Raw genomic sequence first — 71622 nt, forward strand, 5'->3', positions numbered from 1 at the left:
ACCTCGAAATCGAATGGAATGTATCTAAAATGGGATATCCCGAAAATCGGAAGTGATCAAGGACTAAATCTAATTCAAGAAATCAAGTTCAGAGTGAGCAAGTACCCTGGCTATCACACCAAGTATGGTTTTGGAGGCGATAAGGACTTTGATTGTAATCCCAGCAAAACCTACAAGTTTGCTCTGTCTTCTAAATGAATCCTAATTTAGCTAGAAGTAGTATGCTTTCTATTTTGCACGCCTAAGCTAACGTATGTGTCGCAAGAATAACATTGGTGTAATCAATCAACTGAATGAACTAGCTAGTAGCTAGATTGGTAATGGTATCACTTAGCTTGATTTCATATCTTATTACATAATGATATTATGGGGTGTTTGGTGGGAATAAATTTGGTACAACTTTGATATGCTTATAATAGGCATAATTTTTTTTTTTTTCATAATCAGGGTTATTTCATGATTTGCATTCCAAAATTGCGACATGCCATTGGAGTTGAGCTCGAGTTAGTGAATCTTAGAGCGCCTCTCTTGGGTTTAGTTGTGGAAATAGTGATTCCGATTAATTCCTCTAATAACCGCAGACCCAAGTACCTTAGGGAGGTACCTAATATTATTGAGAGTCTTACCAATGAGGTAAGTTGTAAAATATTATGTGCAACTTTTGAATTTTTAATATCTCATAAATTATGCCCAAATGGTTGCAATTATATTCACAAAATATTTTTGGTCCTAACAACATTTTAAGCCTCATTTTGATCCTAAAATTCCTGCAAATTAAATTCCATGATTCTATTATCATTTCCTCCAGGCCTACATCATTCTTCATCAGGTTAAGCCATCTCAGTCAGGACCACTAATGTAAAACAAAAATATTGAATTTTGGACCACTATTCTATTTTTAAAATTCCATTCTTCATCAGGTAAAGTCATCTCACTCTGTGGCATTTCCACAATGACATTGATGTAAAACAGAAATATTGGAAGTTATAAAAAAAATAAAAAAAAAAACAGAAAAAGTATGAATTTAAGGTAGAAGGAAAAAAAGGCGTAATTAATGAGAGAATATGTATGGAATGATATCATTCTAAAAAATATTTAAATTTGTGTGTCAAAAAAAAATATATTTAAATTTGAGTATTAACTACGGAGTACTTTTTAACCCCGACGATACTCCGAATCATTGTGAATATATGTAAACTAAACTTTAATGATAATTTTATGAAATATTAATATGGATTAGTTATATACTTGTATTTGCTTTTTAGCTTAATTATTTGTACTATTATTTTTTTTCAAACATAATTGAACATAAAATTCATCATCTAATATTGAGTATCCTAGATATTATTAATTTATTTTGTTCTTAAATTGTTATAAAAAACTTTTTAAATTTGACGTATATGTGGAAAAAAGTAGTATAAAAAGTGCAACATATTTTTGGGTTACATATTTCAAATAACTATAGAGAGTTGTATGTATGAGCAAATGAAAAAGATGAGATCACTTTTGTTATTATTGTTTTTATATACAAGTATATGGGTATAAAATCTATATATATTTAAATTTATGAACATAGTACTGTTTTAATATATAATATTATTGACATAAAATGCGTCTTTAGAGTAACTTTTTTTTATGGGTTCAGATCAGAATGTTAATAATTTTTTTAGAGGAAATAATAGTGATCATTAATGGACTGGTGTGACATGGCATCACATTATATGCAAAATGACAAAATTGGTGACACATGACAAAATTGCATGTCTTGCCATCAGTTTTAATAATATATATTGATATTGATATATTGAATATATATTGATTTTGGTTAGTAGACAATTCTCTACTATAAAAACAGATCATTATTTAAGCAACTTTGTCACAACAAATACATTCACAAGCAAAGCAATTCATAAACACAAACTAGCTTTTATTCAAAACTGTTATCTCATACATTCAGTGCTCTAAATGGCGTTTATCCCCTTTCTTATGCTCTTACTCCTTGCTTCTTCTTATGGTATACAAGTATATACAATTCGATTAATTTTCTTTTCTAAATATTTTCCTTTTTTTTTTTTTTTTTTTTTTTTAATAGTAAAAACTCATACACCACGATGTGTTAGATTTTAATTTTATGATACGAAATTGATTAAAATGTAATTTGATATGACTTGAAATTTTGCATACTACTTCCATACTTCATATATCAATATATGTATGTAATGTTACTTCTTAGACTTGTTGATTGTTTTGTTAATTGCGTGTATATAATCTATATATATCTTGTATTTTTTTAATATATTGTGATTTTTCTAAATAAAGGAACATCGGCTCGTGAGATTTATATTAAGCCATCTCATTCTGGACCATCTCCTGGTACACCACCGAGTCTTTCACATTTTACACCCACTATTGGAGCCAATGTCGCCGGAAACGAGCCAACGCCACCGATTGTAGCTAGAAGCGAGCCAATGCCACCATACATTGCTAGAAACGAGCCAACGCCACCGATTGTAGCTAGAAGCGAGCCAATGCCACCATACATTGCTAGAAACGAGCCAACGCCACCGATTGTAGCTAGAAGTGAGCCAATGCCACCATACGTTGCCGGAAACAAGCCAATGCCACCAAATGCCGCTGGATCCGAGCCAAGGCCACCGAACACTGCTAGAAACGAGCCAATGCCACCTAAGTTTGCCAATAGCGAGCCAAAGCCACCAAGTTTTTCACTCTTTACACAAAAGGTTTATTAGATGATGCATTGTTAACTAATGGTCAAGAAAAAAGCATGTGTATATGCTTGTCCTCTTTGTCGTTTCCCTGAGCAATAAAACAAATTTAAAATTCTAAATTATATGTCTATTTAAACAAAACTTATCAATGCTCACTGCCTTAAAATTTTTAATCCAACACTGTCAATTTTAAATATCTCTAGAGTATTTAATTTTGTACATCATCTTAAAAGACTCCTCCATCACTGAAAAATCGTGGAGTCGATCACGCTTGAATTTAAACCGTCTCCTAAAATCAATTTAAGTGTGAACCTTGCAATGTTGTTCTGAAAAAGTTTAGTCAAAATAGCACATTGTACGGAGTGGAAGAACAAAGGTTTTAAGTCCGGTTCACCATTTGTAGTCTAGCCCATGGTGTAGTCTAAGTGGGTCGGTTATGATTCATTATTGGCACACACTACCACTTTGCCTTGACGGCTCAATAGCCATAGCTGTAAAGTTTAATGATACAAATCTATACAAGAGACCATAATTCTTTCTAATAAGGTCTTAAATCACAGCTAAACCCTTATGATCAAAGAGAGATACATTAACTTTCGTGATAAGAGTCAGAAGCCTGAAAATTATAGGTTAATCTAATACAACCCGAGTATTAATGTTGACCATGGCCTATTGATCCAAGCCAAAACGGCAAAATATTTACTAATTTACAATTTTATATTCCATTGAGGAGGTAATAAATTTATTGTGGTATTATTTGATGGATTTTTATGTATTGTAATAATAAATTCAGCCAAAATTACTTTTTTTTTTAAAAAAAAAATTTATATTAAAATAAGATTGTATTTAAATTATGACTTTTATTTTAAATAATATTCAAAGTAAACTTCCTAAAATATTGACTTGCACATTAGTTATAACTACTATTACGGAGCACATATACAATACTCTTTAATAAATTATTTCAGCACGTACCTAGACACATAGTCAATAATTAAAAGTCTTTTTTTTTAATCTCTAGATTAATTTTCTTTTTTAAAAAAATCACTAGATTAATTAATTTATACGGATTAGCTTATTCATTGAACTTTTTACTGTTATACGTCATACCCTTTCAGTAAAGTTTGAGTTTAGAAAATTCTCAATTAATGTTTTTGATTGGTCAATTAGCAAATTTAAAAGTTGACAGCCAAATGCATCATATACATTGCTTTACCATTTATTCACACGTAGTTCAAACTTAAATGTTGAATTAAGCATAAGTCACAATTTCCAACAGAAGATGAAGCCAAAGGGTCTACTCTTGGTCTCCTTTTAAGTTCAATTTCACAAGCCTTACAAAACTTCAAATTAAATCAGAAGAAATTTTTTCATAATTCATACCAAGGGAAGAAATACTCAGGTTTTTTCTTCTTCTCAATTCTCATCATTTTTTTTTCTTGTCAATTTTCAATACCTAATACTTAATACTCGTATACTTGTAGCATGCATAACTGTATAATATAATTATATAAATGTTACCCGTTTATAGTGTGTTAATTAGCATAACTTGTTTTCCCGTATTATACCTAATGATAATTGATTGTGATTTGTTTAATAAACTACGTAATTAAGATGATAATTTGGTGAATAAATTGTTGTTGTTATAATTGTTGATGTAGGGTTAAGTTGTTTAGAAAATGGAAATGAAGGGGCGAAAAATCCCGACAATAGCAGAACTATACAAGGCCCTTGATCAAGACTTTCATAAACATATAGAAGCAACCATTGAAAGTAATGATGCCGCAAGTTGTCTACTCCGACTCCTCAAGGTTCCGAGCTCGAGCATTTTACGTCCTTTGGTTGAAATTTTACTATCAAAATATGATAGTCAACATAATTTCTTCGACTTCAATGGTCACCACCTCAACATCACATTAGAAGACGTTCTGTTTTTAACCGGTTTGCCCATATGGGGTAAACCAGTTATCACCTCGTCTAGCCGTGATGTCTTGGCCTTTAGACGCGTGTTCGGGTTGGATAGACCACCAAAGACTATATCTATGGTAAAATTGAAATCGATTGCAACAGATTTGAGCAAAGATTATAGGCAGAGGGTGATCGCGGTGCTATTAACAATAATTTCATGCATGATCATCCCGTCCAATGATGGGCAACGTGTTCGCACTGTCTATGTCCAATTTGTTGAAAACTTAGAAGAGGTGGACTCGTATGCTTGGGGAGCGGCACTGCTGGCCTACCTCTACCATGGGATCCGAGCATGGAAGGCTAATGTTAAAAATTCCATCGACGGAAATCGTTGGGTTCTTTTGGTAAGACACGATGTGATTACCATATTTTAAATTACAATATATATATAACATAATTTGTTTTGAATTTTTTTTATTTCATTAGGGTTTTTTCTTGATTCGCATTCCGAAATTGCGACATGCCATTGGAGTTGAGCTTGAGTTAGTGAATCTTAGAGCGCCTCTCTTGGTTCCAGTTGTGGAAATGGTGATTCCGATATCTAATAACCGCAGACCCAGGTACCCTAGAGAGGTACCTGACATTATTGAGAGTCTTACTAATGAGGTAAGTTGTACAAACTATATTCACAAAACATTTTTGGTCCTAACAACATTTTAAGTCTCATTTTGATCATACTTAGTAAATTTTGTATATTTTTTTGGAAAACTATACATTTGCGACTATTGTTTCCTACACAACATACTTTCGAGCATTAATTGAAATCGATTTAATTTAAATCATGTGAAATTATACATTTTAAATCCAAATGTATGCTTTTCTATTTAAATTGAATCTAATAATGTACAATTCCTTGCATAAATAGGATATCGTATGGTATCCATATGTTTCGTTGATGTTGCCTGATCCCCTACAACAGCAAGTGCCTTTTGGGACTCTTCTCGCCCCATTGTTTTGCCTTAACTATGTGGTACATCATACACCACATGTTGTTGCAAAACAATTTAGGGTGTTTGAGAGGTACGATGTTGCTCGATTTGATTGGGTTGGTCACCATATCATACACAAGTGCAACAGGGGGAGCCGTGTTCAGGATTTCGAGTGTTATTATAGTAAAGAGCTTCATCTTTGGAACAACGGCCAGTTGGCTGAGGAGCTTATGCAGTCGATTATTGAACCGACGACACTTTCCCAACACCCTCCCTCATCGGCATTATGTCAATATGCTCTTGATAACAAACTCAAGGCTGGTGATGTTTGTACTTTCGAGCTCACGTCGACAGATCCAATGAGGTTCAAGGTTCAACTTCTTCGAGGTCACTTTCCATCCGAAGAAGATGAAGACAACGGTACAAGCTATAATCCTATAGTTGTTGAGTAAGAAAATTATGAATTTGTAGAATAATTTAGTATGTTTATTTTAAGGGAGAATTAAAATATGTACGTATTTAGAATTAAGAAGAGGTTATGGAATTCAAAAACAAGCAATGTTCTTAATTCGATATATTTTTCGTCTTAGTATATATTTTCATAATATCACATATATATATATATATATATATATATATATTTACTCTTACATAATTTAGCATATTTGATTTAAATATGTGCACTTGTAGATCCCTTCCTCAGGTTGCAATATTTGAAAAAAAATGGAATGAATAATTTTTAAATACTTCAATTGCCCAGCGGGCGAACATGCCGGGCTTCGGCTCCGCGCACCTACTGACACCTTTTGGTGCAGTACGGAGTATAATTTATCACGTATTTAATAATTATTACAATTTTATTATCCATAATTAGACTTGGTTGTTGGATAGGGTAGCCCAATGTTCGATAACAGGGCTAAAGCCAAGATTTTAGGGCCCTAGCTTATTGAACATGCAAGGTCTTTAATGGATATTACCTTTAATAGGTAGGGTTTAATATAGGATCTAAAATTTGTCATTTGATAGATAATAAAGAAAATGTGAAAAAAGTATATGGACATTTTCATATTCAAATATACTTAATTATAGTTTTATCCTATATTCTTTTTAACTTATAGGTTGTTAACCCATTCATTATCAACCCGCTATTGACCTGACCCCACTTTTAGCCCTTTTTTTTTTACACAAACAACGAGCTTTTATTAAGAGAGAAAAAGATTAAGATACATCACGAGCAACATCAAGAGCTACACTAGGGGGGAGCTTCTCGATCCACACCCTTACATCATTGAATTCTCTACTAAGATTAGCTAGCTTATGCACAACAACCCTGACCCAACCAATATCAAGTATATCTCTTATGTACAACATTTATTTTATGTTCACTCGCCTTACTTAAAAGTTTGTGTTGATCAAAATCATACTATATTAAATTTCCTTAAGCTAATCTAAGATATCATCTTTAACCTATTGGCCGTGTACCGTGTATGAACTTTCTTAAGCTAGTCTAGGATATCATTTTTAACCAATCCGTGTATGAAATTTTTTAAGTTAATCCAGGACATCATCTTTAACCTATCCGTGTATAAAATTTAAATTACGCAAGACTAATACACAGGTTTAAACCTTCATTGGCATAAGCAAAAAAGGGGTACATTTTCTAATTTGGTAAAAATTTGAGAATTTATTACAAATACGCACATTTATTTGTATGATTAGTCTTTATTTGTTCTTAATAATATTTACACTACTTTATACTTTTTTAGTTTATACTTTGTATTATATTTATAAATTATTTAGCTGTAAAGGCCACCTAGGGTTATGTTTATCATTTTTTATAGTTATAATCATTTGTCTAAAATTCATTTAATCTTTAAGAATGTTGGCCTACCTTAGTATGTAGTGTTTATACAGTAAACAAAACCGGAGTAAAATTTCTAATTTCCATTTCTTTATGAAATTAAATTTTATTCATTTAAAACTTGATCATTAAAAGTAAACCTTAACCACTTAAAAAGTAGTTATAACCTAACTTAACCGTGTATGCAAGACTCTATAAATACCCAAGTTTAGACCTTCATTTCATTTTAAGTCACAAATTCTGTTAAGTAGTTAAGTTAGTTATTACCCTGCATTCTTCATTCTTGCTTAATTAGCTTAACCTGAAATAAAACAATGGCTTCATCTCAAGATTCTCAATCTAAACCCGACAAATCTCAGCCAAATTTTGATGATCTTTATTCAAAATTTCCCTACAAACTTTACCGTGTAAACTTGGAGGATTCATGGAAGTCATGGATGCAAGAGCACTTCTTTCCCTACCGTTCTGAAAACGAAGTAGACGACAACGTTAAGGGTTCCGGTGATCATGAAATCGACTCGAAGAAGAAGCATGAACAAGTTCGAGAAACTTATGCTGATAAGTTGAAACAAAAAATGCCAATTCAGAAGGAAAAATCAAACAAGAAGGTTAATGACAAGTAAGATCGATGAGCTCGACCGAGGAAATAAAGTACACTAGACTACCAAGAAACTTGAACAAAGTTAGTTATAGTTATCGCAACAAATAAAATGTAGCAAGAATTGAATCATGTCTTAGTAAATCTATGTTTAGTTTAATTTCTTTGTTTTAGTAATGTAGTTTCTTGAATTGTTATATTTTTAGTTCAAGCTAATGCAGCTTTAATAGAACAATGTGTATGGTTAAGTTCGTTGTTGAATTTAGCAAGTTTTCTATTATTGTAACAAGTTTTATTAGTACGTGTTAATCTTGTTACACGCCATTTTTATCAATAATAGTTAATTAGCATATGATTCTGTGTGTGTTCTGTAAATGAACTGCTGTTTCAATCTATTGTGCTTGTTTAAAGTCAGTTATTGTGTTGGGCGATTTTTCGTTGTAGCTCGTAAGTCTGGTCACAGTACTAAAACAATGCCAAGCAACACGAGGAAAAACAAGGTTAATAACTTCTTGAGTATGATTCGGAAGTATAGTAGGGGGGGGGGGGGAAGGTGAAGAATCAATGGCAAGTAAGCTCGATCGAGGAAAGTTAGTTATTATTGTTACAATACACTAGACTGTCAAGAAACTTGGAATAAAAGTAAAAAATAGTTTTATTCCAAGATTCAAGTCATAATAATAATAAGATTCAAGTATATGTTTAGGTTCTTTCTTCAATTTTTTAGGATGTAGTTTCTTGAATTGTTATATTTTAGTTTAAGCTAAATGCTTTAATTTCTTGAATTTGGCAAGTGTTTAATTGTAACAAGTAATTATAATGGTTATACGCCAGTGTAATCATCTTTGATTTACATTTTTTTGTCAATAATTGATCAGAGGATTTGTATAAAACAGTAGGTGTTAATTACAGAATACTAGGATGTGATTCTTGTTCTGCAAATTTACCATGTTACATAGGTTCTATGGATGATCTGCTGTTTCAATCTATGGTGATTGTTAAAATGTCAGTCATTGTCTTGGCTCGTGTTGGGCGAAATTTAAGTCCTATCTCGTAAGTCTGTTTATAGCGATTTTACTAGAGCTACTAATCGTTGTATATATGGGGCAACTAATCGACATCACTTGTGACTGTAGTTAGAGGCCGTCATTCTGTATAATCAACCTTAGCTTGTACAAGTTTTTAGTATTTATACGTAGACCATTTGTCCACTTGTTGCTACTTCTTTATTCTGCACGACTCTGGCTCTGTGTGTGTGTGTGTGTATGCATGTTAAATTCTGTTTTTTTTCTTATATCTTGGTTGAAGGGTTGTTTCAAGTATAATATTGAGGTTGAGTTTGTGCATCGTTTTGCTGCCATGTTTATTCTCTTCTATGACATGTCCATCTTATAGCTCCTCAAGTTGTTTGTTTTGACACAAAGAAACTTGAGACTAAGATGGTGATTATGTTGGCATGCATAATCGGGGTGGAACTGACAACCTTGAGGCTTGTTGTATATGGACTATGGAGTACTCCGTAATCTTTAACTTGGACACTATACCTCAAATTAATTTCTGCACCTTGCCTTATATAAGTTCCTCAAGAATCAAAATACGTAGTATATGGGTTGATTATTCTGAAAGATTGATCTGATTGTCTGTTAAATTCTGTTATTGGCACGACATTTTGCTTAGATCTGGGTTGTTGTAACTTGTAAGTATATATATAAAGGTTGAGTTTGGGCATCGCAGTGCTTCTATGTTTACTGTATTCTCTTCTATGACATGCCCGTCCTATAAATAATTCTTCTGGCTGTTTTTTTTGATACAACACAGTTTGAGACTAAAATGGTGATCGTGTTAGCAGGCATTATTGGGATAAAATGCAAAATCTTGAGGGGATTGGGTTCAATTTGACAACATTGAGGCCTGTTGTGTATATGTACTATTCTATAAGTTGGACACAATACCTCAAATAAATTCTGCCCTACCTTTATAAAAGTTCCCCAAAATATCTGTCTAACATGTTGAACCCAATCCATTATGCTCAGTTCTGCAGCAAACATTCGCAACCCACTCTACCCTCATTTGTTGAAGGTTTGGCAAGGCTGTTCCTGATTTCCTGTGTAGAGATGTGTGTGTGTGTGTATGCGTGCTTGTCCGTTTGTTTCCCTGTGCACGCGCTCTAGGGTGTTGACATTGTTCTGTTTTGAAATATTCTTGAGTCTTGACATGATATTTTTGTATTTTGTCTGAAGAAATCTTTGGTAATTTGTATACTGAAATTTTTAGCAAAAACAGCTGTATCAGGAGCAGCAATTATACTTTTTTGTGTCTACCTAAAATGGAAACTAATTAGCCTTCAAGATTGTAATACGTCATAATTGCCCTTAGAAATGTGCTTGAACCTCTAGGTTGCTGTCATGATGGTATGTGGGAGGATCTGATATTAACTATTAAGGAGCCAATGATGAAGAACTGCTTAGCAGTTAGTGAGGCCTTGTATGCTGTTTGTCGAAAGAAGATACAGGGTTTGCGAATTTTTCAATTTTCATTGTTGCTGCTATAAATTTTTACTTGGTCCTGGCAAGTTGTAGTTGGCTGAAAGTAATCAGTAGAATTACACCTGATGTTTTTTTGTACAATCATTATCTATATATGTGCTCTAAGAAGTATCCGTAAAAAAAAAAAGAATGTAGGAGATTTTGGCTGCTACTTTGTTCTGGCAGTTTCTGAATCAGAACTTATATGCCTGATAAAATGGAATAATCAGCCGCACATGTTACTTTTATTATACAGCTCTCAGTATTCCACAAGTAATGTATTGGAAAACTTACAAGAAATCGCGATGATTAAACCAGACCAAGAGACTGGGAAAATGGAAGCCAAAAAATGCATCTTTTTCTTAGACCGAAAACGACATTCCTTATAATCACTCAAGAACTAAAGAGCCCTCCTTTGGATGATTCTCTAAATTAAATGACTCAACTGACTGGAAAAGAGCCTAGTCAACACTAGTTGATATCCACCCTAGCTATACTTAAATCATATTTGATACTTTCGAGAGAACTTATTCAAACTGCAACATACATTTTCATAAATATAATCCAGTGGATTTTAGGCGAGTAGCTAAGTAATTGTTCTAGATCGAGTCTGATTAGCTAAGAACTTGAAGCTTTGCTTAAGTATGTTTGATTAGCTAAAAGTAAAAGGGTTGTGCGATTGAGTGAATGGCAATGCCTAAGAAACAATTGGTAAGTTTAAAGATTAGCTTGTCTCAAACCTACAATCCTAAGGTGGACATAATTCTTGAATTTATCAATATTTTCTTGTTTGTGATATGTGATTTTTGATTTTTGAAAGTAGTATGACAATTCAATTTGCTCCGCTAAAATATAAGACATAAATATTCCGACAAAATTTTGCAAAAATTTGCAACCTTCATCAATAATCGATTGAACAAATTGTGGCAAGTGCCATTATGATTCCTCGGAGGAATAGAGGGAGTATATGGTCAAACAACTCTTTATGCGGTAAAAAAAAAAGGAAAAAAAAAAAAAACTCTTTTTGCTCAAAAAACTCCTAACCAACCTTTACACATTGACTTATTTGTCTAGTCAAACTATGCCAGTAAATAACTATTTTTAAAAATAAAAAAAAATGTAAATGAGAATTAATTCTGACCGTTGATATTATCTAGATCCGATGGACGATGGTTCAGATTATATGCGAGTATGTTTCCAGTTTTAACCTTTTGGAGCTCTGCACTTATACGCTGCACCCACTTCTATCTCTCACCTCCATTGAAGCGTACTCCAAATTTCTCCATTAAAGCAACTTCTGAGCTTTCTCTCCTCCATTAAAGGAGCTTCTTAGGTGATATACTATTTCCTTTTTTTTATCTTCAATTATCAATTATACACTCTAGGGTTTATCGTCAATTTAATTTTCAGTATAGTCAATTTAGGGTTTTTCAAAAGTAAATTATTGAACTATAGTTTATAATTATCAAACTTATGAAAGATTATACCGAGCAATTTTGTCAATTTCTATAAGCGAGAAGAATTTTATGTTATTTTGGAGCTTAATTTGATAAAAAGAAGTCAAAATTTGTTGCAGAATATTGTTCTTAAACCCTTCAATGGCGGCCTTGACATGGGAGCCCAAGATCCCATCATTCGGAACTGCTTCTTCGTCTTCCATTGGAACTCGTAAAACCCAAATTACGCCTGAAATCAGCTCACTGTATAAACCCAAATCAGAGCTTATTGATGGTTTGTTCGTTCCTCCGAATAACCCTAAACAACTCAATAAACTACGCCGGAAACAACTCAAAGATACCGCTGGCGCAGATTGGTATTAATTTTGCTGTCAAGTTGTTTGAATTTTTGAAATTTGGTCAATTTTTTGGGAAATTTGTGTGATTTTTGATGTGGGATTTTGTTTTGGCATGTGTTTTAGGTTTGATATGCCTGCCCCGGTTGTTACGCCGGAGTTGAAACAGGATCTCCAGCTACTAAAGGTATTGTATTTTCTATTTTCTGCATTGGTTTAATTGTGGAGGCTTGTGTTGTTAGGAATTGAATTTTGGTTCATGTCGATGACTACACGGAATAATCAATTTTGGTTCATGTTAGCCGACCCCAATTATGGGATTAAGGCTTTGATTGATTGATTGTGTTGTTAGGAATTGAATTTATATTAATTTGAATACTTGTCGATTGAAGCTTGAGTCTTGAGGAAAATCGGGTAAAGTTTAGGAAGAACATTGAATTTATAGTAGTAATATCCCTTGTCCATATTTTATCGACTGGGCTATTGTTTTGTTCATTTAGGTTAGACTTGAAATAGCATTGGCATTTGATGAGAATTACAGTGAAGTTGGGTTGTGGGATCAAGATTAGGTGTGTAGATTGTAGAATTTTTGTCTCTACTCTTATGACTTTCGAGATATAAAATGGTCGGAAATTGGGAATTGTGGTTCTTCAATCAGTGAGTTAATGGTTCTTGTCCAACAATCTGTGCGGTAACACCAAAGCCTTATTCCCAGTTAGTTGAAGATAAAGTTTGCATTCAGAATAGATAACAATAAGATCATGCTGGTAGCAATAGATAGAAGTGACTGGAGGAAGACAAGATTTCAACTTTTGTCTCATTTTCTCCAATTTAGCATGAACTCCAGCTTTGGTCTCATTCTTCGATACAAATGTACAATATTATCCACAAACAATTAACAAAAAGGTATCTCATTTTGGATTCACCTTGTTAATTCGTCATGTAAAGAGGAATGAACTTGGTGTAAATCATTAGTGTAAACCAATTGTTATATGATTGTTACTTTCTCATAAAAGAACTTTCGTACTTATTAACAGATAATTAGCTATGTCGATGCGTTTACTTGGTATTTAGATCATTTTTATGCACTTAGAAAGAGGTACAAAAAGCTACAAATTCTATACGTTTTATGTTGCAAGCTCAAATCAGCCGTAAGTTGCAATTAATAATTTTTCATATGCTTTTCAGAAAATATGAGTAAAAATGATGGTCTTATAATGATTACAGATGTGTTTTAAGATTGCTGTATTGTTTTTTATTCAAAGGCTTGTTAACATTTTAAAACTATATCCTACCATAATTATCTAATATTGTGATGAACATTAAACATGTAACAAGGAATATATTCCGTTAAATCCCATCTCGGGGATGCCCTAGTTTCTCATAGTGAGAAACAAAATTTGTTTCTCACATGGCATTTTCATAAATAAACCAACAATTTTATTCAATTGTGGAGCCCACAGTAATAAAAAAGTTGTTGATTTATTCACGAAAATGCCCCCATGAGAAATAAATTTCGTTTCTCAATATGAGAAACTGGGAATTTCCCATCTCATAATACTCTGTTACTGTTTTGCATGTCAGATGTAACTTTTATGCACTTTTTCTCTTTCTGTAAACACATTATATCTCCAATGACCTAGATGAAGAATCGGTTTTCTGCTAAAATATTGCAATATAAATATGAATAAGCTATAAACTTATCAAGAAACTCCTTTAACAGAGCCTTGGTTCTATTAAAGTTTGCTGCAAAGCTTTGGTATTGAGAAGCGTATCAGTCAGTTCACCTTTGGCTTTGAATATAAAGGTGTTTTGGATTGGGAAGGAAGGTCTACCATGATGTTAGTCGTTAAAATTAGTAGTAAATCTATAGTTGTTTCTAAATACTAGTTGGCTGTAGCACGTCTCCATTTTTCTGTACCAGCTGTTGGTCAAAACTTCTCTTACGTTTATAATTTCAGTGTTTTAACCCATTTCAAACTCACAGTTCTCACATTGATAGTAATTTCATAATCTTTGCAGTTAAGGAATGTCATTGATCCAAAAAGACATTATAAGAAGGGTGATACGAAATTGAAGGCATTGCCCAAATATTTCCAGGTAAATGTCGCATACCCTGAATTGATGCCATTGAGCCTGATTCCCTTAATATAAAAAAAACTGCAGTCTTTACCTTAGCTGATGCTGTTGATATATTATTCTAACCATGTTAATAATGTAGGTGGGTACTGTAGTGGAGTCAGCATCAGATTATTACTCCGCTAGGCTCACTAAAAAGGAGAGGAAGAATAGAATTGCTGATGAGCTACTTGCTGACAGTTCCCTTGCACAGTACCGGTAAGTCATGAAAAATGTTACTCTATATTTGTTTGAATGTCACAAAACTAGAGATCTTTCTCTGTTTGCTGATGCACACACATGCTTATTTCCCCCAGGAAGCGCAAGGTGAGAGAAATTGAAGAGCATCAGCGTCCTGGTGGGAACGAGAAGTGGAAGATAAAGGGCAAGTTTACTCTAAAGCGAGCCAAGGAAAAGAGGCATTTGTCAGAACAGAGGCATGAATCTTCTGGAAATAATAAAAATAAGCGCTTTAAAAGACTTTGAATGTCTAATTTGAGACATGGAACACTTGGACCAAATTGCTCAGCCTCCACACCTGGGGGCAACTAGTTCAAAGTTTAGCCACTGAACCAAATTTACATAGCTGCAGAACCTCATGGAGCAGGGCGGTGGGCAGTGACTGCATAAGTATCTTGTAGTTAGGCATAGGAGATTGTATTGCGTTGAAGCTGGACTAATGCCAGTCATAATAGTTTGTTTTGGTATTATTAACATTCCTGTATCACTTTAAATAGTTTACGGAAATTATGACAATAGGAAATGGTCTGATGCCATATCTGTTGGTGCAAAATTTGTGTCCTGAGTGAATTGTATTGATTCTTTGATATGGTATTTGATACATTATACGAGTACTCTATTTTCTTATGCTCTTCCAACTTCAGTCTGTGTCAAACAAGCAGCAAGGAATGGAGTCAAAAGAAATCAATCAAACTTCAAGCAGATACAAGGCACCCAACTTTTGTTGGATCTGTTAACTAATAAAGAGTTCAACTTATAAAAGTCGGGCCTACAACAAAATCAGTACGTTCATTAGGTTTGGATTATTATTACAAAATGCTTGATTATTTGTTATTCAGATTAACATCTGACGAAAAATACACAAATGCGTATGATTAAAAATTGTTATTATGATTTTTTTTCAAAAATAAAAAATAAAAAAATATTGTGATTATGATGGTGGATGTGTGAATAGTGCTCACTATGCATCAATTGAATATCAAGCCTAAAACCAAAGAATATGAAAACTGACTAATGAACAAGAACATAAAAATTATAGGTATGATTTTTTTCAAAAAAAATAAAAGAATTATAGGTATGATGATGTTATGCTCATTGGAGTTTTTATTTTTATTTATTTATTTATTTTTATTTTATTTTTATTTTTTTTTTTTTTGAGGGAAATGCCATTGAAGTTTAGGCTCTTTTGTTTTATTCGTCAGGTTCTTTGACTTTATGCTTTGTATTCATCGGATATATACTGTATTGTGCATACGCCTCCACCATTCAATTATTAGCGCTACTGCAATATTTCATTTCATGTGATACGTACATTACCAGTGCATTAATGACCCCTTTTTCTCACACATAAAAAAATTACTTGCAAATTGAAATTACAAGAATTTAACTTTCACGTGAGTAAAATCATGAAATGTTGATGCTTCAAAAATATACAACATCATTGCTATCAAAAATAAATAAAAATATACGAAGTATAATATTGTTGCAATTTATAGGAAACATTAGATGAAATATTCCCTTCCCGTTCAATCAAATTTTAGCACATTCCCGATCAAGCATGACTAGATACAAAAAAAAATGACTAGATACAAAATAGAGATAGACGAAGTATAATGTCTCCACTCTCCAGTACTAACGAGTATCATTAATCTACATACATGAAACTATCAAGCCATAACAAGTAAAAGATCATAGATACACAATAAGGATATTCACTCTCCTCACTTGGAGCTTATGGAAAAAATACAATGCATATATCTCTAAGAAAATTGCGGTTTGTGAGAGGAAATACATAATTCACAACTGTTCTCTTTTTTAGAAAATCCAACCAATTCACTCATCCTCTATCCAAAAACATCTATTCATAAAAGCATCCCTCTAACAATTGATAGCAACATTATAATATTATTAGACGAATATAACATCTTTTGACGAGAGTACTTGATAGCTCAAGTGGTTAGAGCTCTCCTCCCATTTTTAAGAGATTTTGGGATCGACTCTCATACCCCCCCAAAAAAAAAAAAAAAACCTTTTGATATCAATTTTGGGAAATTTTATGTGTAATAACCTTTGTTATATTTAATTATTTTTTCGGATATATTAGATGTGTCTCTTGTGAGAAGGGTCTCTTAATATTTTTTTTTTTTAGCTTAGTCCTTTATAAATAATAATTAACTAAAGCTACCACTTATATAAGTTGAAGTTGATTCAGAGTTAGCACAACATTCATTTGAATTTTTTCTTCAAATTCGGATGAATCATATTGGAGTCGGCTACCGAATATGCTTTTAAGGTCCAGCATCATATTAATAACGGTGACTTTACCCTTTTGGTCAAGGACAGCCTCTTGAGTCCTAATCTGCCCTTCTTATGATTAATATTCTAATTCAAATATTCGACTTCCACTATATTTTGTTCTTTTCCTAACTTTTTAAATAATCTTTTTTGTTTTAAGCTCATAACAGTAAGTATAAAAGTCTATTATGTTCATCTTATTTCAGGTCTTAGATAAGTTCAAGTTCCTTTTAACTTTATATAAGGATAATTTCAGTTACAAAAAAATAAATTTAGATAAGTTCAAGAAAAATAAGTTCGGATAAGAGTTATCCAAGTTCGAATTACAACTAAAATAAGTTTAAGTAAGTTCAGATAAATCCAAATAAGTTAAGTTAAGTTCAGATAAACTCAGTTAAATTCAGATAAATGCAAATCATGTAGATAGAACACTTCCTAACCCTCTTTGACCCATATGATAGCATTTTACTTTTTTTTTTTTTTTTTTTTTGAATAATAAGAATGTAAATCCATATTCTAAGTACTTAGTATAGTATAAATTAAACTAGAATTTTTAATCAATTAAAATAATTGACATGAAATGATCAAGTACGTACATATAGAGTATAGACATATACTCCGTAGTAATTAAAATAGTTAAACACAAATTAAAATTTCTTCCCAACTCCCAACACAACCTACCCCATTGCCACCTAAGTCTTCTCCAATTGCGTTTTTTTGGTACTTTGGTCTGTAATCTCAACTTCACTAAACTTGTTTAGATCTGAATATCTCTCTCTCTTTAACTTTACCACTAAAAATTCCTTGACAACCCTTAAAAACCCACCTATTTTTACCATAAATTCCGTAATTATTTTCTTGACTAATTCTTATAGTGCTATTTAAAGTTCTAATTTTCCTACCACCATCAAATAAATTTAGCCTATGCTTTTTGAGTATTATATCTTTCAACTTTATTATAATTATTTCTACTATATTATCATCACCTACCATACAAAGATTTCTTCTCTTTAGTACCTACTTTCTTCAAAAGGGGTTGTTCTTGCTCTTCTCCTTTTTTTTCCAGCCACCAAACTCTTCGAATTTCATTTTTTGATCAAAATTAAGAAAAAAAAAGTTTTGATCTTTGGAAGAGATGATGATAATTAATTTGAAACAGCCCACAATTTCTTTCACAAATCCCAAAGTTTTGAGGCAAAAATCTCAAATACCCACATGCCAAATTGCCAAATTTTCCCCAAAAATTTGTCGAAAATCCGATCTTTTGATCCAAAAACCCCTAAAAATTTCAAATTTTGATGTTAGAGGGCTAGGTTTTGGTAATGGGTTTTTGAGGGAGAGAAAATCTGTGATCAAGTGTGAAGCATATGAAGCAGATCGATCAGAACCCATTGATGATGAAGTAGTAGAGCTTCCTGGTGAAGCTGCTAGGAAGGTTAAAATTGGAATTTACTTTGCAACATGGTGGGCTTTGAATGTTGTATTTAATATTTACAACAAAAAGGTTTTGAATGCATTTCCATACCCTTGGTTAACCTCCACTTTGTCCCTTGCTATGGGTTCTTTGATTATGTTGGTGTCTTGGGCAACTAGGGTTGCTGAGGCTCCTTCTACTGATATTGATTTTTGGAAGGCACTTCTTCCTGTAAGTTGTTATTCTTTGAATTAAGTTTGCTGTTTTTTTTTTTTTTTTTTTTTTTTTTCAAAAAAAAAAAAAAAAGCTGTAATATTTGTTGGTATAACCCCTAAATTGAAAGCTGTAATTTTTGTTATTATAACCCCTAAAAAATTGAGTAGCTCAAAATAAAATGTTTTTTAGTATGTGGGTTTTCAACTTTTCATTTGTTACTGTTTTGATTAATAGTTGATTGTTATTATGAATAATGTTGATCCTAAGTTATTCCAATTAGTTAATGAATAATATAAGAGGTCAAAATTCGGAATTTATGCAAGTTCTAATTTTGTGTGTTGTAGCTTCTTAAGTTGAATTAATGGTGTTGCAGCTCTCTTGTTTTGTTTATTGAATGGGAAACATGTTTAGTTTGTGTATGAATTGGTGGTTGATGGAAAAAAAAAAAAAAAAGTAGCTATCATAAAGTGCTGAATTGTTGGTTTGATAATGTTGAAATGTTCTGGTGTAATTTGGAATTTGATGTTGTTTAATGAAGACAATTTCAGTTTGTTTCTTAGATAGAAGTTGCTGTCTGTCTTAGAATTTCTGTTTGGTCCCCAATTTTGGTTTTGTTGACTTCTCATGGTATAAAATTTTGATAGGTTGCTGTGGCACATACAATTGGACATGTAGCCGCCACTGTCAGCATGTCAAAGGTTGCGGTTTCATTTACACACATAATTAAGAGTGCTGAACCTGCTTTCAGTGTGGTAGTCTCAAGATTCTTGTTAGGCGAGTCCTTTCCAACAGGAGTGTACTTGTCACTGCTTCCCATCATTGGAGGTTGCGCGCTTGCAGCTGTCACTGAGCTTAACTTCAACATGATTGGTAAGGAGAGAAGAAAACAATATGATTTCCACAAGGGTCAACATTAATATGGTGAATGAGTCTCATTACTCTCATGAGAGGATGGTATTTGAGCTTACTTGTTCTTCATTCCAATATAAGCAATTAGCTTATTCGAATACGTGAGCTGTTCAGATTTACTCATGTCTTGCCTTTTGGGCCTCTTAACATACAGCGGATTCAATAATAGCTGTAATTTGTGTGCTTTTTACATAATCCCAATCTGAAGAATAGTGTCTCAACCCTTGGAACACACATCTAATGTTGTGTTTGCACATTAGAAATATGAAAACATAAGCGACTCTTGAAAATAAACACCTGAGGCAACTATTTAATAGAATGTACCTTTTCCTTCTTCCAAGTCTACACAAAATTCCAAGCATTTGGAAGTTCTTTACTTAGACCTGTCAGTTTTGTGTTGGCCAGGGGCTTCCACTTTGATGTCTATTCTGTTGTTTTCTTAATGCTAAGTTTGGTATGTGTTTGTTCCATTCAGGTTTTATGGGAGCGATGATATCAAATTTGGCATTTGTCTTCCGCAACATATTTTCCAAGAAAGGCATGAAAGGGAAGTCTGTCAGTGGGATGAACTACTACGCTTGTCTGTCAATTCTCTCTCTTGTACTTCTCACTCCATTTGCAATCGCCGTGGAGGGACCCCAAATGTGGGCTGCTGGATGGCAGAAGGCTGTTTCTCAAATTGGACCCAACTTTATTTGGTAATTTATTTGCTCCCGATTATTTTCCCCTTTTGTTTTCCGTGTTGTTCCTATTTGGTTCTGTATGTGATATGGATCTCTGTTTTCTCTTGTTGCTCTTCTTGTAGTTAAGAATCAATATTTTGTATTGTATCTTAATTCTTTTGCACATAAGAATTGATTGGTGTAAATACAGTGGAATTTAGTTGTCAGCATGGTTTGCCTTTGTCTCAACATCTTGGCACTATTAACTTATATCCTAATCAAGTACAAGGACTTTGTAGACCTTGTGTTTGCACTGGTTTTGCCCTCTATAGATTTCTTCCTGTCCTGGTGAAATATCCAGAAGATGGACAAAAGAGTTCTGTAATCGCTCCCTTCATATTATCTACTCAGTTGAGGTTCTTTAGAGGTATCTTGAACTGTAAATTTTCACTTCAATTAGAAGACTTCAATCACTTCATTTTAATATCTGAAGTGTTCACGTGGTCTAATACTCTAATGTGTACAATAAAGCTCTTGCCCGAGTTGGTAAAATTTCCAACTTAAACTACTACCTCCGGTTGAATTTACTCGCAACAATTTTCTTTTTTGGGTGGTTCAATTTACTCGCAACGAACTTGTTTCTTTCCTTTTTTAGTATGTTTTTGGGTGGTTATTGACCAATATACCCTTACTTTTTTTTTTAAACAACCTTATTAAATTACAAATCTGATTTTATTATATTAAACCCCAAGCTTAATTAATTAAACCCCAAACTTAATTAATTAAATCCTCATCCCCTTTAATTTTCTCTCTCCTCCTCCAACCCCATTTTCATGGTGGCTTCGTGGTGTAAAGAGCAGCGGGGGTTGCAGATCGGCGGAGTCATGTGTTTGATTCGTGGGCCGGGTTTCGTGGTTTCAGATTGGCGGGATTCGTGGGTTTGATTCGTGGGTCGGGTTTCCTGGGTTTGGTTTCGTGGGTAGGTTTCGTTGGTTTGGTGGGTTGGTAGATCGGTGGTGCTGGGTTCGTGGTTGCAGATCGGCGGTGCTGTGTTTGTGGTTACTAGCTCGAACGTGTGGTTCTGGGTTTCGAGGTTCGTGGGTTGCTGGGTGCGTGAGGTGGTGGTGGGTCGGCGGGTTGCTGGGTTCGTGGGGTGGCTGGGTTGGTGGGTTGTTGGTGGTGGGTTGGTGGGTTGTTGGTGGTGGGTTGGTGGGTTGCTGAGTGCGTGGGGTGTTGGTGGTGCATCGGCGGTTTGCTGGGTGCGTGGGGTGGTGGTGGTGCGTCGACGGTGCTGGGTTTGGTACTGGGTGGTGGTGTGTGGTTTGGATGATGCTTGGTGGTGGGTTATTTAATTTAATTAAGGTTGAATTTGTTTTTTCCTTTTTTTTTTTGGGTTGGATTAATAGTTAAGCATATACCCTTATTTTTCCATAATCATGTTTTCAATCTTTTGCCTTGGTTTCCAAAAACTTGTACTTTGTTGCGACTAAATTGAACCGGAGGTAGTATATAACTTCCTAGATTTTATACTTTTTATATTCTGGTTTTATCCTTATTAGTAGGATCCTGTCCATTGAGTCTTACACAATACCCGTGTGTTGCTACATTAATTATATTTGTTTCCAAATAAATAATGATTTTGTCATCCTTTTACTAACAAGATGTTATTGTTGATTTTGCTATAGGTGGGTGGCCGCCCAAAGTGTGTTTTATCACCTCTATAATCAAGTATCATACATGTCACTGGATGAAATTTCTCCTTTGACGTTTAGCATAGGGAACACAATGAAGCGTATATCTGTCATTGTCTCCTCCATCATCATTTTCCGAACACCTGTCCAGCCTGTAAATGCACTTGGAGCTGCCATTGCTATCTTCGGGACCTTCTTGTATTCTCAGGTAAGTGTCTGTATCTTGATAAAAATGTTGTTTCTTTGTGGTTATATCATTATGATGATTTTGCAAGCTTTTTGAGTTGTCTCTTTGACATTCTGATTTAAGGCCTTTCTTAACGAAATTATGCTGGTTTTCTGAGCTTGGCAAATCAAATTACTCCCTCCATCCTGTCATAATAGCTGCATATTACTTTTAGATGTCCAGAAACAGTATGACTTTCTTGAAATAATATGAACTGATGATTATACTAATTACTGGTCTGAGCATATGGAAGACAATCTAAAAGCCCCCCCCCCCCCCTCTCTTTCCGCTCCCTACATTAAAAATAACCTCTAGTAATTAAGTACCGTTTTAACTATGTTCTGCCTATCGGGCTATTGTGCCTACTACTATGTTGGGTAATTTTATGATATTAACTCATTGAGAAGGTAGTTCTTCTGAATTTAATGATACTGCGGTTTTGAGTTAGGAAATGCTTTAGACAGTCTCAGCTTCCTTTTCTGTTGTATCAAGATAAATTTCATCCACTTTGAAGCCCGCATACAGCTGAACCGTAGTAATCCTCTAAACAAAAGCAAAGATTTTAATTTTAAATCTAAACATACCAAAAATTACTATTTAAATGAGCATCAAAACTGCAATTTGGATATGGTCCAAAGCCCTAGATGCTCTTATCTCATATATTCTTAACCCTGATTCTGAACCCCTCTCGTTCGGCCCTTGTTCTCTGAATCAAATACTAACTTATGACTTACGTAGTGCCATTGAAGTTTACTTGGCTGCTAAATATTTCCTGCATGTTTTATTTTATTTGCCAAAAAAATTGAGGATAGGCAAGCTGTCATCAGAGTCATCACTTAACAAATCTTATGTAGAGATGATTCTCTGAATCCCTCCCCATTAAAAAACTCTTGGTTTTCTCCATGGTTGTCCGCCATTGCAGAGAAAGATCAGAAGTTAAGAGGCATAGTTTGGAGATCTTGACGATTCAAAAAAAAAAAAAAAAAAAGTGATAGCTGCAGTTCAGAATTGAGATTGATTGCTAAATAAGGATATATTATAAACATAGACAAGTATATGAATCTTTAAATTCATAGATGTTGTCTTTCTCATCTAGTTCCAGGCGTGAGTGTTTTAAATTCTTCTATGATATCTAATACTCTGTATGTGCTTTGTATTCTGAATTTGAACTCGGTATCTCCCCAAAAGTAGACTTGTTCCACTTGGATTTGAAATGAAATAGTTATAATAGTTCAATGTGATTATCTTTAATGACAAACTTAGTAGTTTCCTTGTATTTTTGTTATTTAAGAGAAGGTTCTGAGACTCGAATCCTAGTTATTAAAAGTTTATATTTCTTCCTATATGGTTGCTCAATTCTGTTTGGCAGAGTGGCTGTCTGTGAATTTGAACATCTAGTGAATCATTGAAGCTCTTTTTTTTCCATCTTTTGTGTAATCCACTCCTAAAACTATCCTATCTTCTCTGCTTGCTACAATGAACAATATTTATCTGTTAAGCTAACCCAAGCTCGTGTTCCCCCATCTCACATAAGCCTTACCTGAGATAGCTACCAGTAATGGAAGAAGTCTAAAAATAACTCCTAAAGCTAGCTCTAACTATTGTTATTTAAATGAGATGAAATAAGTGTTAATCCTTAAAGTCGCTAGTCGATGGCTTATTAATATTTTGCACTTATACCTCAATCACGTTAGTGTGAGTGGGTCTGAATGTCTGATGTTATAATTTGCTTGCAAATCCCTTTTCTACCTTGAAAGAATGACTGGCCTACTATTTCTTTTCTTGTTTTTTTTTTTTTGGGCTGCTTCAAATTTTACAGTAATTTTTTCTTTGTTATGCTTCATCTATTTTCTGCATATAAGAGTCATGTGTTGCTTCACACTTTTTATATGATTAATTTCTGTTAATTAGTCAACTGATTCTTGTGGCATTAGTTGCATGGTGATGGCAGTAATGCCATCATGACTCCGGTGGTGTGGTTAGCATCAAAATTTAGTATTGGTTGTTGGAAAGGATTGGCTGAATAAATATCATAAGAATGCTTTGGTTCATCGGATTTACCTGAGTCACATAGGCAGGAACTGCTTTACAACACGGTAGTTGACACCCTAAGCATGCTTTGAGACGCGAAACTACCCAGCAATAATTATTGCATATAAACTGCTAGCAGTAACCATGCAAATATCAATCCCTGGCTAATGAGTCTCTTGCGTATTTAGAAATGTTAACCTGGTATCTTCATCTTGATGTTGAGATGGTTTCTTCTTTCGTAATGCTGAACTTCTCATTTGTTAGCTTTCACTAGATGCAGGACTAATTCCATCTTGCTCCGATTTTCCAAAGATATTCTTTTCGAAACACATGGATATTGGAATTGGTTGGCACTTGTAACTAATTGTAAACCCTTTCGTTTCCTGCAGGCTAAGCAATAAGGAATCAAGATATCCGAGTTGAATGTAGAGCTAAAGTGTTTACAAGAGCAGAGGTATTTGGTGGTGTGGAAGTTGAATCTTTTCTTCCAAGAATTTAAGGCCACTGGATTTTGATAAGGTTGGATTGGCATGGCATGGCATGGCTGGTTTACATGTTGTAGATAATAAGATAGTACCTCCGTCCGTAGGATTTTTATAATAATCATACACAACCGTCCGTAGCATGGAGACGAGGCGGATAAATTTTATCTGCCTTTGTGTGGCCCATGAAAGATCTTTGAAGTTTCAAATAAAACAAGTTTGAAAACCTCCGTCTGTCTTTTGGTGCAAAAGTGCCCAGTATACTGATTTTATGTATTTTATGCGTTTTTTCCCGGTAAATTCTGTTCTGTTGTGTTGTGACTTATGAGTACCTTCAAGGAGATGTTTGGATTGATTGCTAGACAATTGTGTATCGTACATGAACTATTCTTCGTAATAGAGATGAGTATATTTTGTTTCCAGATTAGTAGTTACAGAGTACATTCTTGCGTGTTAGTTTCTGTTCATGGTGCCTACTGCCTCGTAATTTGTTCTTATGTAGTAATTTTTATCCTTGTTCAAATGAAATTGTAGAGTTAGGGCCTATTTACTTCAGCTTAATTCCAGTTCAGTTTAGCTCTAATCAGTTCAATTCAGCTCTAATCAGTTCAATTCAACTCCTAATTTCCTTCTCTCATAAAATATTCATTTCAGTTCTATTCAGTTCAGTTCAGCTCCAATCAGTTTAGCTCAGTTTAGTAAATGTGAATAGACTCTTAAATATCTCTTTTTGAAGACTTGCTACATTTTGGCTTGGCACAAGCATCCATCATCCATTATGCGTAGTAAATAGTTACTCATAAAAGGAAGTTACTCCATACATCCTATGCTCGGTAATTGCTCAATACTACATATATAATACCACTATCTCCGTTATATATTATTTGCAACTTTTAGGTATTATTTGTGTGATATAAATAAAGTTGCAAATAATACAAAACAAATGCTCCAAATTAAATAGTTAAAAGGTAATTTATTAAAATCTTGCGTGATTATATTTTTTGCTGCTTATAATTATAAGGAAAATAAATAGTTAAAAGGAAACATGAAGGTATGTGAATTGCTTTAGATTTAGGCCTTGTTTGGTTGATGTAGGAAATAAATTCTCATGGAAAATTCTTATACATGGAAAATTACTTCTTTAATAAAAATTCCTAAGTACACACTTGGTTGGAACCATACCTTAATTAAGAATTGGTTGGATTGCACAGTTCCCTACACTGATTTAGTTGAAGCACTTTTATGCTTCAAAAAACACAAACTAACTATTAGGAAATTTATCTTCCTTATTTGGAGTATTTGGAAAGAGCGTAATTCTATAATTTTCCACCAAGAATCCTTTGATATCCCTAGAATTTACCACCGAGCGCAATTTGCGTTCAACGAGTGGCACTGCAGAACTCTCACCGATACCTTTTCTTCATCGGGATTTCCTTTTCGGAGATCTTCATCTACTCTTCTTTCTCATTCTCCAACAAACACTATCATGGTTGTCTGGGAAGCGCCACCAACAAATTTCTACAAACTCAATTTCGACGGTTCACTCCTCAACAAGTCAGCAGCAGCAGGTAGAGATGGCAACGGGTCGGATCTGGATCCGGGTCTGGATGGACCCGGATCCAGATCCGTTTCTCTAGCCTGGATCCAAATCCGACCCGGATCCACCGAGTCTAAAAAAATTAAGACCCGGATCCAGATCCAACGGGTCCACCGGGTCCGGGTCCGGATCTAGGTCTAAAACGGGTCCAATACGTTTTGCCTAATTTTTTACAATAAATGTAGTGTTTGGGTCAAAAATCTTCTATCAGAGGTTTATTAAGTTCAACCTAAATTAAAGTTATACAACTAATCTAAAAATATAAAACAACCAAATTATACACTTGTCTTTTGAACACAAAAATTATAAACAATGAAAAAGTACGATGTTACAAATGAGCAAGCAAAAAAACAACAATAATGTATCCGATGTGAGCATAAAAAATCCATCTTTTAAAAGGGCTAATCTTCATCACTAACATCATAAACATGTTTAATAAAGAAACAAATAATTTTAGTTTTTTTTAATATGAAAATTATAAAACAAGTAAACGGATCTGGGTCCGGGTCTGAGGGTTGGACCTGGATCCAGATCCGTTTTTTTCAACAGGACCCGGATCCGACCCGGATTCGTCGGGTCCAAAATTTGAAGACCCATATTTGTGGAAAACGGATCTGGATCCACTCATCCGGGTCAGGTCCAGATCCGCTGCCATCCCTAGCAGCAGGGATCTTCATCATAGACAACAGTGGGACAGGTTTAGGAGCTTGCGCTTTCAACCTCGGCACCACCAAGGTTTTCATAACAGAGGTTATGGCTCTTCATAAAGGCATTTTTCTAGCTCTTTATCGTGGGATCAAAAATAATATAATTGAAGGTGATAATCTTTTAGTGATCAACTCCGTTAAAGGCATCTGGTCAACACCATGGCAAATTGATCATATTGTTAAAGACATTTGTTCTCTTCTTGGCAAGTTCGATAACTAGAGCATTCGTCATATCTTCGGGAGGCAAATCAAGCACCGGACTATATAGCAAATGTTGGTCATTTAGTTAGTGATAGTATGGATATTGTTCCTTGTAATAATTCTTCTTTATTGCCCCTCCTTTCCTCGGACGCATTAGGAATTCCCCTCGTGAGGAGGGTTTCCTAATGTTTACTTTTTTTTCTTACCATTGTAAAAATAAAAAATAATAAAAAAAAAGGTACACAATTGTGTTTGGTTGTCATGCGGGATTTTGTAAATCCTAGAAATTGTGAATGACCAAGGGTGGGGTGAGGAATTCTAGGACTCTAGCAATTAGAGTCATCTGAATCTAATAAGGGCATAACCGTCCTTAAACTGTTTACCCACTTGCAAAAAAAAAAAAAAAAAAAAAAAAAAAAAAAAACCAAAACCAAAAACTAAGGTTGGGGGTAAACCAAAAAGTAAGGCCGGATAAATGGGCTGAAAAGAACATTTCTTTCTCTTCATTTCCTTCTTTTTTTTTCAAAAAAAAAAAAAAAAAATCTCAAATAAGAAAATCTGCAACTTTGATGTCTTTCATTTCCTTTTCCTCAAATGAAGTCTAAAACTTGTGTGGGTAATTGGCGCTAAAACAATATATTCGTTATGCTTGTTCTATCTTTTGCCTTCTTTTCCCTCCAACGTTTTCTCACCGAAATGGCGAAACTGTAGCTGCATATCCTTGTAAATTTGGTCCAAATATCAAACGACCATAGAAGGAAATGGCGAAATGGACTGGGTAATTCAAAAGTTCAACAAAATACCAACTTCATCATTTCAGCAAATACTATCGAAATTAACTGCAAATTAAAATACTATTGAAATAAAAAAAAAAAAAAAAAAAAAAAGGAATACCATCAAGGATTGTTGGAGAATACCATCAAAGATTGTTGGTATCTAAAAGAATACCATCAAGAATTGTTGTAGAATACTATTAAGGGTTGTTGGTATCTAAAAGAATACCATCAAGAAGTTTGTTGGTATCATAAAAAGTACCATCAACAACAACAGATAGAATAAGAACATCACCAACGGTTTGTTCCCGCCATGTTTTGGGACCAAAGTTTGTCACATGTTGAGAACTCCATTTGAGGAAATAGCAAAACGAAAAACTCAATTTGCCAGAATTTCTTTTTTTTGAGAAATTAATCTTATGAGGAAAAAAGAATAGTTCTATCTTATATACATTTTTTTTTGTTTTTTTTTTTTTTTTTTTTTTTGGGCAAACAATTAAAGGACGATATACCCTTATTAGAGTCATGAGTCATGGATGACTCTAATTGCTAGAGTCCTAAAATTCCTTGAGGTGGGTAAGTAAATTTCCATATTTTGTGGGAATTGGAAATTCCCATAAATTGTGACTTCCTCGGTTCCGCCATTTGTGTTTTTATATTGTCAACCAAACAACATATCCAAAAGTAAATTATGGGAAATTTAAGTGCCTATGGAAACTAAAGACAACCAAACAACACCTTAGTTTTCTATCCCTTTTTTTATTAAAAAATTTTGTATACACCCGGTTTACACTAATATTAGTGTACATCGAGCAGTATAAGAGTAACTTTTAGCTAATTTTAGGGTAACTTTTTGCCTTTGTTTGGGTAACTTCAAACATAATACAATTTTTATACAAATAGACAACAAGAAAAGTTTTATAAAGATAATTTAATTACATTCAATCACTAATAATTGATTTTAGTCATTTAAAATGTGTTTCTTTACTAATAAAGCGTATATAATTTTTATTTGTATTGGGTTACTTTTATGCATATTGGGGTAACTTTTATTCATTTTAGTGGTAACTTTTGATCACTTTACACTATCTTTATAATGAATGTACAATAATTAGTGTACACCCGATTTTTTAAAAGTTTGTGTTTTTTATTTGAAGTCTAACTAAGTCACTCATCGCCTAGAGACAGACTGACTCCTAGCTAGACAGACAGTGTCTAGCATTGGCGTGAGGTTTGGCCTGATGGAAGCCACCCTCCCAGGAATTCTGATGTAATAGTTTCAGTCCTTGTAACAAAGCCTAACTTTTCCTTCAAAAGAAAACATATTGAAAGCGGAGGAAATATAAATAACGTTACAAAATTGTAATTTATACATAAAAACTTGTGTGTCCAAATTTGAATACAGAATAGTAATCTACAGTTCAACATTGAGTTTGTTGACTATCCAAATTTGAATGTTCTTTGCATATGACACTAGGTAAAGACAACAATTCAAATCTACAATTCTACACTACAACTCTGTAGAATTGTAAATCTGATCTACAACCAATTTATATGGTATCCTAAATATTTGCTTGTTTCAAGTTTCAACTATGACCTCATACAATGTTGGCTGCAAATAACAGCAGTCTCCAAATTTGAATGTTCTTTGCGCATACAAAACTAGAAAGAAAGACGCAAACTACAATCCTAAAACTTTATTACTTATTTATTCTCTCAAATAAAGTCCAACATCACATTACATCTTCAAATGCTTTATTGCAGTTTGTACATCCTTGTCCCCTCTGCCACTGCAGTTGAGAACAACCTTAGTTCCGTTTGGAAGAGTTGGACACAGCTGCTCCAAAAAGGCAAGTGCATGAGATGTCTCCAGAGCAGGAATAATGCCTTCAAGTCGGGATAATCTCTTGAATGCTGAATACACATACCAAAGTCAGGAAGGGAGTTAGGACAGCAAATGCAGAAAGCCTTATATGGATAGCATAGTATAGCTGAAATGAATTACTACAGCAAGACAAGTCATTGACGTTTAGAGCAAAATACTGTAAACCTTGACACTTTAGACCGTGCAATTATTTAAAAAGCAACAATAAGCAGATATAAGCAGTTGAACAGGAGATAAAGTTGTCAATTTATTTAGGTTAATGATGATGGTTATAATTAGACTGAAGTTGAATTCACTCAAACGTAGGTAGTTTCTGAGCAGTGAATGTCGGCAGAGAATAGTAGGTAATCAAGAAACAACAGAAAAAATTCATTTCTAATCGCAGGTGAGACCAAAAGATCTTTTCTTAGTCATGACCTCCAACCAGTTAATAATAATAATAATAATAATAATAATAACAATAACAATAACAATAACAATAACAATAACAATTCAAACCAAACAATAACAATTCAAACCAAACTTAGTTTCTAAAATGGGGGTAAGAAGATAAACTTCGCAACAACAACTAAGTCAGCCATATTTTACTTCAAAACACCCCTCAACCCCACACACACCTCTTTGTTTTGAAAAGTGGTGAATGGTTGATCACAACTAGAGAGAACTTTAGACAGTTCAAGGGGAAATCAGAAAACACAGATCAAATAAGCAATTCTAGATCACAATCTTCGTCAAAAAATTACAGAGATTACCTTCCAATGCCTCTTCATCAGTTACACTAAAGTACTCAGCACGTCCCAAGTCTTTCAGATAGCTATGCTCAGGACCAACTCCAGGATAGTCTAAGCTGATGTTGGGGAAAGAGGTCAAGAATTAATAGCAATATCAATACAGTAATTTAAATTGGTATAACAGTACCAATTGATATCACAAAGCACATAGTAAATAAAATCCAATCTTTTCAGGTGATCAACAGATGACATACCCTGCACTAATGGAATGAGGTTCTATTATCTGCCCATCATCATCCTGCAACAGATAGCTCATTGCTCCATGCAACACTCCAATCTCCCCTTTAGTCAATGTAGCCGCATGCTTGCCACTATCTAAGCCAAACCCAGCAGCTTCAACACCAATCATCCTAACATCTTTGTCCTCAACAAACTCATGGAAGAGACCCATGGCATTTGAACCTCCTCCAACACATGCAACCAGCACATCTGGCTTGCCACCCCATTTCTCTAATGCTTGTTGCCTAGTTTCTTTACCAATGACAGCATGGAAGTCTCTGACCATCATGGGGTATGGATGCGGGCCAGCAACAGACCCTAATATATAATGTGTTGTCTCCACATTTGTCACCCAATCCCTTATAGCTTCAGATGTAGCATCCTTCAGAGTAGCCGTGCCAGAATGGACAGGTCTAACCTATATACCAATAAATTAAGAGATTTATGAGTTTCACAATTTTGCAGGGCAGTTTAGTATGACAGTCTATCTTGTACAAAGGCTAAGTCAGATTCGCATAATTCAGAAGCCAATAAACATTTTGCAGTATACGATCAGAGAAAATTTGCACAGCCATCCAAAAAATAAAATACATAACAGGTATGGCAAGGCCATTGCAGCCAAAATTCTGTAGAGATTTATCACTTTAAAACTACAAAAATGCAAGAGAAGAGGGGAGGATATTTAATACAAATGATAACAGACCTCAGCACCGAGAAGACGCATTCGGAAAACATTCAAAGCTTGTCTTTCCATGTCTTGTGCTCCCATGTAAATAATACATTGCAACCCAAACCGTGCACACACAGTAGCAGTTGCAACTCCATGTTGACCAGCTCCAGTTTCAGCAATGATACGTTTCTTTCCTAATTTTTTGGCAAGCAAAGCTTGACCAATAGCATTATTGATTTTGTGAGCACCAGTGTGGTTCAAATCTTCCCTCTTCAGGTATATGTCAGGCCCTTGACCATTAACAAGCTTGTAATGCTCAGTAAGGCGTTCTGCAAAGTAGAGAGGAGTTTCTCTCCCCACATAGTCCCTCAGTATCCCATCTAGCTCTTTCTGCGTAAAAAAGAAAAGGAAAACATTTTTATCAACAAACTGGCAACAATGACACACAATTAGGACCATACCCGTCAATCAACAGTATATGTGGAGTTCTTTTAACATTTTTTGATTTTTCGAAACTGAAGTAGCATTAAAATCTATTTAAAAACTCTGCATGGCTAATAACCTAAAGTATCGCAAAATTAACTATGTCAAAGCCTAATTTGAATAAGTTCTTCAAATACAACATTTCTCAATATCTCACCTTCTTCATTCATAGTATCATAGGCAAATTTCTTACTAATCTATAGTTTTCTAATATGATTATCATTAGAATATGAAAATTTTCTATTACACTGAAATAAGGGGCCAGATAAATTGCAGGAAGGAAAAGGGTAATAACATAAAAATTTCCTATCCCTAACCCAATCGAATCAAAACTTGTTAATGAACACAAAATACACCATAAAAGAGAGGAGATGACCTCTAGATCGTTGTACAGTGATTTCATCTCAGTCATTTTACAATAATTGCATCTCAATCCTACTCAAAAATACATGCAAGTCACTCCAATAAGCAACAAAAAAATGAAATCAGCCACACAAAGTTAAACCTCACTTTTCAACATGTTTTTTTTTTTTTTTTTTTTTTTAAGATAAACAACCATCACTTTCAAAACTGAGTCCCCAAATAACTCCAAATTTCTTCTTTTTCTCTAATAAACCCGACACCCCACATCAATTTCTCAAAAATAATGTAACTTTATCAATTTATTTATCAAGAGCAACAATTTCCCAATTCCCATTATAGCAAATTAATCGGAAACTTGTAGATAGATATATTACTTCTGGGAACATATCAAATTATCAACTTTATAAGTGACTTTGGAAATTAGAAAATGAGTACATTTATTAAAATCAATCATAGAAAATGCAAATACATATCAAATGCAAATGACTATGTTGAATATAATTGTAAATTAGAATCTATTTTTGAAAATGCTGTGATTTCCACAATCAATAATTCAAAAGGTTGTAAATGAAAAATTACCCAAGACATTAAAGAATCCAAACATCAAATTCATCAACTTTTTTGTGGGTTAATTCCTTTAACGTTAACAAAACAATGGAAAAATCATATTCAATCCAATCACATCCACCAAAAATAACAATTTAAAAACAGAAAAAAAAAATGAAAATAAACCTGAAATTCATCATCACTGGATAGAGCGCGGAAAGCGGATTCAAGCTCAGTAAGAGCATACATTAGGGTTTCCGGCACATACTTTCCCCCAAATTTCCCGAACCTTCCAAACGAATCGGGTCGTTGAAAAACGCTCAAATCACTCTCATCCTCCGCCGCCGCTTTGGAAGCCAAATCAGGGGCCATAACACAGCAAATTGAACCACGTTTTGGGGATAATTTTAGGGTTTTTGATTGCGATTGAAACGAGAGATTGAAGGGTGAATTTGAGATTGAAATAGAATGGTAGGGTTTTGGGAGAATTGATGAAGAAGTTCTGGTTGAAAGTGTTGCTGTGCTTGTTGCTAATGCCATTCCAAACAAACAAACGATTTGATTTTGATTTTTGAGAGAGAAAGATGGGAAATTTGAGGGTGTTTTTTTTATTTCAATGATTTTGTGGGTGCTAAAAATTGGCATGTACAAGTAGTGTGTTATTTATATGCAAGTTAAATTGAGCACGTAATGAGGTGTTTGGTTTATATCCACGACTTGAATTGGATTGGATTGGATTGGATTGGATTGGTTTAAATATCTAGTCATTTTTGTGGGATTTTTTTGTGTATATATTAAGGAAATGAATTGTGTTCTTTCCGTTATGGTTGCAAGTGTATGGTATTCCCTTCTATCTTATATGTTGTTTTAAATATAACATCAATTTTAGTGGAAACTAAATTTTTATATATTATAGTGTAACTGATTTGTTTTCTTAAATAAATTTTATGCATTTTTCAACGCAACTTTCAATGACATTTGTTATTTGTTGATATGTATGCAATGCTAGTAGCCTAGTATGTTACGCAATATATCAATGTTCAATTCATAACAATACTAGTAAAGAATAAACACAGAATATTCTCCTTCTAAATTTAGGATATATTGTGTATAAAAATATTTTCATGATATGTTTACTTATTTTGATAGTTACCTAATCTGATCAGGATCGTAATGGTATAAACATTGATCAATAGAAATCACTTTGATAATGAAATAGTTTGATATTAACTTACAAATAGCCTCATGATTCGATGTCAATATTGGGAAGAAAAAACAATTTTTATTCAAAAATTATTTACTTTCCAAATAATAGGTATTATGGTAAAAATCATGATTATAATTATTGATATACGAAGTATATGAATCACATAGGTGATATCATTTATACTACTTCATAAATATATGAATGAAATAACATACAACAAATAATACATCATTTTCGTGGGGAGAAAATGAAATTTGAAGTCGTGACCTCTGTGTCACATTAGCTCTAACACCATATTAAAAAATCATCTTAATCAAAAGCTTAATCTAATGGTTGAGGTCTAAAAATATGTTTTATATTCTATCAATTTTTATTATGCCGCTTTATAACTTGCTCAGAAAAAATAAATGGTATTTACTTTTTTAAATTGTTCATTTTTACAACTTGATAAGAGTATTCACACATTATTCAAAAAGGCGAGCATACGTTAATTTATTGTAAGACGGGTTAAAATTATCTTAAAAATATTTAAAGTTACCATTTTGCTACAAAAGATATTATTTTATTTAAAAAAGAAAACTTATAATGTATTGGTTTAATTATTTTTTTTATAGTATATAATTATGAATATGTAAGAAATTACACATTAAAATAAAATTCAAATAAAAAACAAATTAACAAATTACCTTTTAAGGGGTTAAAATTATAATAAAAATATGATTAAACTTATCTCCAAATTGACCGTTTTTACAACAAGTTTAACTTTAAAAGACTAATCTTACACTAGTGTACAGTGTACCATATTCCCACGTTCAAAATTTCTGCACTCTAGAATTATCGTTGTCACTCCTTGTCAGGGTTGGTTGTTACGACTTACGGGCCATGCAAAAAATTTCCACGTGCAACGTTAGCATCCTCATTAGTCATTCGCATCCCCACCAAATATGGAAAAAGCCTCACCTCCAAACCATGTGCTCTATAGTTTATTTTCAATTTTCGTGGTTCCGTTTATTACCTTATTTTTATCGAATTGAAATTATTTTTAATAAATTAAAATTAATTTTGATGAATTGAAATTATTTTACTGATTATCTATTATATTTATTTTTTTAGAGTTATTAATTTTTAATAAATTAAAATTATTTTTACTAAACTGAAATTAATTTTACTGAATTGAACTTATTTTTACTGAATAAACTTTTTTTTTTTTTTAAGGTGAAGGTACATGGCAAAATAACGAATTTGTTCATATAAATAAAAATGAAATTACAAATATGAGGTATTGACCCTATTTGTCAATTAGCTTTTAATATTGACTTTCCCACCTCATATTTTTTGCCCCATAAGAGCATCCACATTGTTGAAAAATAGGCTGGCTCTCCTTTAACAAAAGATGAAAATGAGGACCTTCCCATCAATATTACTCCTTTCCCATTTACTAAATACTTTTGGGGAGGTTAATTTGATTGAAAGCCTCCCAAAATTATTGTGATCCTAAATCCCAAATTGCCCCAAAAGTTAATGATGGTAAAAAATCAAATGTGTCAAATAAATCGTATTCATACAACTTTACTCGTAAAATATTAATGATCGTAAAAAGTCAAATGGGTCAAACGTAAAAAGTCAAATGGGTCAAATAAATAGAACATGACATGGAAGGAGTAAGTTAGGCCTCATTAGTTTGTTCACTCTCCTCAACCGCCAGCCGATTTTATCGTCCATTTTACGGTCGCGCATCGCCTCCTACACTGCTGCCGTGACTCAGCCAAACCCTTCAAATTTGCTACTCCTTATATAGGTAATTTTCTGCAGTTTACCTCTATATTTATTTCCTAATTTGATGTTAATTATTATCCAATTTTTACTTCATTCAGTGTACAAGTGTTTGAGACAATTTGTAATTTCATCTACATTTATATAATTATTATATTTTTTCTCTAACATTGAGGGAAAATTATGGTTCTTTGCATTTAAAGTTACTAATTACTATGTTGGGTTAATGTTGAATTATGTAATTTGTTTATTCAAAATTTATCAACTTTATGCATTATGTTAGTGATCATCTTTACTAATTTTACTTTAATTACATGAACTAGCTGTGATTTATACTTTGTTTGACTGATAGTATTTGATTTTTGTGTAATTTACTAATCCGTTGCGAATATTACTTACAAATTCATGGAACAATTGGCATTATCTGCTTTTAAATGTTTGATATGGGCACTGTGAAATTGTGAATGTTCCTATGATCCTATTTGATAGGAAATTTTGGTTATGGTGTGTAGATGAGTCCTTCAGAGGCTCGGAAATCTCCAACAAGGCGCCATGTTAATCGGCCCTTGGTTTTTCCCCGAAGAGGGGCCGAGGTGAAACTGGCAGAAGAGGAAGTTCGCCTGTTGCGAGCTCCTCTCGTAGTAGGGATAGGGGTAGTTCACCAGTGAGGAAGAGACATTCTGAGTGAGTTAAGTCACCTAAACAAGTGAAATCGAGCTATCCTATGCCTTGGTCTCCATCACCCTAGGACAAAATGTTTAAAGAGTGTTCGGGTTGGAAAGGGTGCTGATAAAAAATCAGAGAGGGAACATGAGAGAAATGTTGGTGAAGGAAGTGATAAGCATGAGAGGAATTATATGAAAAGGGGTTTTGAGAGGGAATTTCCTAGGGATAGTAGAGAGCGAAAATTTGAGGGAAAAAAGGGCAAAGATAGAGATGACACTCATGGTAAATCTTCTAGACATAGACACCAGCTATCCAAGTCCCCATCAGGGTTCACCATCATCACTAGAGTCGGCAGAATTCACCTCCGCGGCTCCGCCGGCCTCTCACTCCACAGCTCGTGATGAGATGAGGTGTCTGCTGATATTCAAAATCTTTACTTTGTTTTTGATAGCCTTATCACGCCTTCTTCTTTTAAGGTCTATAAATTGCAATCTAAATATAACAGGACCTTGTATTTATTAATCCTTGATGTCTTATTGGTCTACTTGTATTCTTATGTTTTTGGTAATGTATCATGGAAGCTTTTCATGTTGGTAGTTTTAGTGGAAATAGGTGGTTGGCAATCATGACTTACTTATGGGTAATTTCACTTGTCTGCTTGATTGATTCATTTATCTTGTTATCATGTGTTTAGGCTCTGTGCTTAATATATCTGTGAAGGTACACTCTTAACGTGTAGTGATTGGGTTTTCTTCAGAATAAGTGGTAAATACTAAATAGTAGTTATGTCCTAGCAATATGAGAAGCAAAACAAATGTAATTGAGTTCAAATTTTTGACACGGATCAAGTCCTTAGATTATTTATGAACACTTGATTTTAGAAATGAAATGAAATGAATATTTGTTAGTTCATAGTCTGGTAGTATCTGATTATGCCATTATGTATTCCTAAACCCTTCCTTTTTCACACCATCACTTCATTAATTGCCAAAAGTAATTGAATTTCGAATGTTTCCTTAATAGTATAGTTGGATAATGGGTTCAAGATTACTTTGAGAAATGACTAACAAATTGAAACCGTTCCGTGGATCAACCTCTGGTTATGGTGCTGTAAAGTGCTAAGTACTGAGAATTGAGATTCCACTGCGGATATTAAAGTATTTCTCAAAGAAATGTAGATACTTGTATTTTGTACAACATAGTACATAATTTTTCTTTTTCCTTTTGGGTTATTAGATCCTCTATGTTTTTTACTCACACGTTTTTACTACTCCCTTAAAACTTCCTTGAATTTTATCCTTGGCTCTATTTTAAAACTCTCTTAAATTTTAATTGGATGCTCTTTCTTTTTCTCACTTTACACTCCTTTTTTTCGAACTCTTTTGACTGATTATCTTGTTATGTCCTTTTTTCTCTATCGGACGGTTCCTTATGACGATTCATGTAAGCCAAACCCAAATCATCTTGGGACTAAGGCTTTGTTGTTGCTGCTGCTGCTGCTGTTGTTCCTTATGATGGCTCCTTATTAGGTCCTTTGGTGCTTTTAGCTGTTTGGTCATTTTGTGTCCTTTCCTATATAGCTTCCACTTTGTGCATAAAGTTGGCACTTTTGTAATATTCTCTGTATTTATGTCTGGGAGTTGATGCTTATATCTAAAATTCTTGTGGTTTCTATTTTACAGGATGAAGAATCCAGAGGAGCTGAGCACCAGTGAGTATTTAATTGGCAAAATTCCCATGCTGAAGTCTTGCCAATTATCATTAATCCATGTTCTGATTTGGGTTAAATCTCCCTGGTTCTTTCTTTCTTTGATGGTACATATATTCTGCCTTAAAATCTGTGGCTGTTTGTTTCTATGCAGTGTTTGATTTCTTGCTATTAATGTGCAATTACTTTTTCTTTTGGTGGTGGGTCTTGATAGTTTTTAGTTCTCTTTTTGTCTTGCTTGAGCAGAGGTGATGCAACTGATTCACTATCAATGATGGAAGCTACTGAACAGACATGAAGAGGTATATAAAATAGACTTGTTTGTAGAAATGGACCCTTTAATGCAAAAATGGAGACAGTTGTACTCCATATATGTTTATGCTTTATTTTCTGGATGAAATATCTTCTCCATTTGGGTATATACCTGTTAAAATTCTTTCTTGGTACTTATTTTTTCAACTGTGAAGTACTCTGTATTTAGTTTACACTATACTACTGTATTTTTCTAATTAATTGTTTGAGTTTGCTGATCCATTTATAAATTTATCATAAGCAGCAAAAACCTTCGTTTGAGCTATCTGGAAAGCTTGTTGCAGAAACCAATCGAGTAAGAGGTAATTATCAAGAATCCAACCCCTTGATTTATTGTCTTTTTTCTTTGGATATTGGTTGCTTATTACTTGAGGATTTTGCACAGAAGAGACGATCATTTAGCCTTGTAGATAGCTTACTGTCCTATATGAAATACTTGTTTTACTTGAACACTTGTAGACAAACGTCCATTATTTGGTTTTGAAGGATGAACAGCATAGAAAAAGAAAAGAAATAGGGGAGGGTGTGTGTGTGTGTTGGGGGGTGGGGGGAGGGGAGGTGGGCATAACCCAAATTTCCTTTTTTGGCTCCGAGTATTGGATCAACAACTTATGAATCATATACTGTATAGCTAGTGGCTTTATTGGGTTATGCCTGAATTCTTAATTCCCTTTTATCAACAATAAATCCTTGATCCTTCTCATGGATAAAGAATTAAGGGAATTGAAGAGCTTTTATCTGCTGGATTGGTGAAGAATGTGTGGGAGAGTGGGAGGTCAATTCAGCAATTTGGGTGGGCAAACCAAAAGAGTGGATTGCCTCTTTGTTTTTCCTTTCCTGCAGAGGGGGGGGGGGGGGGGGGGGGAGGGGATAGGGATAGAGGTGCTGGTGGGTTTTGGTAATCTGGATTGGAAGGGGTTGTTCTGAGGCTAGTAGCCAGTGGGGGCCAGTTGCCAATTCGTCTATTGGTCATCTTCCCTGTCTCATATCTCATCTAACGTATGATATTTAGGTCTTTTGACTTTCCTCATTTGAACAAGCTCTTTGAATCTCTTGGAAGTTTCCTACAAATCTTTATTGGTTAGAAAGATACTTTTGTCTATGTTAACTCACCGAGAAACATCCAACACTTAGATACATGCTTGTTATATATTTACATGGCAATTCAACTGTAAGTGTATTTTCCTACCTATGGCTACAATCCTACTGTGGATCTAACAAATTAGGGCTAGCAGCTCTTTAGTAATTGCATAAAACTTGAATGTATTGAAAAATGTTGGGATTAATAAATATTACTATCTTTGATATAAATACAAATGGTAGTGAGATTTTGATAAAGATTAATGAAGCGATATCAATTAATAACCAAGGAATTTTAACAAGGATTAAAACAGCCAAGATAAGAAAATATCCCAAAAGGTAAATCATCTACAGTTAGATTAATAAGAAAAAAGGGAACTTGTGCAAACATTTTGTTGTTTGACGAGTCAGCCCAGTCAGTTTATGGTTGTGTACATATGGACCTCTGTGGCTGTGCCTTTCTGCTTTTTCCAAGATCCACTAAAATCTTGTTGTAGATATGTCAAACAGTTTCACTGGATGATGCAACAGCCAACAGCTATCTAAATGTACTCCAAGAAGGAATGTCTAGGGAATAGACTGATCACTAGCAGGGAACCTGGTGGTTGGGGGGAGGAGAGTGGATGAATGATTGAGAGCCCTTGTGGTGAAGAGGATAGGGTTGTATCTTATATTATGGTGGCATTAAGTTTTCTCTTTGAGATGACCTTTTTACTGCACATTAACAGAGTTAGTTAGCTGAATAAAAACACTTGTTTATGAAGTTATCAGATTCATTCAAGGTGCTAGAATCACCCACTAGTGACAGAGTGACAGACTTACAAGTCAATTTCAATTAGTAGATTGGCTGTTTATTCTAGAAAATTAGCTACCTTATATGGATCCATATATTTCTCTGGGAAACTGCTGATAATAAAACAAAGCTCTGAAAATTCGGGGGATAGGGTTAGATCCACACACTAGAAAAAGAAACTGTGAATTTCATTTAGAAAGATGTTAGTGTGCAGCTTTGCACTTGTATCATGATTTCCCAAACCAAGCACTATTAGTTCCACTATACTCCTGATTAAACAGGACGAGGAGTGGTGGATCAAGACTGAAAAATTTGGCAGGTAGAAAGCAAGTAAAATAGGGATGTTAATAGCCTATGAGAATCTTCTGGTTTTGAGAATCCGAGCAATCACATCCAGTTATCATATTGGCGATTTGAAAGAGAGGAAAATATGCTTATCAACATGTGCAGGACAATGCGATGATATATAAGCCTATAGGGATTCTTTATTGTTTAACCACTTTTGAGATAATCGCTTCATCTTTATTTCTGATCAAATTTGGACAAGGCTGGGCAACTTATTCACTTGAGTTTCTTACCTGCAGATGGACACCTAATTGCTAAACTGAAGTTTATATATTTTTTAAATACAATAATTTATTGTGGCAGTTGTTACTTTAAGATGGCACTTGTATGTTTTCAAGGGTGGTGAAGCTTTAAATGGTAAGTTGTAAATAGCTGTTCATTCTATTCTATCTATGTCCCCGGGTAATGTGGTTTTGTGTGGTCCTTTTGGCTTATTGCAGTGCAAGCTATTTTGCAACTTTCTTTTGTTTCCTTTAAACATTTGAACTCTGATATCATAATGTTAAATCTAGAAGGATGCTCCTGTGTTGGATCATATTTACTTCTGCCCCTTAATATTGTTTGCAATAACCTTACTAGATTGTCACATTAAAATAAATAACACTTCCATTATAATTGCTTCTTTTCCTTTCTTTGTCCATCATATCAACCCTCTTTCTCTCTCTAAACTTTCTATCATAACACCTTTTCTTCTCTGTCCATCTCCTACCAAAATTGTGTTTAATTGTATGTTTTTAACAAGTATCCTAAATAATTGTACCAATGCTAACGTAAAAACATTTTTAACAACAAATGGAATTTTAGTAGTTTAGCTAAACAAAATCATGCATTGCAGCAGCATAGATGATGATAAAGGTCTTTTATTGTCTTTCTCTATAATGAATTAATGATGATAATTATCTTCTGTGAAATTTAATTATAAAGGAAAAGAAGATTTAGTGAAAATTTTGGTTATTTGAACCATTTAGTCTTGATTTATTTGGTATGTTCTAGTTTGACATGGTGAGAGTATATATGTTAAGCTTTGGAATTGGAATGAAGGTCTTAAGGGGATGTGGATTATTCACTTTTTGATGTAAGAGAATGTAGTTGATGCCATAAAGGATTGTGTATTTATGAGTAACCTAGGGATTGAGGCTTCCTAAAACCTAGTGTTGTTATTGAATTTGGATTTAGGTGGCGGTAACCCAGCACTTGAAGAGTTGACACATTTAAGTTGGGTAAGATTTCATCCGATCAAGGTTTAACTCATCTGGTTGTCTTTCAGTTTTTGCGTGATGGAATCTTGCTGAGCCTTTTTGGGTAAGGTGCTGCTGGCACAGCCTTAACACTGCTAAGGGACTGGAAAGCTGATAATCTTGGTACACATCTCATGCAGATGATCTCTTGTCCTGTGCAGTCAACTGGTTGTTGAAGCTGCATGGCCATGCTTTTAGTAGATGGGATTTATGACAGTCCTTTTAGAGTTAGGTTGTTTTTATGAAGATTACAGGAAGAGTTGGTGACATAGGGGTGGTTACTGAGATAACCTTCTAGATGGTCAGGCCATACGCCCATTTGGGATAGGATGCCCGGTCATCAGGGGTCACGTGCCTATCACTCTTCATTTGTGTAATTGTGTGCGCTGCTAGTTCACCAAGATTTTAGTGTCCACTTCCTTTGGGGAGACAGGGGAGCTTCCTTGCATTCTTATCCAGTCATCCCCCCCTATTTCTTGGCTGTCAAGTAACAGGGTGTAATGAGAGTGACATGTCATTTTCACCTCTCTGTTAGGACAGCTGTTAAATTCTGTATAACAAATAAAGTTTAATCCGGTGAAAGGAGCAGCGTAAGATATGGTTGTGTGAAAGAGGACATATGTATATCGAGGCCATTAAGAAACTGAAAGAAAGGCTGAAACTTTATTTGGATACGGTAGCTTTTATTGCTTATAATTCTTTGCTGATATGTGTCTTGGGATATTTAAGACTGAAATATCTTCCAAGTGCTAGTCATTGCTTTAATAAAACAGGCTGGACTCCAACAGTCCTATGTTTATTAAATGCTTTATTCCAAGGAAGGTATGCTTCGCTTCTGTAATTCTAGTTCCTGATGTAATTAGATCTCATGTTCTTCAGAGACACTTTACGTGCATCGCCAGAGTTGTTACCTATTTGGAAGAGAGCGAATGGTTGCCAATATCCCTACAGATCATCCCTCTTGTAGCAAACAACATGCAATCCTTCAATATCGGTTAGTGTGCTACAAGCAATTTCCTTCCAAGTTATCAACTGGTAGCCTTGTTTGACCAATTGTACTTCTGGGCAGGCAAGTTGAAAATAAGCAACCCGAGGGCAGGTTGTCAAAGGCAATAAGGTAAAGCACTTGCTTCATTTTCCCTTATCCTTGAAAAACTAGTCACTATATCTGTTTCAAGACTCTGAAGATCAGACTACTTTTCATTTATTGCTACTTGTCAGAAAACTTTGTAAATTTTCCCAGGACTTATATAATTTGCTTCTCATCTTTTGTGTCATTTGTTTTGCTGAAACTCTGCATTAATTTGATGAGAAGTATCTACGGAAAGCTTGTTAGTAGTGAAATGCTTGAAAGCTGCACGCTTGATTGGCTTGAACCAAATAACAATTGAAATATCTGAAATTAAATGCATGTTGATTGAAAATTTAAAGAACTGGATTAAAATAAGGATGCAAGTGAGTTTGGCCTTTTATTTTTGAGCAGCCAGTTGATTTCATTTTTATATATTATTTATTACTGTTTGTTTCTATTAATAGAGTACAGATCATGTGAATTGGCTTTGGTTTGGCCTTTTCTTGTTATTTGACAGGCCATACTTGATGGACGTTGGAAGCAAGAATAGGACCTTCATCAATGTAAGCCATTCTTATTATCTTCTTCATGTTCTGTGGTAATGGTTTAAACTTAATAATGTTTGTTAGGTGACCTGACTCAATCTGTTGCATTCACAGGAAGATCCTATTGAACTGCGATGTTATTGTGAGCTCTTTGAGAAGGATACCATTAAATTTGGTAATAGCAGGTAAATTTGGTAATGCCTCAACGTTATTATCCTGTGTCTATTAATTTACTTTCATGACCTGATATATGGGTTTCTCCAGTCGAGAATATGTGCTACTACATGAAAACTCCAATACCTAATCTACCTCAGCTTCCTGAGTCTTACTTGATCTTAATGACGCGAGAATATGCACAAGAATAATTCTTCCAGGATCTTGTTCCTGCAAATATGTGTTGCTAGTTTTCGACCAAATTTGGCTCATGTTGCTGATCTCTCTGGACTGGTTTTTGTTAGATGACAGAACTTGAAAAGGTTTGTACTCAAAGTTAGATTAGTACCTTAATTCTATTATCTTGTAGCAATCTGATGGGGTCATTACCATATCTTTCCTTTCCCAGTTTCTCCCCCAACCTGGCATGCTATAATAGTTTGTGCTTGATTGGATTATTATGAAATGTAATTTATGTTTGAATATTAATTTTTTTTTTTCCTTTTTTAAGGTTAGAAATATTGTATTATTATATGAAGTACGAAATAGTATAAGCGATCAAAGGTTGCGTTTTTATTTTATTTATTTATTTATTTATTTATTAAGGTTACTCGAGTATCCTAACCCTTAAATTTTACTTTGAATGTAAAGTGATGATAAATTGATTTTACTTTATCCTAGGAGTTTAGATTTATAGCTTTGTGCACAATTTCCTTGTCTATGTAGTTCTACCCACCTTTATCTTATGGTGTCTGCCAATGTATGGCTTTTTAAATATTTTTTGTCATATAAAAATAATGAAAGTTTGATACTTGTATTTTGAAAATGTAACATAGATAACAATAAATTTTCATAGGAGAAGAGATCCTCTTCTTGAGGGAGAAAAAAATCCTTTTAGAAGAGGAAGTGTTATCATAAACATAAAAACCAAATACAGCAAAGAGAAAACACACATAAGAAGCGAAAATTGGGGCTTTTCACCAATATAAAACATAGAAAAGGGGGAGTATTAAGCTTAACTTTTGTAACACCTTTTATATACACATGAGTGCACATAGAGATAGGTGCATCAAAACTCAAGAGTAGTTTTTTTTACTCATTTGAATTTGATATTGCTTACTTAAAAAGAGCAAAAAGAACAAAAAATACTCGTAGGTGTACAATGTACCCATACATATATAAATCTTTCTATTACTTTTGCAATATAAGCAATTACAGCTGTAGGTGCACATTAACATACTGTAACATAATACACAAAGTATCTCCATACTTAGTACTTAATATTCCATTTTGAAAGGAGAGAGTGGATGAGATTTGATACTGGCTCTGAAATCATGTTAAAGAATCATCTCAACCAAAAGCTTAAGCTTGATGGTTGGAGTCTCAAGCCTAAGATTGGTTCTATCAATAAACTTAAATTGAATTGATTACGTACTTCCACTTTTATAAACTTAACAAACGAATATTGTGTAAATTGTGATGACTTATCATAGACAAAGATTTTTCCAAATTCGCAGTGTTAGTAGTTAAGGTTAGAGAAGGAGAAGAAGACAAAGAAAGTGTTAGAAGAGTCTTGAGTGGTGTGTTAGAGAGAAAAATCTAGAGGTAGGAAAACATGAACAAGAATGGAGGACATGAAAACCTAGAAGAAAAAAATGTGCATTAAATTTTTTTTAGTATGGCCCACCCGGTTTATCAGAATTTAGCTCCAACGATATCCGCCCATTGGGATTCATAAATGTACCGTGCAAAACAAAAATTTTAAGAAAAATGCTAACAACATACTAGTTAAGGTTAGAGAAGGAGAAGTATACAAAGAAGGGGTTAGTCTTGAGTGGTGTGGTAGAGGAGAGAGAAATCGAGAGGTAAGAAAAATGTGCATTTCAATTTTTTTAGTATGGTCCACCCGTTTTATTAGAACTTAGCTTCAGTTACATCCTTCCATTGGGATTCGAAAATATATGTACAAAGCAAAATTTTTAAGAAAAATGCTAACAACATAGTAGTTAAGGTTAGAGAAGGAGAAGAAGACAAAGAAAGGGTTAGAGGACTCTTGACCGCTCAAGAGTCTTGAGTGGTGCGTTAGAGAAGAGAGAATCTAGAGGTAGGAAAACGTGAACAAGTGTAGAGGACATGAAAACCTGGAAGAAAAAATGTGCATTAAAATTTTTTTAGTATGGCCCACCCGGTTTATCAGAACTTAATTCCAACTACATCCGTCCATTGGGATTCGAAAATGTACAGTACAAAACAAATTTTTTACTCCTAAGAAAAATGCTAACAACAGAGTAGTTAAGGTTAGAGAAGGAGAAGAATACAAAGAAAGGGTTAGAGGAGTCTTGAGTGGTGTGTTAGAGGAGAGAGAAATCTAGAGGTAGGAAAACGTGAACAAGTGTGGAGGACATGAAAATGTGGAAGAAAAAATGTGCATTAAATTTTTGTTTAATATGGCCCATTCAGTTTATCAAAACTTAGCTCCAACTACATCCGCTCATTGAGATTCGAAAATGTATAGTACAAAACAAAATTTTTAAGAAAAATGCTAGCAACATATTTTGATAAGGAAATTGTTGACGGCACTCAAATATTTAGTCTTTTCTGAAATATTGCTACAAGCTATACCATAGAATTAAGGCAATAATTTAACTAACTTAAAAAAATTCGAACAAGCCCTTTCAAGTTCAGTTGATCAGCAATATGTGACAAATTTGTACGCGAACTTGCAGCACATATTTGCAGGAAGAAGTTAAGTAAGGTCCTAGATTATATAATAAGCATTCTATAAAAATAAACTTAAAAAGTACTAGTACATAAAAATTAAATTTGACGAAGTAATAATTTGATATTGGTTAACATAAATCGTCATAAGTAGCAAGAATCAGATGACTTGAACAACTTCTTTCACTTGCGTCCCTTCGTAGATGAAACCATCTTGAGAGATGACTTGAACCTTAAACTTTGCATTGTTCTCCTCAGCAAAATCTTTCATGCAGATAGCAATTTCCTCTCCAATTTTATTAGCATCCCTTAAGAAGAGTTTTTGTAAGGCACGTCCGTATTTAACAAAATTACTTAACAGATTAAATTCATTTGGTTTTCCTTGAAACCCTACCATTTTCACAACTTTCAACGTATTTGGTACACATCCTCGTGCACTTGGGATCAATCTATCCCAATATGTTAAAGGGCTCGTAGGCGCGTAGTAGCCATAGTACGCCATGTCTTCCCGTTCGATGAAATTAATTTAAACCATCAAATTAAATACTTATATTCAACATACTTTTTTTTTGATGCAAAGCTGGGGGCAGGAAATTAGATTAAAACAAGTTCAAAAGAAACAAGAGAGTTAAGGAGGTTTATCCTCCAATAATGCATCACGAACATAGTCTGGAGGTTCAGCTAAGATTACAATCGAAATGCCCCTATCCGGGGACTTTCTACAGACTTTGGCTAAGTGGCCAGCTACCCTGTTAGAGCTCCTGCCTTCATGATAAAGCTTTGCTGTTTGTAGTTTGTCAAACCGGTCCCTGCAAGATTTTAGAGTACTCAAGTTAGCATCCTTCGCCATCATTGCACCATGTATATTAGATCCACCACATGCTTTGAGTCCGAGGATATTTCCAGCCTACTCCAACCTTTTTCAATTGCAATTTTCAAACCTGTTGAGATAGCTAGCAACTCTCCCATTGTAACAGATTTAACTCGACTTTTCTGCTGAAATCCCAACAACCATGAACCTGAAAAATCACGAAATACACCTGCTATACCAGCCCACTCATCGTCTGAGGTGAAAGAAGCATCACAATTTAGCTTGAAATTGGGTTGTATGGGAGGGGACCAGCTAGGAGCAGAGGGAATGGACGTGCTAATGCTCGAGGAGATCCTTAAAGAGGTGTGAAATTCCCAAGCTAAAGCTTGGGCCTCTCTAAGGGACTGTTCTCGGGATTGGTTAAAGATACAATCATTTCGATTGAGCCAAAGTTTCCAGAGTATGAAAGAGAAGAAGGTTTTCCAGGGGAGAAGGACATCAAAAGAATTAGGGGGGTTATGTGCCAGATTAGTAAAGAGCCATTCTTGGAAAGGGAGGGAAAAGAAAGTGGGTGACATATGGAGCAGCTCCCACATTCCTTTTGCTTGAACACAATCCCTAAGAATATGGAGTGAATTCTTAGGTATATTATGACAGTAAACACAAGTATCCGAGGTGGTGATTTTCCTCTTACAAAGAGTTATCTTATGAGGTAATCTATCCAAGAAGCAAAGCCAAATGAAAAATTTGATTTTAGGGGCTGATTTAAGGCCCCAAATCCAATCCATTTTCCTGTTTTCCTTATTCTCTTTATGAAAAAGATTCATAGCTTTTTTAAAATCAAACCTTCCTTTTGAAGTTAGAGTAGAAAAGATGAAGTCTTGACATTCTTAATCTGAATCAGGGATAGGAACACTCATACAATTATTGACAATATCATCCGGGAGAACAAAAGATAAATTAGAGAAATCCCACTGGCCATTAAAAATACAATCCTCAAGCATAGTATCATCTTCCTCTCTCTAAAGGGGACCCTGGATGAGACTACTTAGAGAACCCGACCCCACCCAATTATCAGTCCAAGCAAAGATGTCCATCCCATCTCCCACACCCCATTGGATATAGGACTTAAAGATATCCCAAACTTTCCCATACTCCTCCAAAGATGAGACCCAGCAGAAAAGGCACGAAATTGGTTGTTAGGTTTGGAATATTTGTCTTTTAAGACCTGCACAACAAGATTGCTCTCCTGATTCAACATCCTCCACCAAAGTTTCAGCATATGGGCTTTATTCAAAGCTTTGAAGCATCTAATACCCAGTCCTCCAACCTCTCTAGGGATAGCTATGTTATCCCAGCCAACCAGATGTAACCCTTTAGAATTTTCACCCTTCCCCCACAAGAACTTAGCCAAGGAGCTATTAAGATGGTTTAACACAAAGATGGGAAGAAGCATACACTGCATATAATAGTTAGGGAGGGTATTCAAGGTGGCAGAAACTAAACACAATTTACCAGCCTTAGAAAGCATAGAAGATTTCCAGAGATCAAGTTTCTTAAGAATTTTTTCAAAAATGAACTTAACTTTATTCTTGGAGGGTCTACTACTAGAGATAGGGAAGCCTAGGTAGGGGCTTAAATCATCAATCTCTCTAAAACTCATAGCATCACAAAAAAGATCTTTGTCACTTTGAGGAGTGTTTCTAGAAAACAAGACTCTACTCTTTTGAACACTAATAGATTGACCAGAGAACGCACAGAAAATATCAAGGGTATCTTTGAGAGAGAGAATATTTTCAAGAGAGGTTTCTCCAAAAAGAAGAATATCGTCTGCAAATAGGAGATGGGAAATAGGAACTTGTTTTCTATCCATACAAAAAGGAGACCAAATCTTTCTATCCACCTCCCTATGAATCAACTGAGAAAGGATTTCCATACAAATAATGAACAAGTAGGGTGAGAGGGGGTCACCCTGCCAAATGCCCTTGGAAGTATTAAAATTCTCAATAGGAATCCCATTCACAAGGACAAAAGAAGAGACTGAAGATACATAAGACATAATGAGCTCAATGAAGGGGGGGGGGGTCCAAACCAAAGAAAACTAAGGCATTTCTCAAAAAAAAACCCACTCAACATTATCATAAGCATTCTCCAAGTCTAATTTGAGAATAAACGAACCCTTATTCCCTTCCTCTCTTTCATAGAATGCAAAATCTCATTCACAACAATCACAATAGTCTTAGTACCCCTCCCCGGAAGAAAGCTATTTTGGTTAGGAGAAATTTTAGAAGGAAGGAAACCACAGAGCCTATTAGCTATGATCTTAGTCACAATCTTGTACACCGTGGTGCAAAGGCTAATTGGTCTGAACTGGGTAATAGAGGAAGGATCAGAGACCTTAGGAATAATGGCTATCAAGGTTCTATTGATATTTTCGAGAATAGCTTTATCCTCAAAAAATTTCCTAATGAAGGAAGCAAGATCAAGGCTAATAGTATCCCAGAACTTCTTATAGAAAAAAGGGTGGTAGTCATCCGGACCCGGGGCCTTGAAAGACCCCATCTTGGAAATAACCCCCCAAATCTCATGGAGATCAGGAAGATGAGTAATCGAGATCATGGAACTATGCTCCGGGAAAGGGAGAGGGAAAGCATCTAAATTAGGAGGACTAACAAAGGAAGAGGAGAACAAATTTGAGAAATAACTCTTAATATGGTTCCTAAGAAGGGTAGGCTCTGAGATTTGGTCCCCAACTTCCGAACACAAAGAGATAATCCTATTTCTATTTCTCCTAATGAGAACTGACTTATGGAAAAATGAGGTATTCCTATCCCCTTCAACAAGACTTCATCATCCAAAATAATTCTTCTTCATAAAGAATCTCCAAGAGTTCCTCTTGAAGACTCTTCTCCAAGTCAAAAAGGTAGTTTGAAAAACCATTAGAGCCTTGGGATTTTTGAATACCCTCCAATCTCGCTATGAGGCGAGCCTTTTTCTTAAAAAGATTACCAAGCACATTTTTATTCCAGATATCACAAACAAGGGAGATGTCATTCAGTTTGTCAAAATTTTTTTTGTTACTTTTACACCACTCAAAGGGCACAAGGGAAAAGAAGGAGGGTTCCAAACACCACATTGGTTCAAAGCGAAAATGTTTTGGGGCTTGGAAACCAATTCTTTCAGCAAAGCATAAAAGGATGGGACAATGGTCAGAGGTAAGACGGGGAAGAATTTTTAAGTGGCTAGAAGGAAAAAGAGAGATCCACTCCATATTATTCCATGCTCTGTGATCAAGTCTTTCAAAAATAGGCCCAATTTTCCTCTTATTAGTCCAAGTAAATTTCTGACCACAGAAACCCAAATCAAGCATATTGCATGAACGCATACAATTAAGTAAGGCGTTAGCTTTGTGTAATTTAATCGGTCTACCACCAAACTTTTCATGAGAGAAGCACACTTCATTGAAATCACCCAAAATTACCCACGGCAAATCCATAAAAGAACTAAACATTTCAAAATCAGACCATAGCAATTTTCGCACACGAAATTTAGGATTAGCATAAATACTAGAAAGGAAAAATTTTTTGGGGGGAGAAAGAACCTGAAGAATACCATGAATCCCCTGACAAGTTGTTCTAGTGGGTTCAAACGAAACATGGCTTGACCTATACTAAACAATTCATCTAGAAAACCCAGTCGGTTCCACCATTAGCCATTCATCATAAGGGAGCTTCCGCATAATTTTATCCGTGCCTGTCCTACATACCCATACAGATTTCAGAAATAACGATCAGATGAGGTTGATGCTGCAGAATCAAGAGACAAATATTTCTTAAGAAGGAGAGCCTCACAATCCCTATCACATTCTAGTAAAGAATTGACATATCACGAATTGTGGGGGGGGGGGGGGGGGGGGGAGAGAAAAGGGATCTACTTCCCCGCTTGGTAGATCTCTCAAAAACTGTCGATCCTGCCCAGAAGTCGGATTGAATAAAATGTAATGCCTCAGCTCCAGGGATAGACTTATTGACCTTTTGAGTTCGTGCACTCCTACGAGCTCCCAGCCTATAGTCAATTGAATTTGACGTTCTCTCCTTCTAGAATGCTCCAATTTCATCACATTCGTCCAATTTTGAGTTTCTATGGTGATTGCAAGAAATTACAGCTGTATCATTTCGATATGCCGAGGGAGAACCAGAGGGGTATCTAGGATCGAGGAAAATTCTGGTGGAATAACCTCCCTGGAATTCTCTAACATCAGTTGTTCCATCCTCTAGAAGAAAAATTGTTCACAGCTCCCACTAAAAATTCCATATCTGCCACATTTGGGAGGTGGGCAAGAAGAAGATCGCCTAGGTTCGACAACATTTTCATCTCCTTCCATTCAGCCGGAACTTGTAGTGGGTTCAGAATGCACTGACGGAGGACCTCTGGCAGAACAATGTTGATATCTGCCCAATGTTGTGTTTCCATCATGAATTGAATGACATTTGGATTCAGGTCCGAAATTCCGGTTTTCGGTGACGTCAGATCTACCACATGAGATTTCCAGGTTGGATAAATTTCTTGAGGAAAGGGAGGAGTCCAAGGAGGTGACGCTAACGAGTTTGGAGTGCTAGTCGGGGTTGAAGATGGAGAGTGGTCGGGGCTTCTAGATGGGTGAAATATGTCGCGCACTGGAGATGGGTTGTAGGTTGCATAATTGGAGACCATCTTGCTCAAGTGAAGGGGAATCCGGAGAGAGAAATTGGAATGGGTTAGTTGAAAGAGGGATGGAATAGTGGGAGTTTGGACTGGTTTGACTAGAGGAGGGAGAAGAATTATCTAAAGAATGAAAGTGAGGTCCAGCTGTAAGGAGATGAGGTGAATCTAGGGGGTGACGTGTTAAAATGTGAGGGATTTCAAAATTGAAATCTTTTTTTCCCAAAACAAAAATTTGGCGCCCATTCGAAGAAAAACTCTGTTTCCTTTTTTCTACCCATCTCATGGTTGATCTACCTCTCTGCTGCACTTCTCCGTTTGCCGACGCCTGCTTCAGATTTTTCTTTGATTTGCAGACAACTTGAACCCAATCATCCTTTGTCTTTGATGAAGAATTGTTTACCACAGGGGTTTGACTTTTTTTTATCCTGCATTGGGTTTTTCTTGCAATCCGAGGTCCAATGACCATACCCTTTACACCCTTTACAGAATTTTGATGCATCTTGCATCTGAACTGGTTGCAGGAAGTTGCCAATCCAAATCGCCGACGGAGAAGGCTTAGACAGATTAATCTGAATGAGCAGTCTTGCAAAGCGAACTCTATCCCTATCCATTGTCTTCACATCAATTTTAACAAGATTTCCTAAGTTATTGCCAATGCCCATTAATATCTCCTTATCATAAAAGTCAATTGGTAGCTCTGGCAACGTGACCCATAAAACTGCAGAATCAATTACCGCGTCCGAAGGTCTAAACCCAGGTTCCCACAATCTTAAAAACAGAGGAAAACCCCTAATTTTCTAAGGACCACGCTCAAGGGTATCTTGCAAATCTTCTTGAAAATTAAATTTAAGCAAAAAGAAACCTTTCCCCAACAGATGGATATCCCAACCAGAGCAGTGCACAAAAGCATTTTCAAAACGTCTTTCAAGAAGGAGAAAGAGAAGGACTTGCCTATAACTTTCCCAATCAGCGAGAATTTTCAATTAGTACAGAGAGAAACGCATCGGTCCTTGTCTAACAACAAGAAAACCTGACTTTCAGAAACAAACCCAGGGGGAGGAGAGGAGGCAGCTAGAGATTGGAAAGAAGAAGGAGGAAGGGAGAAGGCAACAGATGGATGAGGGGAGGAGGGAGCGGATTTGAAGGATTTAGGAAGGGATACCAGCGGCGAGCTCACAGAAGATGAATGCTGATGATGGCGGACTGGGTTACCTACAAGATCAGGGGGAGGGGGAAGGGGGAGACATTTTTTTAACTCATTCACGGAAAGCATTAGGAGTGGTATCTCTTAATTTAGCACTCTCAAACATACTTGTTAAAAATACAAATAATTTGTAAAATATTAAATCATTCCAAGTAGTTGATTTAATCCACTTATTTTTGAGTTTATGTACGCAAAATTTTGACATTATTTTCAAGTGCAAGTATTGTCCTAGCATTTAAAATGTATCCTAATATCTCTAACAGATTATTATTTTAAAATGATGTCTTTGATAATTGACTAATTAATTGAGAGTTGATGTAACATTACCTCGAAAATGATATGTTCACCATGCTCGAACCGGACTTCCTCCACCAAAGGGGAACTATCTAATAGGATAGTTATACCCTCAAATTCCAATTCGTGAAAAGCAGTTTTAATTGTCAGATTTCTCGCATGGTTTCTCGTAAGGTTTACATTTGCAAGAGGAAGTAACTTCATGGTAGAATTTAATATAGAGTTAAATAATCCACATATATTACATGAAAAATAAACAACTAACTGAATAAAAGTTGACGAACAAAAAAAAATCAAAGTAGGGAAAGTAAAGTAAAATATAAACCGGTCATAAGATGACGTTATCCCCTCCATCATATAATATATTGTCATTTTCTTTTTGTTATAAATTGTTTTCAAGACAAGACTTTTACAATCAATATTTTAATTACGTATTTATAATATTATACCAGTATTAAAAACATACCGATAATATAAAATTGCATATTAAGACGTTTCTATCGAGATGTGAGATGATTATGTTTTTTGTATACATTGGGGTCAGAATTTTATAATTTGATTATACAAAAAAAAAAAGACACTTTATTATAGGATAGATGGAATACAATTCATTTCACATTTTAAAATAGGTGTACCATGCAAATTCTGATCCAATTAGCCCACCTATTTCCTGCATGGTGTGGAATGTTCAAGGGGCGGGAAGTCGTACTTTCATTGCTGGATTGAAAGAAACTATTCGTATAAATCAACCGAACGTCTTGGCTTTGGTTGAAACCCACATGGGCGGGGAACAGGAGTTGTGAATTGCCAATATCCTCAATTACAGGGGTCATACTCGTGTCGATGCTTAAGGCTTTAGTGGCGGGATATGGATCTTTTGGAAATCAAAGCTGGTGACAATTGAACCTATCATTAAACACAACCAATACATAACCATGGACATCACTAGAGTGGGTGGGCAGCCTTGGTACTTCACGACTGTCTATGCTAGCCTAGACCCGACCCGTCGCAAGGACTTATGGAAAGAATTAAAGAAATTTTCTTCAAAACATAACAAACCATGGTTAATTGCAGGCGATTTTAATGACACTAGATACCCAAGTGAACGAAGTAGTTCATGCCCTGAAATGACTAGGCGCTCTGCTAGGTTCAATGACTTGATGCAGGACATGAATTTGCTGGAAATCGAGTTTGTAGGGGCCTCTCATACCTGGGCAAGGGGGTTAACTCCTGAGACTTGGACGAGTGCTCGACTGGATAGAGCATTTTGCAACAGTGAATGGGGCTTAGCTTTTGAGCGTACAAAAGTGAAACATCAATCTTCCGGCAGTGGTGTCTGACCATTGTCCAATATTTATTGATCCAAATGGTTTTGTTCCGTTATAAGTGATGAAAAAACCATTTTGGTTCCAAGCAACCTGGCTTTCTCATGAAAAAAGTCATGATTTCCTCACTAAAAAATGGAACACCACAGATCCTCTTGTCCCTGCCTTAGCAAACCTGGCTAATGAATTGCAAACCTGGAACAAGGAAGTGTATCATAATATTTTCAGAAGAAAACGCACTCGTCTTGCTCGTATTGCTGGGGTCCAAAAGTCTATGTCTTCAAGCCCTCATCGGGGCTTGATCAAATTGGAAGCATCTTTAAGAAGAGAGTTGGACGAAGTTCTTGAAGAGGAAGAGTTATATTGGTATCAAAAAGCCTGGGTGGATTGGATTCAAAACGGGGATCGAAATACAACATTCTTCCATCTTAGTAATGTTATTCGAAGGTGGAAGAATAAAATTGTTGCGTTGAAAAACGAACAAGGAGATTGAATTCATGATCCGGAAGAAATTAAATCTAATGTTGTTAACTACTTATCTAATCTTTTTACAAAGGAAGGTGGGAACGATTTATTTCAAATCCCTTGTGATATTTTCCCCGAGCTCTCTGTGAGGGATTGGAATAATATTTCAAGACTTTTCCATGGAAATTGAAGAGGTGATACATCATATGGGTTCCCTGAAAGCTCCAGGACTGGACAGTTTTCAAGCTTTATTCTACCAAAAGAATTGGGATCTTGTCAAAGAAAAGGTGTGCCTAGCTGTTTTGGATGTTCTCAATGGCAAAGGTTTACCGGAAAATCTGGATGATACTCACATTATCCTCATCCCGAAGGTTGATAACCCAGAAGGTCCTTCCCAATTTTGTCCCATTGGTCTTTGTAATGTGGTGTACAAAATTGTGACTAAAGTCATAGTTAATAGAATCAAGCCTATTCTCCCTGTGCTCATATCGAACACCCAAGGAAGCTTTGTCCCGGGGCATCAAATTACTCACAACATTGTTATCTTTCAAGAAGTCATCCACACTATGCGAAAGAAACAAGGGTCGAAGGGGTTTATGGTTATAAAGATTGACTTTGAGAAAGCTTACGACCGTTTACGTTGGAGTTTTATTCGTGTTTGCACCTTCCCTATTTATTGATAGAAGTCATCATGGAGTGTGTCTCCTCTGCCTCTTTGAAAGTGCTTTGGAATGGGGAACCATCTCAAAGTTTCACTCCGACTCATGGGATTAGACAAGGTGATCCGCTTTCTCCCTACTTGTTTGTGATGTGCATGGAGAGACTTTATCAAACTATTGAGGAGGCTATTATCCAAGAACATTGGAAACCTATTCGAGCAAGTAGGAATGGACCATTACTGTCCAACCTTTTCTTTGCAGACGATGTTGTTCTTTTTGCGGAAGCCAATGAAGATCAAGCTGCCACGGTGCGTGATTGTTTGGACAGATTTTGTAGAGCGTCTGGCCAAAAGGTTAACCTTGCTAAATCAAGGGTCTATTTCTCTAATAATGTGCCACAAGACCACCAGGACAACATTGCTTCGGTACTAGGCATTGAATCCACCACTGACCTGGGTTTTTACTTAGGTATGCCGACCATATCTAGTAGGGTTACAAGAGAAACTTTTAGCCACCTCTGCGAGAAAATTGATAGGCGTTTTTCGGGGTGGAAAACCAAGTATCTCTCACTTGCTGGTCGAATCACCTTAGCTAATTCTACAATTTCTTCCATAGCTTATTATTCTATGCAAACGGCGAAAATCCCGAAAACCGTGTGATAATGTGGATAAGAAGACAAGAAGATTTATTTGGGAAGGTGATGAAGACCATAAGCGTGTTCATTTACTGGCTTGGGAGACCTTACAAAAACCTAAATCTCAAGGAGTGATTGGCATTAAATCAGCTAGTCAAGCTAATACGGCTTTTTTAGAAAAGCTTGGGTAGAGGCTCCTCACAAACCCCAATGCTCTTTGGTCGAGAGTGATTCGGGATAAATATTGTAAGGGAAGGACTCGGACATGTTCGAACCTAGGCAAGGAATGTCAAATGTTTGGCGAGGAATTTCTGAGAACGCCAAATATTTATGTGAAGGATTAAGAGTGGCTATAGGGAATTGGACCAAAACATTATTCTGGGACCATAGATGGGTAACTAGTGTTCCCTTGTGAACTTACTATTCAAACTATCCTGGATGACATCTTAGGACCCACTGTGGAGGAGATGTGGGAGTGTGGTTCAGTCTGGAAGTGGGATGTTTTTGGTTATCTGCTCGACCAAAACACCCTTCACCTCATTCAATCTCATGAAGTTTGTGATGATCCTGATGTTGAGGAATTGCTCTATTAAAGGAATTCTCCTAAAGGTAAATTTACCATTAAGTCAGCACTTAAAATCATTCGAAAGGAGTCTACTGCTCTTAATGAGGATGTGTGGCACTTAATTTGGATAGCCCCAGTGCAGCAACGAGTTCGGGCTTTTATGTGGCTGGCATGTCATGATTGGCATATGGGCAATTTGAACAGGTTCAAACGCAAGCTTACAAGTAATTCTAGATGTTTTATTTGTGGGAAAGAAGATGAATCCAATCTCCACATCTTGCGTGACTGCTCACATACGAGAAGTGTCTGGAAAAGAGTTGGAGGGCGTAGCAACTCCCCCGATTTTTTCCAGAGTGATCTCAAGAATTGGTTGACTTCTAATCTGGAGAGTGTGTGTACAGAAAAAGAGGATAAGTGGCCTACATTTTTTGATATTACTTTATGGTGGATTTGGCGATGGCGCAACAACCACATGTTTCGCAATGGTAATGATATCCCAGTTGATGTTGGTGCCTTCCTCCATGTTCGCTTTAATGAGACTTGGAGTAGTCTTTTTCCTGCAAATGAGCATTTGGAAAGTGCTCTCAATAGAAAAGTGGAATGATGTATTGCGTGGACTGCTCCCCTTATGGATTGGTATGTGCTGAATACTGACGGGGCCACCAAAGGCTCTCCTAGCCCTGCTGGTGGTGGTGCCATCATTAGAGACCACCTTGGCACTTTTATTTTAGCTTTCTCGGCCAATTATGGCTACTGCGTGGCATATAGAGCTGAAGTTAGAGCCCTTGTTCGTGGCTTGGAGCTAGCTCGTAATCTTCATATTAGCAAACTCTTAGTCCAACTAGACAATCTAGCTTGTGTTCAAGCCATGAACTCGAAGGAACAGGGAAGCGGTGAGTGTGCTCACCTTATCAACTACTGCCACACATTGTTGAATAAAGAGGATTGGGAGGTTAGGGTGGTGCATGTTCTCCGAGAGGGTACCAGGGCTACTGACTGGCTTGCTAATCAAGGGGTGGCTCAATTAACTAGTCTTCGTATTCTAGGTAGTGCTCCTTTAGAGCTTCGTAGGATTCTTAGTGAGGATGCTCAAGGTGTTGCTTTTCCACGCCTTGTTCCTCCTTGATAGGCCTAGTTGGTTTTATTTTTATTTTTGTTGCCTTTTATTTCTTTGGCTACTAGCTTCATTTGCAAAAAAATGAAAAAAAAAAATGTGTACCATGCTCACAGAAATGCATATAATCATACATTTATGAAACTAATGAGATTCTAATCAAAACTAAACACATGACATATGCAACGGTTATATATTTTTTTTTCGAGGCTAATTTTCTACGACAGCTATCATAATACTAGTTGTCACCCAGTTGTTACAATCCTCTCACAATTTACAAAAGGGAAAAAAAAAACAACTGTAGTAGTGCAGTGTTATGCCAATTGGCAATAAAAGCCTCTCACAAAAGGGAGAAAATAAATAGTGCGGTTTTCAATCAAAATTATTTTAAACAAATAATAGTTAATTTTTCTTTTTTCTAAAACTTTAAAAGAGGGTGTAGTGGTTTATACCGCGTGACATGTGCAACAGTTATATAATTATTTTTTTCAAATACAGTGATCAAAAAATTATTTAATAAAGCGAAAAAAATAAAACTTATACCTGCATGACGTAACTGCTAACAATCAAAGACCTTGCGGGGCTGAGGCAGTCAAGAAGACGGACAATCTGCTCACCATGTTCCTCAACAAACATCCCGACGAAGCCGAAATCTAAATCGGCCGTCTGCAATTTAGCGGACACGATGATACCAAATTGTACAACTTCACCACAATACTTGAAATGAATAAGATTAGCTGCAACAATTGTTAAGCTTAACAAATCAACACATTTGTCCACAACAAGCGTCTTCAATGTGTTGGATTCAATCACATAATCTGTTTCATCAAAACACTTAGACAAACTTAAATATTCGATTTTCGGACAACTTAGCAACAATCTCCTAAGGGTCGATACGTCTTCTATGCTAACCCACGTCAAAGTGACGCTTTTTAAGGTACAACCTATAGTCGTGAACTCGTCGTCCATAAATCGGCATGATACCAATTTTAAGGACTCTAAGTGGGTGTAATCATAGACAAAGTTCGGAAGATCAAATCTTTCAAGGGTTGCATCGGTTAAAGGGAGTTTGTCATCCCAACTTGGACACGAAAAATCGAGTTCTAGAGACTTGGTGTTACGTTTTAGGGCAAGCCTTACGAGTTTTTCAATTTTATCTTCCCAATTTTGAGGGTTGGAGAAAGTAAGACTAAAAGATGGGATAGGAAATTTTTCATGTAATAGCCACTTTAACCCGAACTCTAAGAAATGAAACTCTCGGATGAATTTGTGATTTTGCCCTTCAAGTTTGATATTTGAGTGTTGTTGATCGATTCCGGTGAGAGGGGTGGCAAAAAGGCGCTCCTTTATTTCGACATTAGGTATGGAATGCCACAAGTACCGCCATTGCTTTTCTAAGATGCTTGTCCAAACAGCGTCTTTGATGGGAAGAAGTGAGACAATGGTGATGATAATTGCCTCTAGGAGTAAAGAGATACTGTCTTTAAATGGGGCCATTTTCAATTCTGGGAGATAAAAAAAGTATATATTGGAGAAGAATCGGAACTAGGTAGGAGAAGGGACAAAGGAGAAAAGTAAAAATTGGAAAGGGATCCCAACTGGAGATAAGAATGGAGAAAAGAAAAAATACTTAAGATTGGAGAAGAATCGCAATTGGCCGGGTAGAATAAGGGAGAAAGGAGAAAACTAAAGGCTTGAGAGGATCACAATAGGGGAGAAGAAGGGAGAAGAAGAGAGGGATAGAATGCTTTTGGTGTAGGAAAATGGGAAGATTTAAGGAGAAATTTCTAGGAAGCAAAACGTAACTTTTGCATGTAATAATATTGAAATATCGTTATCATATCCTTGATATTGGTGATGGTTCACAACAATAAGAAAAAAAAAAAAAAAACCATGATTCGTTACTAAAAGAAAGTTGATTCTTTTACCTTTTTATTTTGGATACTATTGGATAGGATACATGCATGAATATGAATGTATGCACTGATTACAGGGTTTTCACACATTCATTTGATAGTAATAGCATGGATAAGATGAGCTTAGCATTATTGGAGTATTCATAATTCAAAGAATAATGTCTACAATTTAATTGATTCATAAAGATAGCCAACTATTTCTATGATTTCTTTCCATTATGGTTTGATGACAATTTTTTAAGGTTTTAATGGGCTTGGTAGTTATCTATTTCCAACCAAAACAAATTATTGAAATTTTAAGAACTTCTAAAAAGTTAAGATTTTTGAGAAAAAAGAAGAAGATTGAATTATAATGTAACGAAATTATATGAAAGTTAAAATTTAATTCTAACACATGAAGTTCAGATTAAATTTTACCGAAGTAAAGAATCAAATTCCAAGAACTGAAAAAGCTAAAAATTTTGATAAACTTTTAATTAGAAGTTAGTTGATAAGATTCAATGTTAACAAACTCGTAAAAGTTAAGATTCTATTTCAAAGATCCTTTATTAGAGGTTAAGATTCGATATAAACTTACTCATAGAAGTTAAGGTTTGATTTTGATAAACTTACAGAAATTAAGATTCAATTTTCACGAACTCATAAAAAGTTATGATTTGATTTTAATAAACTTAATAATCTTTTAGAGGTTAAGATTCAAGTTTAACGAACTATTAAAAAGTTTAAATTAAATGGGAACGAATCTTTAAAAGTTACTATTAGAGATGTTGAAACTCGTTGTTACTATTAGATTATTGGAATTGAAACTAGTTACAAGATCTATGACTTCGTGGATCTAAGTTCGTTGAACTAATAGATCTTCTGATCATTTATTATACACATGAATGTTGTCGTATATATGTTAGTTTGTTACGTGCAATATATGCATTTAACAAGGATGTGATGAGATGATCCATGATTTAATGAACTTTTAGAAGTTAAGCAAGATTCATATTTAAATTAATTTAGTGGCGGAACTGTATAAGTTGAGATCGATTCAAGTTTAAACATCATTTAATAGTTAAGATTTTGACGTAATGGACTTTAAAAGCTTATGGCTAGATCGAGATGTTTGTTGAAATTTGTCGTTGCTAATTTAGTATTTTAACGGAAACTAGCTAGTTACCTAAAAATAAGGTAAACTTTATGATTGACGTAAATCTAATAATGTTAAACATACCGGCTTTTCCATTAATTACACATACAAGTAGAAGATTTGTTGTATACTACGTACGTGTAATTTATGCTGCTATAGGAATGAAGTAATCCGTGAATATTAAGAATAATTTTTAATTTTAAAGACTGGTTGGAAGATGCAACTCTTTTCGTGGAACTATGAGTTGTAATTCAAACTTTATGCCCATATAAAAGGTGTGCCTAATTGAAGGACCGGCTATGGCTATGCATGTTCTATGCTCCTCTCCTATATGGGGAGAGACTCTGGCCATCCTTTCCTATCTAAAGTGGATCAAACTAGAAGAAATACAACAAGGGATCATTAAATCAAATTGTTCTAGAGTTGTTAAGGGTTTCAATATCATTCCTCGTCGTGGGATGATTTAACTAATGCATATGCTGAATGCAAGGAGTTACGCTAGGAGCAAGGAGGGCTATCCTTAAACTAAGGGAAGATGCACATTAAACTAAGGGGAGATGCACCAAGTGCATGAAGTTGACTAGACAGCAATCTAAGCTCTTTTGTAACATGAGGCATGCCTAGTTAGAAATTTAATCCACCCACTAGCTAAAAATTAAGCCACTTGAACAGCTGAACATATTTAAACCAAATATTTGCTTGGTGGAGTATGTGGGGATCTCACCTTGTAATTTGAGGTTACAAGTTCGAGCTCCACCAACAACAACATTTATTTGGGCATATTTATGTTAGTACCTTCAACATTTTACATTACTTTTATTCTTCTCATAACCTCAGAATTAATTAATTGGATCTCCTTTACTTTACAATTTTATCCAACTTCATACAAAATCTTGATTCAGAAAATCCTCAATGATTCCCACTCAATATAATTGTTGAGCTAGTTAATTAACCAAAAAAAAAAAATCTTTTCATTGTAGTGTATACAAATTACTTCCTCGTCTCTTTTCTATGGTTACACTTTGATTTTCACGGTCTTCATCAGTGTACATATTTGAGCATATACAAATTCAACAAATTTGATTAAATATACTAAACAATAAATTGATATTTTGAAAATTCATTACAATATACGAATTGATCTAACAACATCCCACATGATATAGTTTCGACTTTTATAGTCAAACTTTATTTTAAACTAAGGTAAAAATGTAACATAGAAAAAAAAAAAACCAGAGGGATTACAACTTCTGACGTTCGTTTAGCATATGGTGAATCTTTATGAAATTAATTAAACTAGATAGTCCTAAAAATTCACGTATTACCAATTCATTCTAGTTAGCATATAATAATGGAAAAGCCTGTTCGTTTAACATACATAGAATCACGCCAATCATGAATTTTTTTTAGGTCATTAGTTTGCCTTCCGATCCATTATGTAGCAACGACAAATTTTAACATATATATATAGTTAACTTTTAAAGATTCAATTCGTTAAAACTAAATATCTACTTCTAAAAGTTCGTATAAATTAAATCTTCACTTCTAAGTTATAAGTTCACTAAAATCATATTTTATTTACTTTTTTATAATCTTAAATTTTAGAAGTCCGTTAAATTTTTAAATCTCAAGTACTTCTACAAATTCATTAAAATAAAATCTTACAAACGTTTTCATGAGTTCGTTAAAATTTAATCTCAACCGCTAACAATTCATTAAATTAGTTAAAATAAAATCTTAACTATCTATAAGTTCGTGAATATTAAATCTTAATTTATATAGGTTCATATCAAAATGAAATATTTTAATTAAATTTCTATGAGTTCTTTAAAATTGAATCTTAACCACTTAAAGTTTGTTAAAATAAAATCTTAAATTTTATGAGTTCCTTAACATATTGAATCTTGACTTCTAATTAAAAGTTTATCGAAAATATGGAGTAACTTTTTATAGGTTCTTGAAAATTTATTATTTACTTCGGTAAAATTAAATCTTAAGTTCTCTTGTTAGAACCAAATTTTAACTTTTATAAGTTCGTTATATTATAATTCAATTTCAACTTAAAATTCCTTAAAATTTCAATAACTTTTTTTCTTTTTTTTTTTTTTTTTTTTTTTTTTTTTTGCGATGGATTATTATTAATAGCGTGCCAAGCCCATTAACCTAACAAAATTTGTCATCAAACCATAATGGAAATAAATCATAGTGACAATTCATTATTTTTATGAATCAGTAAAATCATAGATTATTCACAGTCATTATTCGTTACATTATAAACACTCCAATAATACTAAGCACTTATCCATGCTAATATTATCTAATGAAAGTGATTGTAATCAGTGTATACATTCATATATCCAATCCAATAGCATCCAAAAAAAAAAAGGTAAAAGATTAAAGATATCAGCTTTCCTTTTGGTAACGAATCATGGTTGGTTTTTTTTTTTTTTTTTCCCTTCTTATTGTTGTGAACCATTACCAAAATCAAGAATATGATATTTAAAAATTACTTGCAAATGAATCATGATTTTATCACACACTTTTTTTTTTTCTTTTTTCTTTTTTTTTTTTTAAGGGTGGTTTTATTTCTCTCTTATTGTTATGAAACATCACCAATATCAAGGATATGATATTTCAATATTACATGCAGAAGATACATTTTGCTTCCTATAAATTGCTCCTTAAATCTTCCCATTGTCCTACACCAAAAGCATTCTATTCCTCTCTTTTTCTTCCCTTCTTCTCTCCAATTGCGATTCCTCTCAAATCTTTAGTCTTCTCTTTTATCCCCTCCTTTCCTCGATTGCAATTCCTCTCTAATTTTTAGTTTCCTCCTTTCTCCCTTTTCCCTAGTTCCGTTTTTTTTTCATCAACTTTAGTTTTTATATCTCCCTGAAAATGGCCTCCTTTGAAAACCGTATCTCTTTACTCCCGGAGGCAATTCTAGTCACCATTATTTCACTTCTTCCCATCAAAGACGCCGTTAGGACAAGCATCTTAGCAAAGAAGTGGCGGTACATGTGGAAACAGTTGCGTTCCCATCCTGATGTCGAAATAAACGAGCGCCTTTTTGCCACCCCTCTCACAAATATTGATCCACAACACCCAAACTTCGAAGTTGAAAGGCAAAATCTCAAATCCAACCAAGAGTTTCATTGCTTAGAGTTCGGGTTAAAGTGGCTATTAAATGAAAATTTTCCTATCTCATCTTTTAGCCTTACTTTCTCCAACCCTCAAAATTGGGAAGTTAAAATTGTGGAACTCATAAGGCTTGCCCTTAACCGTAACACCAAGTCTCTAGAACTCGATTTTTCGTGTCCAAGTTTTGAAGACAAACTCCCTATAAATATAACAACTGAAAGGTTTGATCTTCCGGACTTTGTCTATAATTACACCCTCTTAGAGTCCTTAAAATTGGTGTCATGCGGAATTATTATAGACGAAGATTTCACAATTATCGGTCAAAATTTAAAAAGTGTCACTTTGGCGTGGGTTAGAATACAAGACGTATCGACCCTTGAGAGATTGTTGCTAAGTTGTCCGAAAGTCGAATACTTAAGTTTGTCAAAGTGTTTTGGTGCAACAGATTTTGTGATTGAATCCAACACTTTGAAGACGTTTGTCGTGGACAAATGTGTTAATTTGTTAAGCTTAACAATTCTTGCACCTAATCTTATACATTTCAAGTATTGTGGTGAAGTTGTACAATTCGGTATCATCGTGTTTGCTAAATTGCAGACGGCCGATTTAGATTTCGGCTTCTTCGACATGTTTGATGATGAACATGGTGAGAAGATTGTCCATCTTCTTGACTGCCTCAGCCCCGCAAGGTCTTTGGTTGTAAGCAGTTACGTCATGCAGGTATAAGTTTTAATTTTATTTCGCTTTATTAAATGATTTTTTTTTTTTTTTTATCATTGTAATTGAATAAAAAATTATTTAATTGTTGCATATGTCACACGGCATAACCCACTGTAACTTCTTTTAAATTATCAGGAAAATAAGAAACATTATAATTAATTTTAAACAATAATTTCGATTGAAAACCGCCCTATTTTTCCCCTTTTATGAGAGGTTTTATTTCCAATTGGCGTGAATAGAATAAAACATTATTATTATTTTTAAACAGTAATTCCAATTGAAAATCGTCCTATTTTCCCCCTCTTGTGAGAGGTTTTATTGCCAATTGGTGGATACAACTGTATTTTTTTTTCCTTTTTTGAATTGTTAGAGGAGTGTACCTCCAAAATGACAACTGTTATGATGACAGTTGTCTTAGAAAATTAGATTAGCCTTGAAAAAAGTTATGTATAACCGTTGCATATGCCATGTGACTAATTCTGATTTAAATTTCATCGGTTTTTAAAGTATGCTTTTATGCATTTTTGTGAGCATGATACACCTAAAATGTGAAATGAATTGTACTCTATCCATTTGATAATAAAGCGTCTAATTCTATTTTATGATCAAATTTTTAAATTTTGACCCCAACATATACTATGCATAATCATGTGACATCTCATTAAAAACGTCTTAATATTAAGATACTGGGTTATTTTTTTGATAATATGATTTATATGTAATTAAATATATTGAGGGTTACAATCCTGTCTTGAAAACAATTTATTAAAAAAAAAAAAAAAAAAAAAAACCACTCCGTATTATTATGTTATGGAGGGTGTAACGTCATCTTATAACTTGTGTATTTTACATTATTACTTTTGCAATTTATTTTTTGTCAACTTTTATTCAGTTAGTTGTTTATTTTATGTGGAGTAATTAACTTAATTAAAATTCTACCATGAAGGTACTTCCTCTATCAGAAGTAAGCCTTAGGAAAAACCAAGTGAGAAGCCTAACAATTAAAACTGCTTTTCATGAATTGGAATTCGAGGGTATACGTATCTTGTTAGATAATTCCCCTTTGCTGGAGGAACTCCGATTCGAGCATGGTAAACACATCATTTTCGAGGTAATGTTACATCAGCTCTCAATTAATTAGTCAATTATCAAAGACTTAATTCAAAATTAATAGTCACATATATTTGAAATATGAGGATACAATTTCTAATGTTAGGTTTTAATTTGATGGTTTAAATTAATTTTGTCGAACAGGAAGATATGGCGGACTTGGGCTACTACGCGCCTTCGAGCCCTTCAACATATTGGGAAAGAGTGAAACCAAGGGCACGAGGATGTGTACCAAAGACATTGAAAGTTGTGGAGATGATAGGGTTTCAAGGAACACCAAATGAAAATAATCTGTTAACTTATTTGCTTAAATATGCAGGTGCAGGTGCCTTACAAAAACTCTTAAGGGCTGCTAATTGTTGGGATATTGATTCAAACGTTAGTTTGTTAGTCAATGTATGGCACACTTAGTGGCTAAGTTTTAGGATTAGTTGATTTTAATATTTATCTTCTTATTAGAATTATTTGTGGGTCAAAGTACGTGATTTCAGTTAGTAGAGTTTGTTAGTGGGATTGTATTAGTGGCCCTTGATTTATTGATCATGATAGATCATGGGTTTAATGGGTCCTATTTTTAAGGTCTTATTGTTATCCTTTCTAGCTATATATTCAACCATATGTACGTGAGAATTAGAGAGTGTGTGATATTAATAACAGTGTGTGAGTATGTGTTGCTTCATATTATTGTTTTCTCTTTCTGAGTGTTAGCTTCTACACTAATCAAATGGGAGTGGATTTTGCTATCTGCATAAAAGATTTTTTCGCGGAACAGAAATTGAAATTTAAGGTACAAGTTATCTCTCAAGATGGTGTCATCTACGAAGGGACGCCAGTGAAAGAAGATGTTCAAGTTACCTGATTCTTGCTCCATCAATAACCTGCGTGAAATCGTCGAAAATGGTTCAAGTTATTATAAACTCCGAGAACTTCAATTCGTAGTAGTATTATAATATCAGTAACTTTGTGTACTCGTTAGTAGTAATCAGTTTGAAGACTTTGTCAAATTTAATTTTTATGTACTAGTACTTGATGTTTCATTTTTTTTTTTTTTCAAACGATTCCTTATGATGATTTATGTTAGTCAATTCCAAATCATTAAGGGGCTAAACCGCTAAAGTTTATTGTTGCTAATGGTGTTGGTATTTGCTCTCAACGTGTTGAGTCCTTAATAGTTAAGAGAATTATCACAGAATGCTAAAATATCTTAATTAACTTCATCCTGCATATATTTGCTGCAAGTTCGCGTACAAGTTTGTTACATATTGTTGATCAACTGAATGAAAGGGCTTGTAAAAATTCTCAGTTAATTAATTCATTGCCTTAATTCTATGGTATGTTGTAGCAATATTTCAGAAAAGACCAATATTGATGTTCGTGGATCGTTGGCTGTCAACAACTTCGTTGACATAGTTAAAGCTAATTAAAGTTCTGATGAACCACGTGGGCCATACTAAAAAAAAACTACTACACACTTTTTCTTTCAAGTTTTCATGTCCTCCACACTGATTCACGTTTTTCTACTTCTAAATTTCTCTCTCTAACAAACCACTCAAGCCTCCTCCTCTAACCCATTCTTTGTCTTCTCCTTCATTCTCTTACTTTAACTACTAACAATGCGAATTTGGGAAAATCGTTGCCTATGATATGTAGCCTCAATTTACACAATGTTCGTTTATTATGTTAATAAAAGTGGTTGTATGTAATATATTCAGTTCAAGTTTATCTGGGAGCAATTTTTTTTTTTTTTTTTTGGTTAACAAGGTAAATAAATTAATTAAGACCCATCAAGGCTCAAAGTGGTAGCAATACCAGAAGCAGTAGCAGTTATGGGATCTAGGAGTTCAGCATAATTAAAGTTTACAATCATTGGTTGCATACATAACATATTAATAATACCCACATCCAAGCTTTGAATACTAGAGCTATCAGGGAAGGGGTTAGCAGCTAGCTTCCACAGCACCTCATGCCTACCAGGCACCAGACCAGCTTGGGACGCTCTAAAGAGTGACACATTATATATGTTGTGTACTTATGTTACGTTATAATAATATAAAGTTAAAATAAAAAAAAATAAAAAATAAAAAAATTGTAAAACAAGCTGGAGGATTTATATTTCAAGTATGGCTCTTGGATAAAGGTTTTAGTGAACTGTGGACATAATAATAGTCTTAACATAATTTAAGTAAAACATTGAGGTTATTTAACTGAGAAACATGTTACGAAAATTTAATCTACACACTAGCTAGAAATTAAGCCACTTGAACATTTTTACGTTAGTAGTGTCATTATTGTTTTACGTTACTTTTTTTCTTTTTTAACTCTTGTTTTACATTACTTTTATTCTTCTCATAGCCTAAGAATTGACTGGATCTCCTTTACGAATTATCTAACTTCATACAAAATCTTGATTCAGAATATCATCAATGATTCCCGAAAAAACTACGACAAGCTATATATATAGGTTAGGATCCAATAAGAACCACCTTTTATGTGAGAACCCATTCCTTATGTAAGGACAAATCTCAACCATTAGATTGTATTAAATCCAACAGCTGAGATTACAATGAAGACTAAAAATTAAAGATCGACGATTTCTCTCTCCCCTTCTAGCTTCACTGCTAATTTAACAAATAAGCAAATACTTAGTTGCTAATTTAACAAATGAGAGCAAATAGTTAACTGTTCATTTGTCAAATGAGCAAACATTTCTTTAATCAACAAGCATTTCTTTGCTATTTACAAATGAGCAACCATTAGTTTGCTCATTTGTCAAATAATCAAATAATTAGTTACTCATTTGTAAAATAAGCAAACATTTATTTGATCATTTAATTTGGGAAATGAGCAATCAATTTTATATCATTTAGCAAATGAGCAAATAATTAGTTGTTCATTTGTCAAATGAGCAAATACTTAGTTGCTAATATCACAAATAAGCAAAAACTTAGTTGCTCATTTGTCAAATGAGCAAAGATTTCTATAATAATTCATTAAATCAAAAGCATTTCTTTGCTCATTTGTGAAATGAGCAACCATTAGTTTGCTCATTTGTCAAATAAGCAAATAATTGGTTACTCATTTGAAAAATAAGCAAACATTTCTTTGATCATTTGGAAAATAAGCAATCAAGTTTTTGCTCATTTAGCAAATGAGCTAATAATTAGTTGCTCATTTGTCAAATGAGCAAACAAACACTTAGTTGCTAATTTAACAAATGAGCCCTTAGTTGATCATTTGTCAAATGAACAAACATCTCAAACGGAAATTAATTGAAAATCGCCAAAAATCGCAAAAAAATTGACGAAAATCTTAATTAATGAAGAATTCAATTGACGAAAACCTTAATTAATCAAACTAAAATCAACAAAAATCAAATTTCAATCAATGAAAATCAAACTAAAATAAACGAAAATCGCCTTGACAAAGAATCAATGAAGTTTCAGGAAGAATTGATGAAGAATCAAAGCAAATAGCAGTAAGAAAGAGAGCAAAGAAATTGAGGGAGGAGAGAGAAAATGGCGCGTCAAATGAAGGAGGAGAAAGAAAACGCTAGCTGGAAAATTGAATTTGAAATTATGTTTGATTGGGATAAATTGTAGCCATTAGATGCAATTGATCGAACGGTTGTAATATGTCCTCACATATGGTACTCACATAAGGGATGTGGTCTCATATGATCCCATTTCATATATATATATATATATATATATATATATATATATATATATATATATATATATATATATATATATATATATATATATATATATATATATATATATATATATATTATTCCTTAGCTTGTCTCTTTTCAATATTATGGTAACATTTTGATTTTCACGCTCTTCATCAGTGTACATATTTGAGCACATATGAATTCAACAAATTTGATTAAAAATAATAAACAATTGATATTTTGAAAATTCATAACAATACGATTTGACCTAACATCCCACATGATATGGTTTTGACTTCTATAGTCAATGTTTATTTTAAACCAAGATCAAAATGAAAAAAAAAAAAAAAGGGGGGGATTACAACTCCTGAAATATAGTCTTTAAGAAATTAAGTAAACTAGATAGTCCTAAAAATTCACATATTACCAATTCATTTTTGTAAGCATATAATAACGGAAAAACAAGTTTGTTTAACATACATAGAGTCATGCCAATCATGAATTTTGTTTTTTAGGTGATTAGTTTGCCTTCTGATAATCCAGTATATGTAGCAACAACTAATTTTTACGTATATAGTAAGCTTTTAAAGATTTGTTAAAACTAAATCTCTATTTCTAAAAGTTCGTTAAAATTAAATCTTAACTTATAAATTAAAAGTTCATTAAAATCAGATCTTATCTACTTTTGAGTTCGTTAAAAATGAATTCGTTTAAAAATGAATTCATTAAAATCTCAATTTTAACTTTTACAAATTCGTTAAAATCAAAGCTTACAAATGTTTTCATCAGGTCACTAAAATTGAATCTCAACTGCTAACAATTAAATCTTAATTTATATTGGTTTATCAAAATGAAATCTTAATCAATTAAACTTCTACGAGTTCATTTAAATCGAATCTTAATCACTTAAAGTTCATTAAAATAGAATCCAAAATTTATGAGTTCATTAACATATTGAATCTTAACTTCTAGTTAAAAGTTGGGTTTTTTGTCAAAAACTACCTATTAAAAGCCATTATTTTTGTGAGAAACTACCTAATAAAAAAAAAATGTTGTAAGAAACTATTTAACTATTAATGAAAAGACTACCCTTCACTGGATTTTCAACGTTGACTAATTTTTTCCATGTTGACCACCCACTTGCCGATCACGTGATCTTTTTAAACATTTTTTTTCACTCCCCACCAACAATGCCACATGCCTTATCACCGTTCCATCACCATACGGATTTGACCCACCACCACAGCACCCGAACCCGCCTCAAAACACCCCTGCCAAAACCACCACCACATCACCTGAACCCGCCTCAAAACATCCCCAAAAGGCCAAAACCAACACAAGCCCTCATATGACCGGATATAAGGATGAAGCGGGGATGTGATTGGGCACCAATTTGGGGAGATAAAATGGTGAAATTTGGTTAATTCACCGATTTGGGCACCGGCCGAGGGTGGTCAATGTCGGAGAAATTAGTCAAAGACGAAAATCCTACGAATAATAATTTTTTACAACATTATTTGTTTTAATAGGGATAGTTTCTTACAAGAATTTTATTTTAATAGATAGTTTCTTACAATATTATTTTATTAGGTAGTTTCTCATAAAAAATAGTTTTTAA

General features: G+C 34.4%; 7 protein-coding genes, 1 long non-coding RNA gene and 1 pseudogene across 9 annotated transcripts in view; 5 read left to right on the forward strand and 4 right to left on the reverse strand.

Annotated features, from left to right (window-relative positions):
- LOC145575702 (uncharacterized protein At4g26485-like) overlaps positions 1–198 on the forward strand; it is a 7315-nt gene extending 7117 nt beyond the window's left edge. The window contains exon 5 of the mRNA XM_081633523.1: positions 1–198. This exon is cut by the window's left edge and continues 76 nt beyond it. Coding sequence (XP_081489649.1) covers positions 1–198 — 198 coding nt within the window.
- Positions 199–11792: 11594 nt separating this feature from the next.
- Positions 11793–15374, forward strand: LOC145576859 (rRNA-processing protein fcf2-like). Its single transcript, XM_081634563.1, has 6 exons — positions 11793–11943; positions 12187–12423; positions 12529–12589; positions 14425–14502; positions 14624–14739; positions 14838–15374. The coding sequence occupies exons 2-6, from the start codon at positions 12209–12211 to the stop codon at positions 15004–15006; spliced, it is 639 nt and encodes a 212-aa protein (XP_081490689.1). The 5' UTR covers positions 11793–11943; positions 12187–12208; the 3' UTR covers positions 15007–15374.
- A 2678-nt stretch (positions 15375–18052) lies between these two features.
- Positions 18053–25108, forward strand: LOC145574924 (glucose-6-phosphate/phosphate translocator 2, chloroplastic-like). The gene is made up of 5 exons (XM_081632810.1): positions 18053–18700; positions 19330–19555; positions 20070–20292; positions 21942–22155; positions 24594–25108. The coding sequence occupies exons 1-5, from the start codon at positions 18191–18193 to the stop codon at positions 24603–24605; spliced, it is 1185 nt and encodes a 394-aa protein (XP_081488936.1). The 5' UTR covers positions 18053–18190; the 3' UTR covers positions 24606–25108.
- On the reverse strand, positions 21941–24597 carry LOC145574925 (uncharacterized). Its single transcript, XR_014098220.1, has 2 exons — positions 24235–24597; positions 21941–22319 (listed from the first exon to the last, which is right to left on the reverse strand). It is a non-coding gene; the product is annotated as an uncharacterized LOC145574925 (long non-coding RNA).
- Positions 25109–29311: 4203 nt separating the features above from the next.
- On the reverse strand, positions 29312–33553 carry LOC145574923 (tryptophan synthase beta chain 1). Its single transcript, XM_081632809.1, has 5 exons — positions 33108–33553; positions 31563–31919; positions 30835–31277; positions 30602–30696; positions 29312–29878 (listed from the first exon to the last, which is right to left on the reverse strand). The coding sequence occupies exons 1-5, from the start codon at positions 33459–33461 to the stop codon at positions 29703–29705; spliced, it is 1425 nt and encodes a 474-aa protein (XP_081488935.1). The 5' UTR covers positions 33462–33553; the 3' UTR covers positions 29312–29702.
- Positions 33554–36413: 2860 nt separating this feature from the next.
- Positions 36414–44568, forward strand: LOC145575703 (uncharacterized; annotated as a pseudogene). Its single transcript, XR_014098273.1, has 9 exons — positions 36414–36895; positions 38250–38382; positions 38832–38889; positions 41109–41162; positions 42923–43037; positions 43113–43160; positions 43633–43678; positions 43775–43845; positions 43925–44568. The product of XR_014098273.1 is annotated as an uncharacterized LOC145575703 (transcript).
- A 2812-nt stretch (positions 44569–47380) lies between these two features.
- LOC145575704 (uncharacterized) lies at positions 47381–49401 on the reverse strand. Its single transcript, XM_081633524.1, has 2 exons — positions 48410–49401; positions 47381–47960 (listed from the first exon to the last, which is right to left on the reverse strand). The coding sequence occupies exons 1-2, from the start codon at positions 49399–49401 to the stop codon at positions 47381–47383; spliced, it is 1572 nt and encodes a 523-aa protein (XP_081489650.1).
- Positions 49402–54933: 5532 nt separating this feature from the next.
- Positions 54934–55362, forward strand: LOC145575705 (uncharacterized). Its single transcript, XM_081633526.1, has one exon. It carries the CDS (start codon positions 54934–54936, stop codon positions 55360–55362), a length of 429 nt encoding a protein of 142 aa, XP_081489652.1.
- Positions 55363–58843: 3481 nt separating this feature from the next.
- On the reverse strand, positions 58844–59803 carry LOC145575706 (putative F-box/LRR-repeat protein At5g54820). The gene has a single exon (XM_081633527.1). It carries the CDS (start codon positions 59801–59803, stop codon positions 58844–58846), a length of 960 nt encoding a protein of 319 aa, XP_081489653.1.
- Between the last annotated feature and the right edge of the window lie 11819 nt (positions 59804–71622).

Source organism: Chenopodium album, chromosome 13 (genome assembly GCF_948465745.1).
Source record: "Chenopodium album chromosome 13, dcCheAlbu1.1, whole genome shotgun sequence".
Classification (NCBI taxonomy): domain Eukaryota; kingdom Viridiplantae; phylum Streptophyta; class Magnoliopsida; order Caryophyllales; family Amaranthaceae; genus Chenopodium; species Chenopodium album.

Coding starts and splice junctions, on each gene's coding strand:
- LOC145575704 (XM_081633524.1), bottom strand. CDS start 49,401: ATGTCTTATGTATCTTCAGTCTCTTCTTTTGTCCTTGTGAATGGGATT. Junction 47,961..48,409: donor TTGCTTGGACTGATAATTGG/GTGGGGTCGGGT, acceptor CCATATTCTTAG/GGATTGTGTTCAAGCAAAAG.
- LOC145574924 (XM_081632810.1), top strand. CDS start 18,191: ATGATGATAATTAATTTGAAACAGCCCACAATTTCTTTCACAAATCCC. Junction 19,556..20,069: donor GCTTAACTTCAACATGATTG/GTAAGGAGAGAA, acceptor TGTTCCATTCAG/GTTTTATGGGAGCGATGATA. Junction 20,293..21,941: donor ATTGGACCCAACTTTATTTG/GTAATTTATTTG, acceptor ATTTTGCTATAG/GTGGGTGGCCGCCCAAAGTG.
- LOC145575706 (XM_081633527.1), bottom strand. CDS start 59,803: ATGGCCCCATTTAAAGACAGTATCTCTTTACTCCTAGAGGCAATTATC.
- LOC145575705 (XM_081633526.1), top strand. CDS start 54,934: ATGAAAAAACCATTTTGGTTCCAAGCAACCTGGCTTTCTCATGAAAAA.
- LOC145576859 (XM_081634563.1), top strand. CDS start 12,209: ATGGCGGCCTTGACATGGGAGCCCAAGATCCCATCATTCGGAACTGCT. Junction 12,590..14,424: donor AGGATCTCCAGCTACTAAAG/GTATTGTATTTT, acceptor TAATCTTTGCAG/TTAAGGAATGTCATTGATCC. Junction 14,503..14,623: donor CATTGCCCAAATATTTCCAG/GTAAATGTCGCA, acceptor TTAATAATGTAG/GTGGGTACTGTAGTGGAGTC.
- LOC145574923 (XM_081632809.1), bottom strand. CDS start 33,461: ATGGCATTAGCAACAAGCACAGCAACACTTTCAACCAGAACTTCTTCA. Junction 31,278..31,562: donor TGCGTCTTCTCGGTGCTGAG/GTCTGTTATCAT, acceptor ATTGGTATATAG/GTTAGACCTGTCCATTCTGG. Junction 29,879..30,601: donor TGATGAAGAGGCATTGGAAG/GTAATCTCTGTA, acceptor ATGTGTATTCAG/CATTCAAGAGATTATCCCGA.